Raw genomic sequence first — 70826 nt, forward strand, 5'->3', positions numbered from 1 at the left:
TGATAATAGACATTTTTTCTTTTTGAGAGAGAGAGTCTCGCTCTGTTACCCAGGCTAGAGTCCAATGGTGTCATCTCAGCTCACTGTAACTTCCACCTCCTGGGTTCAAGTGATTCTCCTGCTTCAGCCTCCCAAGTAGCTGGGATTACAGGTGCCTGCCACTGCACCCAGCTAATTTTTTTTTTCAAAGACGGGGTTTCACCATGTTGGTCAGGCTGGTCTCGAACTCCTGACCTCAGGTGATCCACCCGCCTCGTTCTCCCAAACTGTTGGGATTACAGGCATGAGCTACCACACTTGGCCTACAGACTGCTTTTTTCCATGTCTGCAACGGTTATGGCTAAAGAGGTTTGGAAGCAAAGCATCGAAGAGGAGCCAGGGGCAGCACAGTCAGGCTGGGCTTCTCTGCATGTTCCCCAACACCAAGCCAAAGCTCCTCTTTAAACATGGGAGGGAACCACCGGCAGCAGCCCTTGGACTAGAGGCAGAGCTCTTCCGGGTGCTGCCTGCCAGGCATACTGTCCCACAACACTAAGGTTGGGATTCAGTGCGAGTCAATGCCGTGATAAAGTGAAGCCCACTGCCACTCAAAATGACCCAACTGGACAATCCAAAACCTTGGGAGCCCTAAGGCCCTGCGCTAACTACACTGGTAGCTCCTTAAGGTCAGAAAACATTCTTACTTAGTTTTACACCCTGGGTACCCACCCACACAGTACCTGGCACATAGTAGGTATTCACATATTTGTAGAATGAATGAGTGTTGAATGAGATGACTGTCATGAGAGAGCCATCCCAGACTTGTGTGCGAGTGAAAAGGGCTCTGTCTCCTCTGGGAGTGGTTGATTTGGGGCAGTGTAGTTGGACATGGCTAGACAGTCTGGCATCCTCCTATCAAAAGATGAGGAGTTGGGGCCATCATCCCATGCCCCACCAACTCAGCTGAGTTTCACCAACTACTTTCCAAAAGCTCCTGAAACTCTCCTGAGGTGACTGACAGTCACCTCAGACCCAGGGTCATTCTCTGCAGTATCTGGGAGTGCAGGGAAAGACCATATTCCCACCAGCGTCTTCCTTGCCATCTTTGGCCTCAACCTGAACCTGAAGCTGATGCTGTCCAGTCACCCCATCCAAGTGTCCCAGAGCCTGACTCCTGCCTTTCTGACTTCAGCCACTTAAAGGAAAATGGGTTCATACTATTGGCATGGGCCCAGAATGCCAGTGGGTGCTGGCACAATCACATTTTTTTTCAAGCTGTTGTGAAGGCACTGTGGATAATAGGTAATTTCATCAGCAATGAATTGAAAGAACCTGCCTCAGCCAGAATTTTTGCTGCCAAAGAGGCAGGGGAGGCTCAACTGCCAGCATTGGGAGGGGGCATACATTTATGTCTCAGGATCAAATTCCTGCAAACAGCCAGTAGGATGAGGGTAATAACCACATCCAGTTCCAGGGTAATAGCCACATCCCATTCCTCATCCTGCAGCCTGGAAGCCAGACTATGGGTGTACATCTGGAGCGAGGAGGAAGTCCTCCACCTAGTCGGAGGAAATGACCTCTGAGGATTCAGTCCTGGTCCCTGGAGAAATGTCCTGGACACCAGGCGGGGTTCTTGGGTTCAATGTCCTTACCGGCTGGAAGCCACTGTAAAGTGGAAATGATGAAGACTGCCTTCTTGCAGGTACAGAACTGCTTGTTTCACATGAGCGTTTGTAGTGACTCCCACAAAGGCCCACGCATCCACGCACCAAGTCATTGGTTGATGCCACACCCCAGCATAACAGGAACATGTTCTGGTGTCCATGTGATGTTTTCAGCTGCAGGTTTACCTGCACTTAGGAATGAGGTAGGTTACCTACCACTTAGGAATGAGCTCAGGTTTAGCTTTTCCTGCTCTCCTGTCTGTGATGTCTTTCCCTCTGGGTATTGATTCCTCATTCTCATTTTCAAGGTTTTGGCTAAAAGGAATATGCATCTGTACCTTTTTGGGAGTCTTCCACAACACAGAAAAATTGAACTTTGCCCTTAAATAGGCGAAAACAACTGTGTATGAACACTTGCCATATGCCAGATACCCTGCTAAGTACTTTACACACATGATCTCATTTAATCTTCACAATAATCCTTTGAGAGAGGTACTATTATCATTTCCATTTATCAGAAGAGGAATTGAAGCCTAGACAAGTCACTAGCCCAAGGTCACACAGCTGGTAAGTGGTAAGCCTATCAGTTTTCAAACCCAGCCCATCATGCTTTCAACTACTACCCTACAGTACTTAGCCTGACCCCACCTTTCTGTGGATCCAGGATCATTCTCTGCAGCATCTGGAAGTGCAGGGAGGAACCCACCTTTGTGGGGTTTTTGTTGTTATTGTTAAACAGGTTCTCACTCTGTCACCCAGGCTGCAGTGCAGTGGCATAATCACAGCTCACTGCAGCCTAGACCTCCTGAGCTCGGGTGATCCTCCCACCTCAGCCTCCCAAGTAGCTGGGACTACAGGTGCCCACCACCACATCCAGCTGATTTTTATTTTTATTTATTTATTTTTTTCTGTAGAGACAGGGTTTTGCCATGTTGCCCAGGCTGGTCTCAAACTCCTGGGCTCAAGTGATCTGCCCGCCTCAGCCTCCCAAAATGCTGGGATTATAGGCATGAGCCACCACGCCCGGATTCAACCTTACCTGCCAATCACTTCTCCTGGAAACAGAGACATGGATGCAGCCACACTCATCAGAAGATGACCTGTAATTGCTGCTCAGGGTCCAGGCAGCCTGTGTGTAACAGGTGGCCTGTAACTGGAGTATGAGTGCAAGTCCACCTGTCCCCTAACCTATCTTCGCTGCTCTGCCCTTGCGTCACATGCCTCTTTGAGGGAGCCAGGGATGAAAGAGTATATGTGCATGGAAATTTGTGGGTTGAGCGTTATGTCCAAAAAGCAGCCTTCAAAAAATGCATGTGGCTCCCAGGTGGTCCCCTCATCCTCTACCATCTGCCCATTGTTATGGGACTCCCTGTGCTCCTCCACCTGGGGTCTGAGCCCCCCAGAGTATGTGGCAATTTTCTGGCAGATACAAAAAGCCACAGTCACAATGTGGCCCATAATCCTGACACATTTGAATTTTTCTCCAAGATTTTGGAGGAAAATATCATTCTGACGACACATTATTATTATTTATTTATTTTGAGACAGAGTTTCACTCTTGTTGCCCAGGCTGGAGTGCGATGGTGGAATCTTGGCTCACTGCAACCTCTGCTTCCCAGATTCAAGCAATTCTCCTGCCTCAGTCTCCTGAGTAGCTGGGATTACAGGCATGCATCACCACGCCCAGCTAATTTTGTATTTTCAGTAGAGACAGGCTTTCTCCATGTTGGTCAGGCTGGTCTCGGACTCCCGACCTCAGGTGATCTGCCCACCTTGGCCTCCCAAAGTGCTGGGATTACCAGCGTGAGCCACCACACCCAGCCCACATTAAATATTTTTATCTAAAAGTATCATGTGAGGAATGCAAACACGAATGCCCTTTAAAGATACATATCATTTCAAAGACACTTGAGTCTTGTGTCTGATACTTTCGGTGACATTCCCATAGCCATCTACCTAGCGTCCAAGTTCACTCTCTTCAACTAATAGACATGCTTGGATGGAAGTATTGACACACTTGGGGCCCATCAGATGAGCCAGCTGTTGCATAAGCCTCAAGGGGAGGATAGCTGGGACCCATCTATTTCCACGGATCTGGGCACAGGGTGGGGGTCAAGTGCTTGTTCAGGGATATGAGACCTGGAATGGCCAGGTAGGGTGGCTCACGCCTGTTTTCCCAACACTTTGGGAGGTAAGACAGGAGGATCGCTTGAGCTGAGGAGTTGGAGACCTGAGCAACATAGCAATACCCCATCTCTTTAAAGAAAATTAGCCAGACATGGTAGTACATGCCTGTTGTCCTAGCTACTCAAGAGACTCAGGTGGGAGGATCCTTCGAGCCCAGGAAGTCACACTGCCACTGCGCACCAGCCTAGGTGATAGAGCAAGATCCTGTATCTAAAAGAAAAAAGGAGAAAGACCTGGAGTGACAGGGTGTCAGAAAGGGACACCAAGAGGAGATGGGGCAGCATTATCAAAGGCTCCCTCCCCTTCCCTGCCCCTGCCCCCCAACTGTTGCCTATTACACACTTTAGCAGCAGGTCAGCCCCAAGCCCAGACTGAGGGGAACCAGCCGGAGATTTCTGCATCTGCAATGAGCAAGCAAAGTAGGGAAGCTGTGTGGGCTAGGCTGAGCAGCTCACCCTAGAATCAGGGCTCAGTTCTATTTTTCAGCCCAGCCACTGACTTGCCATATGATGGGCTATACGTCATTTTACATCTTTGGGCCTCTCCTCTAAAGTGAAGATGACTGAGTCTTCAGCCTCCCTCTATGGCTGTGAGGATTAATGAGGTGATGCTGAAAATGCAGCTGTAAAAATCCTGAGTCTTAGCTGTACAAGCTTAACAAGTGCAAATCGAATTGCCCCATTTGCAGCTGGTCCACAGAAACTAATTAAGCTTGCACCAAGGGCCTGGAACTAGAAACTTGGCCAACAGAGCTTTGGGGGACTGTTTTCTCAAAATATCTATTGCTCTCAGGCAAAGCCGTTTTCAGTCAGTTTCCCTCAAAAAAGACATGCAAGACCTCTTTTCCTCTGGGCCTTTTTTTTCGAAATTGCGAAGCCAGCTCACTTCCTCAATGGAGAATCCCTGTCCTCAGTGGACACAGTCTGGTGAACACAAAGCTCATCTTGGCCTTTGGCCAATACCCCTCACATGTTTCTCTGACATCCTCCTGCTCTTCCTCCATCTTCATCCTCCTTGCTAAAAGCAGCTGTAATTAAAGGAAGCTTGAATTTGTAATTTTTCCTCAACATTTAGGCTTAATAGGAAAGGGTTTTTGTTTTGTTTTTTGTTTTGTTTTGTTTTTGTTTTTGTTTTAAAGAGAATAAACATGCCAGGCACAGTAGCTCACACCTGTAATCCCAGCACTTTGGGAGGCCAAGGCTAATGGATCATCTGAGGTCAGGAGTTCGAGAGCAGCCTGGACAACATGGCAAAACCCCGTCTCTACTAAAAAGACAAAAATTAGCTGGGCGTGGTGGTGCATGCCTGCAATCCCAGCTACTCAGGAGGCTGAGGCAGGAGAATCGCTTGAACCTGGGCAGCAGAGGTTGCAGTGAGCCGAGATGGCGCCACTGCACTCCAGCCTGGGTGACAAAGTGAGATTCTGTCTCAAAAACAAAAACAAACAAAACAACAACAAAAACCCACCTTTTTCTCTTCCTCTCCCCAAGCAAAACCTGGTATCATAGACATGTTACATGTTGTACATCAGATCTCTAGACTTCATCCTACATACTACAGCCTACATATTTACTACTTTGTATCTTTTGAACTGCATCTCCCTATTTTCTCTGCCAGGGCAATATAATGAACTTCAGCCGTCTGATTAACTGAATAAAGCACTTTGTGCTGGGCATAAAGGCTTCCTACAATGTCAGATATACTCATATCCAATGCAGAATGCAATGAATCTGATTTTTTTTGAGGCAGAGTCTGGCTCTGTCGCCCAGGCTGGAGTGCAAGGGCACTATCTCAGCTCACTGCAACCTCCGCCTCCCAGGTGCAAGTGATTCTCCTGCCTCGGTCTTCCAAGTAGCTGGGACTACAGGTGTGCACCACCACACCCAGCTAATTTTTGTATTAAAAGAAAAAATTTTTTGAGACGGAGTTTCACTCTTTTCACCCAGGCTGGAGTGCAGTTCCTTCTCTCAGTGGCACGATCTCTGCTCACTGCAACCTCCGCCTCCTGGGTTCAAGCAACTCTCCTGTCTTAGCCTCCCAAGTAGCTGGGATTACAGGAGTCCACCACCATGCACAGCTAACTTTTGTAGTTTTAGTAGAGATGGGATTTCACCATGTTGGCCAGGCTGGTCTCGAACCCCTAACTTCAGGTGATCTGCCCGTCTCAGCCTTCCAAAGTGATGGGATTACAGGCATGAGCCACCACGCCCGGCCATGATTTTTTTTAATTGATATGCATGCTGTGTTACCTAGGTAATGTGGCCGTCAGAAATCCCTTCTCTCAATTATGTGATTATAACAGTGGGGAGTGCCCAAGCCACTGAGGTAACATCTGTTCTCTCTGCCTTCTCTAGAGCCCTAATCACTCAACCCCTCAGCCTGCTCCCTTATAAACCAAGGATCCCAACTGCCCCTCCCTGATTCACTCATATAAATTTGAGAATAAATCTGCAGTATGGGCAAGCCATTTGCAGTTTCTTGGAAGTAAATGCAATTCCTGCGTCCTAGTTTGACTTATAGCCAAAAAAGCCTACATGGCCTTGGTCACCAAGGACAGAATTGGTAGTAAAGCAAGGCAGCAAAGACAAGCATCCCTGCCCCTTTCCTAACCTGGCACAGCAGGAATGTACAATGCCTCCAGGGACCTGAAAAGACTCAAGGAACCAAGAAGAAACTGGACAGATTTTCCCTGCTGAACAATGAAAGAGACTTTTATTTGATTTGCAGTTCCTGCTGCCCTGAGCCCATATTAGCTTGGCTCTGTAACAAAGTTGCAAGCGAAGAAAGCCCTACACCATGAGCCAGAAGACTTTGATTTGACTTGTAGCTCTTCCAAAAACTAGCTGTGTGACCTTGGGCATTCACTTCCCCTCTCTGGCTATCAATTTCTTACATATAAAATGAATGGGTTGAACTAAAGGGTCTATTAGCTTTTAAAAAGCACCTTTTCTCATCATACTTTCACTTAAGCATTTTTAAACAAAGGCAAGTACTTCCAGCATCACTCAATGTTCCCCAAGTCAGTAATTAAACTGGGAGAACTCCCCAGTTCATAAAACTTAAGCACCAGAACAAACTACAAAGCTCACTTGGCCCTGCTGTTTTTATCTAATCACCTTCTGTCAGGAACGACTGAAACCTCCCATATTTTAAATCCCTACATGATTCTAGCTCCCCGTCATGCTGACCTTGTACAATAACATCTATATTCACAAGAAACCAACTCGCGGGGACCCTAGAAGAGTGAGACACATCTAAAGGTTTCAGCCAAATCCTATCTAAGGTAAAACAAGCCAGCTTCACTTTATGAGATAAATCTTCCAGAACAGGACTCATTTTAAGATCGACTTATATTAATAAAACCACGATTTACATGTATAAGTCCTCTGCTCTTTCAGAAGACTCCTATGTTGAAGTCTTTGGAGAGGCCATTAATAGTCACCTCCTGGCAGGGCATGGTTGCTCATGCCTGTAATCCCAGCACTTTGGGAGGCTAAAGCGGGCTGATCACTTGAGGTCAGGAGTTCAAGATCAGCCTGGCCAACCCCATCACCCCTGGTGAAACCCCATCTCTACTAAAACAAAAATACAAAAATTAGCCAGGTGTGGTGGCACGCGCCTGTAGTCCCAGCTACTCAGGAGGTTGATGCATGAGAATCGCTTGAACCTGGGAGGCAGAGGTTGCAGTGAGCCGAGATTGTGCCACTGCACTCCAGCCTGGGCGACAGAGCCAGACTCTGTCTCAAATAAATACATAAATAAATAAAGTCACCTCCTGAGATATCTGTCAGTGTCAATCCAGATTTTCAATTCAAATCCTTAAGTGTTTAAAATGCATTCTCTCTGAGGCTGATCTATGCTAGAGACTGTAAGAGTTATATAGCCTCTGCCCTCAGACAGCCTGCATTCTTGCTGAAGACTCAGAGAATGTAAGGTTGGGAGTCTGTCAGGAGATCGAGACCATTCTGGCTAACATGGTGAAACCCCGTCTCTACTAAAAATACAAAAAATTAGCCGCGTGTGGTGACACGTGCCTGTGGTCTCACCTACTCGGGAGGCTGAAGCAGGAGAATCACTTGAACCCAGGAGGCGGGGGTTGCAATGAGCCGAGATCCCGCCATTGCACTCCAGCCTGGGTGACAGAGCATGACTCTGTCTCAAAAAAAAAAAAAAAAAAAAAGGTTGGGAGTCTGTGCCCCAATAGAAGGACCAACTCCTGAGAGGTAGTGAGGCCAGGATGGGCTGCAGCATGGGCAGTCTCTACATCTGTGATAGACTTTGTGGTGGCCTTTGAAAGCTCTCTGGCGTGCTTACAAAAGTGAAACACCCACCTGCCACCAGTTGGCATTGAATTGGGGGTTGGCTGACAAGGCCAAGGAGGGAATATGAGCAATGAGAGTAGGTCACACTAGCTTCAAGAGGGAAAAACTGGAGCCGACATAGGAGAAAGAAAAGAGAAAATACCCTGAAAGAAATGCTAATACCCAGGAGTGGGCCAGGTTGCTTGAAGATGAAAAGGAAGCCCAGCTAGTCAAATCTTCCACTGGGCTGCAAGAAGCCCACTGTGCTGGGGATCAAAGTGGCAGGCTCAGAAAAGGATGATCTGGTCCTTCAGGGAGGAGAGGAGGGGGCTTCTTTCTCTCTGTCTGCTGTTAAAGTTAGTGCTCGACAAGTCTGTTTGTAAAGCTTCTTAGAGGTAAGGGTCATATTTTATTAATTTCTGTAATCTGGAAGCTGAGCGCTATACAGTACTTTGTCCACAGTTGCTGCCCAAGAAATGCCTGCAAAAGGCTGGGCACGGTGGCTCACACCTGTAATCCCAGCACTTTGAGAGGCTGAGGCGGGCAGATCACAAGGTCAGGAGATCAAGACCATCCTGGCTAACATGGTGAAACCCCGTCTCTACTAAAAATACAAAAAAAATTAGCCGGGCATGGTGGCAGGAGCCTATAGTCCCAGCTACTTGGGAGGCTGAGGCAGGAGAACGCTGTGAGCCTGGGAGGCAGAGCTTGCAGTGAGCTGAGATCGTGCCACTGCACTCCAGCCTGGGCGATAGAGCGAGACTCCGTCTCAAAAAAAAAAAAAGAAAGAAAGAAAGAAAGAATGAAATGCCTGCAGAATGTCGGGTGCGGTGGCTCACAACTGTAATCCTAACACTTTGGGAGGCTGAGGTGGGCAGATCACTTGAGGCCAGGAGTTTGAGACCAGCCTTGGGCAACATGGTGAGACTCCGTCTCTACAAAAAAATACAAAAAATTTTACCTGGGTGTGGTGGTGCACACGTGTAGTCCAGCCACTTCGGACGCTGAGGTGGGAGGATTGCTTGAGCACAGGTTGCAGTGAGCTGAGATGGCGCCCCTGCACTCTAGCCTGGGCACCAGAGTGAGACCTTGTTAAATAAATAAATAAATAAATAAATAAATAAATAAATAAATAAATATTATCATGTCCCAGCAAAAAAATACACAGCAACAAAAAGAAATGCCTGCAGAAGAAATGACTGATTGGAACAAGTGGATGAATTTAGACTCTCCTATAATGCCTGGGATCTCAAAGGGAGGTATAGCCAGCCAGACCAAAACATCCCACGAGGTGGGGAGAGGGTGGGAGCCCTTCCACTGAGAAGGGTGTTTACATAATTTTCCCAGAGGCCCTGAGCTTTGGAGTTGGTTGGAAATATGAAATATGGGGAAGAGGGCAGCCCTCAGCATTTTCTAGAATTATCAATGCTCTTCCCTTCCCTTTCCTTCTAGGTCAGAGTTCAGAGCTCCCCTCATCTGGACTGCATTCAGTATTCTCAAACTGGCATTCAAAGCCCTCCACAGTCCGGTTTTATATCAGTCAGGGTCAACCAGAGAAAGACAACCAGGCTGGGCGCAGTGGCTCACACCTGTAATCCCAGCACTTTGGGAGGCCGAGGTGGGTGGATCACCTGAGGTCAGGAGTTTGAGACCAGCCTGACCAACAAGGTGAAGCCCCGTCTCTACTAAAAATACAAAATTAGCCAGGCGTGGTGGCACATGCCTGTAATCCCAGCTACTTGGGAGGCTGAAGCAGGAGAATTGCTTGAACCTGGGAGGCAGAGGTTGCAGTGAGGTGAGACCATGCCATTGCATTCCAGCCTGGGCAACAAGAGCGAGCGAAAATCCATCTCAAAAAAGAAAAAAAAAAGAGAGAGAGAGAGAAGGAGAACCAGTACAAGACATATATTAAGAAATTTATTGTAAGGATTTGGCTTACATCATGGTGGGGGCTGGCTAGGCTAGTCTGAAATCCGTGTGGCAGGCCATCAGGAGGGGCAGGCTGGAATTCGGGGCAGTAGCTGAAGCTGCAGTCCACACATGGAATTTCTTTTTCCTTACAGAAACCTCAGCTCCACTCTTAAGGCTTTTTAATTGATTGGATCAGGCTCACCCAGACTAACTAGGAAAATCTCTGTACTTAAAGTCGACCCATTATGAATGCTAATCACATTTATAAAATACCTTTACAGCAACACCTAAATCAGTGTTTGATTCAATAACTGGGACCACAGTCTACTCAAGTTGACACATAAAATTCACCATCAGCTGGTGCAACAGCACATGACTGTAGTCCCAGTTACTTGGGAGGTTGAAGCAGGAGGATCACTTGAGCCCAGGAGTTTGAGACCAGCCTGGGCAACATAGCAAGCCCCTGTCTTTAAAAACAAAAAAAAATCTGACCATCACAGGCTTCTAGCTGCCTTTCTTGCCTGAGCTCTGAACACACCCTTCCTTGCCTCACCCCACACATATATTCACCTGCCCATGGCCTTTGTTAAAGCTCTTCTCCCTGCTCTGTATCCTCAGGTTAATATCTTTGGTCTTACCTCACCCATTTTCTGCAAGACCCTTCCCAGATTCTTTCAATATGATCATGTTTCTCATGCCCCCATTATTAACCTTATTTCTGTAAGTATCTGTCTTGTCTGCTCCACTCAAGGGAAAGGATAGTGTACTGTTAATTCTCTGTAGGCACACCCTCCAGAGGCCCTGGTATATAGGTACTCAGCACATTTCTTTTGAATGACAGTATATCAGATTTACAGAACTCGCCATGATTTACATATAATTCTGCCAGTTTTTAAAAATCTCTTATGAACTTAATGCCTACCTGACACATACATTGTCCCTATTCTGATGGTCTAATTTGTCCATGTTCATCCATCCCTAAAAGTTTGAGTAGATTTTTTTCTTTCTTTTTTTTTTTTGTTGTTTTTTTGTTTGTTTGTTTGTTTTGTTTTTTGAGACGGAGTCTCACTCTGCGGCCCAGCCTGAAGTGCAGTGGCATGATCTCGGCTCACTGCAAGCTCCACCTCCCAGGTTCATGCCACTCTCATAACTCAGTCTCCCGAGTAGCTAGGACTACAGGCGCCCACCACCACGCCTGGCTAATTTTTTTTTTTTTTTTTTTTTTTTGTATTTTTAGTAGAGACGGGGTTTCACCATGTTAGCCAGGATGGTGTCGATCTCCTGACCTTGTCAGAAGATCGCCTGGCCTCCCAAAGTGCTGGGATTACAGGTGTGAGCCACCGCACCTGGCCTTCTTTTTCTTTTTTTGAGATGGAGTTTAGCTCTTGTTGCCCAGGCTGGAGTGCAGTGGTGCAGTCTCAGCTCACTACAACCTCCACCTCCCAGGTTCAAGCAATTCTACTGCCTCAGCCTCCCAAGTAGCTGGGATTACAGGCATGCACCACCACACCCGGCTAATTTTGTATTTATTTATTTTTTTTTTTGGTAGAGACGGGGTTTCACCATGTTGGCAAGGCTGGTCTCGAACTCCTAACCTCTGGTGATCCACCTGCCTCAGCCTCCCAAAGTGCTGGGATTACAGGCATGAGCCACCACGCCTGGCTGAGGACATTTTTTTTTCTAAAGTATTTTAATTCAAATCTCCTCAAAGAGATTTAAATTAAATCTCTTACCATGCGAGGTGGCTCACGTCTGTAATCCCAGCACTTTGGGAGGCTGAGGCGGGTGGATCACTTGAGGTCAGGAGTTCAAGACCAGCCTGATCAACATGGTGAAACCCCGTCTCTACTAAAACTACAAAAAATTAGCTGGGCATGGTGATGGGTGCCTGTAATTTCAGCTACTCAGGAGACTGAGGCAGGAGAATCACTTGAACCTGGGAGGCGGACTGAGGTTGCAGTGAGCTGAGATCGCACCACTACACTCCAGCCTGGGCGAAAAGAGCCAAACTCCATCTCAAAAATAAAAATAAGTAAATAAATAATCTCTCAAAGAGTAATTCCTTGCCCACATACCCTGATTGTGCTTATCTTTCTAGAGAGAAATAAGGAGCAAAGATAACATTCTTTCCACATACGTTTACATTCCATAGATAGCCAATCAGATCACAGCACTTAGTTTTTGCCCTAATGGAATGTTTAGTTCCCCACCCGCCCCATCACTCAGACGAAGTCTTGTTCTGTCACCCAGGCTGGAGTACAGTGGTGCAATCTCAGCTCACTGGAACATCTGCCTCCCAGATTTCAGCAATTTTCCTGCCTCAGCCTCCCGAATAGCTAGGATTACAGGTGCCTGCCACCATGCCTGGCTAATTTGTGTATTTTTTGTAGAGACAGGGTTTCACCGTGTTGGCCAGGCTGTTCTCGAACTTCTGACCTTGTGATCCGCCCACCTTGGCCTCCCAAAGTGCTGGCATTACAGGAGTGAGCCACTGCATCTGGCCTGTGTTTAGTTTTAAACTAATGAGTCCAAGCTTCTATGATAATTTACAGGCATACCTTGAAAATATTGTGGGCTCAGTTTCAGACCACCACAGTAAATCAAACATTGCAATAAAGCAAATCACATGAATTTTTTTTATTTCCCAGTGCATATAGAAATTACGTTTACACTACATTGTAGTCTGTTAAGTGTGCAATAGCATTATGTCTAAAATAACAAGTACATGCCTATATTAGGCTGTTTTTTTGTGTTACTATAAAGAAATACCCGAGTCTGGGTAATTTATAAAGAAAAAGAGGTTTAACTGGTTCACAGCTCTGTAGGCTTTATAGGAAATGTGGTGCTGGCATCTGCTCCTGGTGAGGACCTCAGGAAGCTTCCAATCATGGCAGAAGGTGACAGGGAGCCAGCATGTCACATGGCAAGAGCAGAAGCAAGGGAACAAAGGGGAAAAGTGCCACACTCTAAAACAACCAGATCTCCCATGAACTCAGAATACAGAACTCAATCACTATCCACCTCCATGACCCAAACATCTCTCACCAGAACCGTTTCCAACTGGGGATTACATTTTAACTTGTCATTTTGAGGAAACATATATCCAAACCATATCACTACCTGAATTAAAAAATACTTTATGGTAGGCTGGGCACGGTGGCTCATGCCTGTAATCCTGGCATTTGGGGAAGCCGAGGTGGGCAGATCACTTGAGGCCAGGAATTTGAGACCAGCCTGGTCAACATGGCAAAACCCTGTCTGTACTAAAAATACAAAAATTAGCCAATAGTGGTGGTGCACGCCTGTAATCCCAGCTACTCAAGTGGCTGAGGCATGACAATCGCTTGAACCCAGGAGGCGGAAGTTGCAGTGAGCCAAGATCATACCACTGCACTCCAGCCTGGGTGACAGAGTGAGACTCTGTCTCAAAAAAAAACAAAAACAAAAACAAACAAAAAAACTTCATTGCTAAAAAATGCTAATGATCATCTAAGCCTTTAGCAAGTAGTAATCTTTTTTTGCTGGTGGAGGATCTTGCCTCAACATTGAGGGCTGCTGACTGATTAGGGTGGCTGTTGCTAAAGGGTGAATTGGCTATAAAAATTTTCTTAAAAAGACAACAATGAAATTTGCCACACTGATTGACTTCCTTTCACAGAAGATTTATCTGTAGCATAAAATGCTGTTTGATAACATTTTAGCCACAGCAGAACTTCTTTCAAAGTTGGATGCAATCCTCTCAAACCCTGCCACTGTTTATGTAATGTTCTAAAGCTTTTGTTGTCATTTCAACAATGCCCACAGCATCTTCACCAGAAATAGATTCCATTTCAAGAAACCACTTTGTTGGCTCATCCGTAAGCAAAGGAAAAAAAAAGAGAGAGATGACTGCTCATCCATTCAAATTTTATCATGGGATTGCAGCAATTTAGTCACATCTTCAGTTTCCACTTCTAATTCTAGTTCTCTTGCTATTTCCACCACATCTGCAGTTACTTCCTCCACTAAAGTCTTGAACTCCTTAAAGCCATCTGGGAGAGCTGGAATCAACTTCCTCCAAACTCCTGTTAATATTTTGGCCTCCTCCCATGAATCATGAATGTTAATGGTATCTAAAGTGGTGAATCTGGTGTCCCTCTATGAACTGAAACTTTCTATGGGGTTAATCCAGCAGCAGCATGTACCCTGGAAAAAGGAGGAGGTGACAACAAGAAAAAAACTGATAACATGGAAGGCTTATGAATATTTTGATCCAGTTGCCATGTGGGGAAGCCCAAGCTAGTCATGTAGAGAGAGAGACAAAGAGGTCCCAGCCTCCCAGTCAACACTACTAAGACCCTAGATTTGTGAATGAAGCTATCCTGGATAGTCCAGCCCCAGTCACCATCTGATTATAACCAACACCAGCTACATAATTTGTGGAGCCCAGTGCAAAACAGAAATGCAAGATCCATTGTTCAAAAGTTATTTAGAATTTTAAGATGGCAACAGCAGAGCATTAAACTAACTGCAAGGTCCCTCTGAGTGTGGGGCTCTCCGCAACTACATAGGTTGCATGCCTGTGAAGCTGACCCTGACTGCAACCTTATAAGATATCCCAACTGACACCATATGAAGCATAAGAACATTCCAGCTGAGCCCTGCCCAAATTCCTGACTGCAGAATTGTGAATAAATACAATAGTTGTTGTTTTCAATCACAAAAAATAAAATGAAATAAAATGGTGAATCCTTTCCAGAAGATTTGCAATTTACTTAGCTCAGATTCATCAGAGGAATCACTATCTATGGCAGCCTTACAAAACATATTTCTTAAAAAATAAGATTTGAAAGTCAAAATGACTCCTTGATCCATAAGCTTCAGAATGGTTGTTGTGTTGGCAAGCATGAAAATAGTTTTAATCTCCTTGTATATCTCCATCAGAGCTCTTGGCTGACCAGGTGCATTGACAATGAACAGTATATTTTGAAAGGAATCTCTCTTTTTTTAGCTGTAGGTCTCAACAACAGGCTTAAAATATTCAGTAAACCATGCTATAAACAGATGCACTATCATCCAGGTTTTGTTGTTCCATTTATAGACCACAGGCAGAGTAGAATGTAGCCTAATTATTTAGGGCCTTAGAATTTTCAGAATGATACATGAGCATTGACCGATGCAGTCAATGGCTGCATTAGCTTCTAACAAGAGAGTCAATCTGTCCTTTGGAGCTTTGAAGCCAGGTATTGACCTCTCTAGTTGTGAAAGTCTTAGATGGCATTTTCTTTGAATAGAAGGCTTTTACCATCTACACTGAAAATCTGTTGTTTAGTATAGCCATCTTTATCAATAATCTTAGCTAGATGTTCTGGGTAACTTGCTGCAGCTCCTACATCAGCACTTGCTGCTTCACCTTGCACGTTTATGTTACAGAGATGGCTTCTTTCCTTAAACCTCATAAACCAACCTCTGCGAACTTCATACTTTTCTTCTGCAGCTTCTTCATGTCTCCCAGCCTTCGCAGAAATGAAGGGAGTTAGGGCCTTGCTCTGGGTTAGGCTTTGCCTTAAGAGAATTTTGTGGCTGGGTTGATCTATTCAGACCACTCAAACTTTCTCCATATTGTCAGTAGAGCTGTTTTGCTTTCTTATCATTCATGTGTTCACTGGAGTAGCACTATTCATTTCCTTCAAGAACTTTTCCTTTGCATTCACAACTTGGTTAACTAGCACAAGAGACCTAGCTTTCAGCCTGTCTCAGCTTTTGACATGTCTTCCTCACTCAGCTTAATCATTTTTAGCTTTTGATTTAAAGTGAGAGACGTGCAACACTTCCTTTTACTTGAACACTTAGAGGGCACAGCAGGGTTATTAATTAGCCTACTTTCAATAGTGTTGTCCCTCGGAGAATAAGAAGGCATGAGGAGAGAAAGGGAAATGGAGGAATGGCTGGTCAGCGGAACAGTCAGAACATAGAACACACACAACATTTATCAATTAAGTTCCCTGTCTTACATAGGCATGGTTCATGGCATCCCAAAACGATCACAATAGTAGCATCAAAGACCACTGATCATAGATCACCATAACAGATATAAAATAATAATAATAATAAAGCTTGAAATATTGCAAAAATTACCAAAATGTGACAAAGAATCACAAAATGAGCACATGCTCTTGGAAAAATGGCATCAATAGACTTGCTCAATAGAGGGTTGCCATAAACCTTCAAGTTGTAAAAAATGCAGTATCTGCAAAGCACAATAAAGTAAAGTGCAATAAAGTGAGGAATACTTGTGTCTGGAGAGAGGATCTATAGTGGTCATAAAATTCTCAAAGCGGTCCATAATCTCTAAAAGGTTGAGATTCACAATGTCTTTACCATTCCTCTTCTTAAACCCTACAGCTACTGGCATAGTTAATGACATTACTAACTTGCTCTCCCAATCTGGTTTGCCTGCCTCCAATCTCTTCCCTATTCTTCACCCTACACAGAAAAGTTTACCTAAAGCACAGTTATGATTGTGTCATGCTCTTACTCCAGAACAGTCAATGGCTTCCTATTGCTTGCTGAATGAAGTCCCAATATGGTACTTGATATTCCAGCAAAACTAAACTATTTTCTCTTCTTCAAAACCTCTCTCTGCTTCCTCATCTTTTCTTCCTGCCTGGAAGAGCTACCTCCTCCCAATCATTGCCTGTCAAAACCCTACTCATCAATCAAAGCCTAGTTCGTGTGCTCTACCTCCAAAAATATTTCCCAGGATACTCCATGCAGAGGTGATATCTTCTACCTCTGGACCTGCACAGCATTTTATTTGGGACTTATAGGAGACTTCTAGTTGCATACCCAAAATTCACTTTCTCTTCTTTCTGGGAACGGGGCCACCTAACAAAACATTTCCTAGTCTTTCTTGCAGTTAGGTGCGAATTGTGACTGAGCTCTTGCCAAAGGGATGTGACAAAGTGGGATGGACAAATTTCATCTCACTTGCTTAAAAGGAAATCCCTTGCCTAGACCTCTTCTCTGAGCTAGAATGTGGATGTGTCCATGACCTAGCATGGAGCAGAATCATCCCACTGGCTTAGACCAGCCAACCTGTTATGCAAGAGAGAAATAATTTGTCTTACTAAAGCCGCTATATTTTAGAGTCTCCTTGTTACAGCAGCCTCCACGTTATCCAAGCACAGGCTTCTCTATGGTAGTGTATTACACTGTCTGTGCTTTGTAATTGTTTGTATAAATGTCTTACCAACTTTCTTTGGAAGTTAACTCCTAATCGGTCTTCCTGCTTCCTATCTTGCCTCCTACACTCTGTTCTCAGTAGCTGGGGTGATCTTTTTAAAAGGGAAGTTAGATCATGTCACTCTTTGCTAAAAATTCTTATTCAGTAAAAGCAAAAACCCCTAAAATAACCTATAAGGTTCTGCATGATCAGCACTCTCCCCACAATCACTTTTTTTTTTTTTTTGAGACAGGGTCTCTCTCCGTTGCCTAGGCTGGAAGGCAGTGGCGCAATCTCGGCTTACTGCAATCTCTGCCTCCCAGGCTCAAGTGATCCTCTCACCTCATACTCCCCAGAAGCTGGGACTACAGGTGCTTGCCACCATGCCCGGCTAATTTTTGTATTTTTTGTAAAGACAAGGTTTTGCCATGTTGCCCAGACTGGTCTGCAAATCCTTAGCTCAAGCGATCTGCCTGCCTCGGCCTCCCAAAGTACTGAGTTTTACAGGCATGAGCCATCGTGCCCACCTGAGTCCCCCAGTCACTGTTTTGTTTTGTTTAGACAGAATCTCACTTTGTCGCCCAGGCTGGAGTGCAGTGGTGTGATCTCCACTCACTGCAGCAACCTCCGCCTCCCAAATTCAAGTGATTCTCTTGCCTCAGTGGGACTACAGGTGCCCATGACCACGCCTGGCTAATTTTTGTATTTTTTGTAGAGACGAGGTTTCGCCACGTTGCCCAGGCCGGTCTTGAACTCCTGAGCTCAAGTGATCCGCCCGCCTCGGCGCCCCCAAGTGCTGGGATTACAGGCATGAGCCACCATGCCGTGCTGGCCTCCAGTCACTCTTATCTCACTGACCTCACCTTCCTCCTTTTATAGACACATTCCACCTCCACCACACAACACTGGTCCCGCATTGGTATTCCTCAAACAAGCGAGATACATCTGCCTTAGGGTATTTGCCCTTGGTGTTCTCTTTGCTTATCGAGATATCAGCATGGCTCATTCTTTGTTTTTTTTTTTCCTCCTTCAGGTCTTTGCCTGAATGTTACCTTCCCAGACAGGTCTTCTCTGACCACCCTACTTAAAATTGTACTCCTCTCCTCTACACTCTGGCACATTATCGCACCTTCCTTGCCTGATTTTTTTTCCACAGCACTTACTGCCATTTGACATACTACGTATTTTGCTTATTTACATGTGTATTGCTTGAGAACGTAAACTCCATGAGAGCAGGGTATTTTTAATTGTTTACTACTGTATTCTTGTGCTAATAAACAGGGCCTAGCACATAAAGAATGTTCACTAAATGTTTATTGAATGAACGAATCCCTTGGGGCAAATACTTTGTAGTCCCCTCAATGCCTAGCACACTGCCTTGTATGCAATAGAACACTCAGTAAATATTTGATGAATGGCCTATGATGGAAGACTACTAATATTCTACCTTGCAGTTTACTTCGTTCTCTGAGTATTCCTACATACATGGGCTTACATTAAATTTCTGAGCTTGTAAACGTGCAACAAAAGGTCAGGAGAAGTCCTCCATGGACACTGCTGAAAATAGCGGTAAGACAAAGATAGGATGCTGCTTTGAGTATTTTCTGCCTTTGCCACTTAGATAAATCCCTCTCCCACCTCCATCTCAGTTTTATCATATGTAAAATGACTATATGATCTCTGAGGTCCCTTCTATTTTTACATTTGGTAGTTTTGAGCACAATGGTCACTTTTGATTCCAGAATTGTATGATTTTTGTCTTCTCCTAACCCATGCTTGAAATATGCTTAATGGAAACGTGGTGCAAGAATAAAGGCTCACTTAGGTCCAATTAACAAGTATCACTATAAAAATAATAAAACATGGTGTAAAAGTCCACATTAGCAACATGTAGATGATGACATTGAGGCTTACATGAGGCAGACAGGACTAAAACCCAGGTTTTTTTCAGTCCCTTCAGGGCTCTTTATCTGAAGTCCCATAGAACACTGTATTTCCTTTCCAAGGGCTATAAAAGTTAGATCTTTATTGTCCAGATAGTTTGGAAAATCCATCCTCCTTCACTTGTCTCAACATACTTCGTTCCAGCACTAGAAACAAAACAACTTTCTCTTGCAGTGTCTCTTGGATGATTCAGGTGGCATGCCTTCAGTCACTTCCCCCTTGGAAACTGTCTTGCAGGCAAAGGCGACACTGCAATTACAATGGGCAAGCAAACTCTTTGCATGCACGTCTGTGATGTAAAAACGTTTTAATTCAGCCCTATCCTTATAAAGAGATAAAAAATGTGTTCAGAAACATGCAAACTCGTGGCTGTCATCCTGATAAACAGATTTTCTTAAAGGAAACTCTAAACCAGAGCCAGACTTACTTTCCTGAGCTGAGGGAGGGGAAATAAAGAAGCAGGCATGATTGATTTCCCGCTAGCGGGAACGATCTGGCACCAGACGTCACGAGCATCCCTCCACCCCTAGTCCAACGTCTCCTGTGCCCGACCGCCTAGCTACAAGGGGCCGGGCTATGGGTTAGACTCGTCCCCGTTCATGCTCTTCAGCCAATACCTGAGAGAATCAGAAGGAGGCAGAGCTACAGTGAGGACCAAACCCCGCCCTTCGCTCCCTCTTAGCTAATCGTTGCCAGCTGGGTGTGGACTTCGCTGCTGACCCCACCTCCGCCGCTCTGGGTAATTTAGAGCCGCGCGCCGGGCGGGAATGTAAGATGGCGGAGTAGCAACGCAAAGCATTTAGTATTGAGTCTCTGGCCGACTTCGGTTCCCGTCTCTGCAGCATCCGTGATCGCTTAGCGGAGTGCTTAGGGTAATTGGCCAGGATGCCGAATATCAAAATCTTCAGCGGCAGCTCCCACCAGGATTTATCTCAGAAAATTGCTGACCGCCTGGGCCTGGAGCTAGGCAAGGTGGTGACGAAGAAATTCAGCAACCAGGAGACCTGGTAAGGACCAAGTTGGGACCCCTACTAGACCTCACCTGCACAGGCGGCGGAGGACAGGAGGGATGGGGTCGCCGCTTGAACTCAGACTGGGGGAGGAGGGAGAGGGTGCAGCTCTGTGACTAGCGTACCCCACGGGCTGTTTCCGTTATTTTACCTCTCGCGCGAGGGTCACGTTCATTCTTACCATGCCGTGGGGTGGAGTCAAAAGATGGAGCGTGAGGCGAAGCTTCTGCATTTGAGGGCAAGGGCTGGGGGACCCAATAGATAGTGGCTGCATAGAGCGACGAGAGGGGATCGACGCTTAGGCAGGGCGGTAGGGACACGTGGCTTGGCTTTGCTGTTGAGCCACCCAGGCTGGACAGGGTTGCTTCAGCTCTTGGACTAGCTTGCATTTAGAGAGCCTACCTGCGTACTGAGCTCTCCTGGTCTTTCTTCTCCTAGAGTCCAAGAAGCAGCTTTTTAATTCGAAATGGTGTTGGTCTGTTCGGCTTGGTGTTGAGAGAAACTGACATTATGTACTGCAGGCGCCAAAATTATTACGACTTCCCTTAGATCAGCAAGCGTTGGCTTTTCTCATCTTATGAATCATCCACCTGAGTAATCGGAGCCATAAATATACTTGATTGGTTAAAGTGATGCGTTGACTCTGCATCCTTGATAGCCAGCATCTCAGCTTGAGCCATCCAGAAAATCTTGGAAACCTCAATTCTGGAATCTTTGACCTTCCCCAGTGCAGCTAGTGGTACAGATAATGCAAAAGCGTATTTTTCAGTAACCGAGACCATCCTGAACTTGGCTACTTCTTAAGCTCTGTGTAGGGAATTTAGGAAGCAATTTTATACCTGAATGTTAAAGATAATTGAGGACAGCTAATGTAGTGGAAGACCAGGATTGGACAGTGCATTGCATCTTGCATTTTTTCCATTGCCTTGCCAGTAAAACTTGCTTCCTTCCCTGACTTACACCCTCTACCGGCACCATGGGACTGTTTTAGAGATAACTTGGTTACCTGATTATTTCAGTGCCCCCTCCACCTAAGTGTGGGATCTTTAGTTTCTGATAGGTATAATTTGTATTTTGTTGTTACCCTATCGATTAAATCAGGGCTCTGCCCACAATCTTACAGATCTGTTAAGGGGAAAGTTTTCACCTAATAATCGGATAAGAATATTTCGAATATTTTTTTCCTAAATGCTTTTGCTGACTTTTTTGCTTTCTTTGTACTGATTTCCAAGTGTAACTCCCCTTATCTCTTTTAGACCCAGCTGATAAAGTAATGTCATCGATAATGGACAGCTTCTTCCCGAATTATTGTGCTACTGATTGTGATGCAAATGATAGTGTAAACATTGCCATCTGTAACCAGGCAATACCTTAGTCAACAGAGGCTTACAAACTGCTGTCTTTAGATTTTTCCAAACCATTATGGCTCATGGGCCTTAATAAAGAATACAAAACAGGACTAGACTTTGTGATTGGCAATATAGTTAGGGGACAATAATGTTTTTCATTTAGAGGTTTTCTTTGGCCCCTGTGGATATTTAATCCTTTTCCTATGTGTCTAGGAAAAATGTGAAGGCTTGAAAGCTTTATTTTCTCCTTGTGTTAATCCTTCTGCCCTCTGCATAATGCAGCGCCCCAGAACCTGAAGATATATTGGGAGAGGAGAGGGGGAGGACAACTTAGTTTTTGACTGATTGATTTCTATTAAGTCCAACATGGATAATTGCTGACCGGTTAGATTTCCTTGTTTTTGGCTTTATCATTAACTTCTTGGTTCCTAGATATTCTGAAATCTTCATTGAACATAATCACAATTTTTTTTTTATGGAGTTCCCCCCATCTTTGTTTTTCCTACACTGAAGAAATGGTAACTGCTTCCTATAACTGCTCCCCCAGGTGACTCTTAGTTGATGCTTTCTTGAGCAGAGTAGCTTTTCTTCTAACATAAGGATCATCCTTGGCTGTCTGGTTATTTAGGAAACACACACACACACACACAGAGGGGGTGGGTGTTAAAAGTGCTGAAATCAGAAAACTTGGATCTGAATCCTTAACCTTTCTTTGCCCCAGTAATCTGTAAAGTAGTACCTACCCATACAGTTATTATGAGGATTGAATGAGCTAGGAGTAAAGTTCTTAGGATCTTGTCCAAAACATAAGTACAACAATAAATGTTGACAAGAAGGGGTGGTGATGGTATTGCAGAAAATGTGGAAAATGTAGAACACAGAAGGGAGAAGATATGCCTCTTAATTTCACCACCTGACATAAATGTCACATTATCATTTCTGACTCCCCAGATATTTGTGTAAGATACACTTTTTCAAGAATGTTTAATACATTTATAGCTCTCTTCACTTAGCAATATATTTTGAACAGTTTCTCCCTTTAATACTTAGGATATATGATTTTCTTTTTTTATTATTAAATATTTTAATTTATTTTTTAGAGATGAGGTCTCACTATGTTGCCCAGGCTGGAGTCCAATAGCTACTCACAGGCACAATCATAGCACACTGCATGCGCAAACTCCCAGGCTCAAGTGATCTGCCTGCCTCTGCCTCTCAAGTAGTTGAGAATAGAGGCACGTACCACTGAGGTGGGCTAGTTTATGTTATTTTAAATAGCTATATAGTCTTACCTTATGATTATGCCATAGTTTTATATAACCAAATTCTTTTTTTTTTTTTTGAGACGGAGTCTCGCACTGTCACCCGGGCTGGAGTGCAATGGCGTGATCTCGGGGGTCACTGCAACCTCTGCCTCCCAGGTTCAAGCAGTTCTCCTGCCTCAGCCCCACCGAGTACCTGGGATTACAGGCACCTGCCACCATGCCCGTCTAATTTTTCGTATTTTTAGTAGAAACAGGGTTTCACTATATTGGCCAGGCTGGTCTTGAACTCCTGACCTCGTGATCCGCCCGCCTCGGCCTCCCAAAGTGCTGGGATTACAGGCGTGAGCCACCGCACCCAGCTTATATAACCAAATTCTTACTGGACATTTCTAGTTTTTGATCTAATGCTTTTATATGAAAATCCATGAACATAAATCTTTGACCATTTCTGATTATTTCCTTAAAATAAATCCCTAGGAAGGTAATTATTAGGTTAAAGGGTAGATACCATTTTTCAGGCTTTTGATACCTATTGCCAGATTACTCCCCAGAAAAGTTGAACCAATGTGTCTCGTCAGCAATAATACAATATTAACAATATTTATGTATTTATTTTTTGAGATGAGTTTCACTCTTGTTGACCAGGAGTGCAGTGGTGCGATCTCAGCTCACTGCAACCTCTGCCACTCAGGTTCAAGCAGTTCTTCTGCCTCAGCCTCCTGAATAGCTGGAATTACAGGCATGCGCCACCACACCCGGCTAATATTTTGTAGTTTTAGTAGAGACGGGGTTTCACCATGTTGGCCAGGCTGGTTTCAAACTCCTGACCTCAGGTGATTCCCCTACCTCGGCCTCCCAAAGTGCTGGGATTATAGGCATGAGCTACCACACCCAGCCATAATATTTAATGTATAGTGAATGCCTAACATGTGCTAGTTTCCCTGCTAAGCATTTAGTATACATTGTGTTTAATCCCCTTAAAACTGTTATGAGGAATAACCCTTACTATCCCTATTTTACAGAGAAGGGAACTACAGTAAGATGCAGAGTAACTTGCCCAGCTCTGGGTATTATTGTTCTTTTAAATTGTTGCTGACAAGATCTCTCACCTGGCTTTAAAAAAAACTTTTAGATATTCTAAAATTTTGACTCTATTTTCTTCAATATTTGTAAATAACTTTGGTTTATTTGGTTATTCTGTACTAGCTGAGAGGAGGAAGACTTGAACTTTGGTTGCCTAGGGTTTTCCTGAGAGCTGTATTTTCTGGTTGTGGTTAGTTCATCCCATGTATTTTGCACTTGCCAGTATCTCCATAATCTAAATTCTTCAGATTTTCTTAAGAATACTATCCACCTTGTAGATTCACTTTGGGTGTTTCTTGACATTCCATGTCAATTGGATACACTTATGCCTGACCTTAAAGGAAAGGGAAAAGAGAAGCTAGTTTTCTCACTTATGGGACAGACATAGCCAGTCTTCTGGCCTCACCAAAACAGCTGAGAGAATGATTGGCCCAAAGCCATTTGGAGAACACTCCATTAACTAGAGGGAGAGAACAAGAGAACTCTCTAAATTGCTGAACTAGGGTTTTCCACTTAATAGATTATGTTAGGACCAAACAGGTTTTAGGCACAAGTGTTCTTCTCAATCACTGCCATAACTTAGAAGAAACCATAAGAATAAGGTTAAGATTTTTAGAGGACTTCTTGAACCAAGCTGTATAATCGGAGTGCAATTCATGGACTCTTTAAGACTTTGTCAAACAAAGTCTGTATGTTATAGTACTACTATAGGGAAAGATTGGTCTTAATAAGTGAAATTAGAATTATACACAGTAAAACAAGGCAGTATCACGTAGTTTACTTGCACCACCTTATTTTATTTATGTATTTTCTTTCTAAGCTTCTCTATTTTTGTTTTGTTTTTGTAAGATCTTTTCAAAAGCACCACATTTTTTAAACAGTTAAATAACCTTTTCAAGTTATTAGATACATGCCTTATAACAAATATCCTTCTATGCGGAAGGTAGCTTTTAATTTTAAAAAGTTTGGCTTTGAGAAATAGCTGAGCTGTTGGTTGATTATTAAGTGATATAATAACAAAAATGGTACTAGCGATTGTGTTGGGTGGTGAGCTGATAAGTGATTTTTATTTATTTTATATTTTTTGTTTGATAAGTGATTTATAAAAAAATATTATTCAAGCCTTATGTGATGTTAGAATATGTATATTTTAAAAATAATCACCTTGTCTGGGTGCGGCGGCTCACACCTGCAATTCCAGCACTTTGGTAGGCCGAGGCAGGCGGATCACCTGAGGTCAGGAGTTTGAGACCAGCCTGGCCAATGTGGCGAAACCCTGTCTCTACTAAAAATACAAAACTTAGCCGGGTGTGGTGGCACACACCTGTAGTCCCAGCTACTTGGGAGACTGAGGCAGGAGAATCGCTTGAACCCGGGAGGCAGAGGTTGCAGTGAGCAGAGATCACACCATTGCACTCCAGCCTGGGTGACAGAGTGAGATTCCGTCTCAAAAAAATCAATAAATAAATAAAATAAAATAATAATCTCTACTAAAGCTATATATTAGATGCCCTTTGATGTTTTAATTAGCAGTGATAATTTAATTTTTAAATAATATCTCACCTGCTTTCAAGAAAGGATTTGAAGTATGTTTGATAATCACAAGTACAAACTGTTTGTTAAGGTAGGTATCAGAAGCCTTACAGAACCATGGACTACAGTAATTGTGGCAGCAATTTGGCATAAAACAATTACTAAAGTTTAGTGTTACTTTTTATTTTATTTATTTATTTATTTATTTGAGACGGAGTCTGGAGCGTCTCCCAGGCTGGAGTGCAGTGGCGCGATCTTGGCTCACTGCAAGCCCTGCCTCTTGGGTTCACGCCATTCTCCTGCCTCAGCCTCCCAAGTAGCTGAGACTACAGGTGCCCGCCACCACGCCTGGCAAATTTTTTTTTTTTTTTTAAGTAGAGATGGGGTTTCACCGTGTTAACCAGGATGGTCGTGTTAACCAGGATGGTCTCGATCTCCTGACCTCAGGTGATCTGCCCGTCTCCGCCTCCCAAAGTGCTGGAATTACAGGCATGAGCCACCCTGCCCCTCCTAGTGTTACTTTTTTTAAATTGTATCCCTTGGCTTCCTGACAGCCAGAGGGTTAAAGGCATATGCAATGGATTATGTGGTTTTTATTTTCATAAAGTTATTTAGAAATTTCCAGGCACAAAATCCTAAGAATTTTATGGGTGAGACCTCTAAATAGTGATATCGAGTAACATCATGCACAATATAGCAATTTTGTGGGTATTTTTTATATTGACTGATAGTTGAGGCATTTGTAAAGGGAGATAAGCCGCTGTGGTCTAAGAATGTTGTTTTCTGGTCTTACTTGATAATGATAAAGGTTTAAAAACATAGCGGAATAGCTTGTCCCTTATACTGTCTAATATCAATTGTCAAACTACGTTTGTTCATTTCTTCTCCAACTTTTAATCAAACATCCTGACTCTGGCAAGTGAATGTCTGAAGCACAGATGGTATTCTGTGTTCTTGACTGAAACAAGAGCCATAAGCTTCTGATACATGTTTGGAAATCAGTATGCCTGCCTGACTTTTATTTTCCTCCAGGGAAATGGATATTTTGGTCAAGGAGCTGGTATATGGAGAATGAATGCGAGCAGGATTAAAATTTTCTGAGGTGTTTTGTGTTTTTTTTTTTTTTTTTTTTTTTTTTTTTTTTTTTTTGAGACAGGTTCTCACTCTATCACCCAGGCTGGAATACAGTGGCATTATCATGGCTCCTAACTCCTGGGCTGAAGCAATCCTCTCACCTCAGTCTCCCCAGTAGCTGCGATCACAGGCACTTGCCACCATGCCTGACTAATTTTTAAGTTGTTTTGTAGAGAGGAGGTCTCTTTATGTTGCCCAGGCTGGCCTCAAACTCTTGGGCTCAAGTGATCCTCCTGCGTCTGCCTCCCAACCACAGAGTTGTTCAACATAAAACATAAAAGTGATTCTTTCAGCTTGACATCTCTCAAAGGGCAGAGCTAGTAGTAAAGAAAGATCTGGGCCAGGCACGGTGGTTTACACCTGTAATCCCAGCACTTTGGGAGGCCAAGGCAGGCAGATCACGAGGTCAAGAGATCGAGACCATCCTGGCCAACATGGTGAAACCCCGTCTCTACTGAAAATACAAAAAATTAGCTGGGTGCGGTGGCGTGCGCCTGTAGTCCCAGCTACTCAGGAGGCTGAGGCAGGAGAATCACTTGAACCCAGGAGGTGGAGGTTGCAGTGAGCCAAGATCGTGCCACTGCACTCCAACCTGGCAACAGAGCGAGACTCTGTCTCAAAAAAAAAAAAGACCTGAAAAAGTCCCAAAAGTCCCTTGAAATGACCACTGCCTGTTTTTTTTTGTTTTGTTTGAGACGGAGTCCCGCTCTGTCACCCAGGCTGGAGTGCAGTGGCTTCATCTTCGCATACTGTAACCTCCACCTCCCAGGTTCAAGCAATTCTCCTGCCTCAGTAGCTCAGTCCCCCGAGTAGCTGGGACTACAGATGCACATCCCCACGCCTAATTTTTGTGTGTTTTGGTAGAGACAGGGTTTTGCCATGTTGCCAAGGTTGGTCTTGAAATTGGGAGCTCAGGCAGTCTGCCTGCCTTGGCCTCCCAAAGTGCTGGGATTACAGGCATGAGCTACTGCGTCCAGTCTTAAAAAAGGTTTATCCTGAACTAGTGCATTTTCTTTTTTGTTCTGGCTGCCAGGAATCTCAGCTTCCCTGTTTTTAATGGGTTTCTAGTTTGATTTTTTTTTTTCACTTGCTTTTATTTTTCTTGCTTTACAATATAAACTAACCCCATTTGTCTTTTCTTGCTTTTGAGATGAGGGTCTTCCTGTGTTGTCCAGGCTAGACTTGAACTCCTGGGCTCAAGCAATCCTCCTGCTTCAGCCTCCTGAGCAGCTGGGATTACAGGCGTGTGCCACCACTCCCAGCTCCCTTTCATCTTGGGTTAGAAAGGAATAAATAAATAATTATCTCCTACGTCAGCTTCTTCTGGCAATAGAATTGCCTCTGCCAGTTTTCATATAAGTCCCTTTTGGAATTCTCCTTGATGTTTTGTTTGGGGAGAGAAGGGTGGGTAAAAGTGATCGTGACAGAAATAGGACAGTAGGTGGTTCCTGAAGCCACACAGAAGATAGTGCTTAGAGTGAGATAGAAGTATGGATCTTTTATTTTTTTATTATTATTATTATTTTTTTTGAGATGGAGTCTCGCTCTGTCTCCCAGGCTGGAGTGCAGTGGTGCGATCTCGGCTCACTGCAAGCTCCGCCTCCCGGGTTCACTCCATTCTCCTGCCTCAGCCTCCCGAGTAGCTGGGACTACAGGCGCCCGCCACCGCGCCTGGCTAATTTTTTGTATTTTTAGTAGAGACGGGGTTTCACCGTGTTAGCCAGAATGGTCTCGATCTCCTGACCTCGTGATCCACCCTTCTCGGCCTCCCAAAGTGCTGGGATTACAGGCGTGAGCCACCGCGCCTGGCAGATCTTTTATTTAATAACTCTATTGCCTTTTGATTTGAACTGAAGTTTTTCTCTTGTTCAGTAGGTATTGTCAGCCATTCTGATCTACTTGTCTATATACACACATACTCCCCTACCTCACCTAGAGGATTAATTGGGAATATAGTGTTGTTTGAGGTATCACTAAAGTGATTTTTAAAATTTTTAAAATTATTTTCTTTTTTTTCAAATCTGGTGAACAGGAAGAGGTGATTTTTTTTTTCTAGATGATAGGTTTTTCTTGGTAGAGACCCAAATATGGGTATTGAAACTTTTGTGGTAAAATATAGCCCTACTTCATACTTAGAGTAAATCCCTATAGAGTTAGTTACTTAGTAATTGAACCAGAGTACAGTTAACACAGAATGACGGCAAGGACCACATTTTATTCACCATTGTTTCCCTAGCACCTAGTACAGTGATGAGCATATGAACATTTAGTATTTACTGGGTAAATTGCCAATACGGTAGAGGTGGTACTGTCTTCTGTTAAAGTGTTATTATAGAACGGTAGTGATTCACTCCTTATGATATTTCTACTGTTTTTTTTTTTTTTTTTTTGGCTTTTTGTGGACTCTGTAACAGTAACAGGTGATGCATCAAATTTTATATACATCACATGTACCTATATGAAATGAGATACAGGCCACCTGCTAAAATTGTGGTCCAGTTATTTGTAAGTACTTTAGACTAACATGTGCCAACCATTTCATGAATCTTTTTCATGTATGTCACATGGTAACAGTAGAAAATATTACCATAGAAAATGATAACATTTGTATAGTACACTGGAGTAAACTAAGGCAGTGAACTGCTTCTGGTATAGAGGCTCCTTCAGAGGATCTCCTGAAGCCTGGGTGATCAATATCCACATGTAGCTGTAACTATTCACAGCATACTAGTAGGGAAGCTGTTCTTCTTAGACCTTATTTTCTATTGAAGTATAGTAAAGTCTTCCCTCAGTATCCACAGGGGATTGGTCCCAAGACCAAATCTGCAGATATGAAATAGTGTAATATATATACCTTCGCCTCCTGGGTTCAAGCAGTTTTCCTGCCTCAGCCTCCTGAGTAGCTGGGACTACAGGCACCTGCCACCACACCCAGCTAATTTTTTTTTTTTTTTTTTTTTTTTTTTTTTTTGAGACGGAGTCTCACTCTATTGCCCAGGCTGGAGTGCAGTGGCGTGATCTCGGCTCACCACAACCTCTGCCTCCCGGGTTCAAGTGATTCTCCTGTCTCAGCCTCCCTGGTAGCTGGGACTATAGGCGCGTGCCACCATGCACAGCTAATTTTTATGCTTTTAGTATAGACGGGGTTTCACTATGTTGGCCAGGCTGGTCTTAAACTCCTGACCTCAGGTGATCCACCCGTCTCGGCCTCCTAAAGTGCTGGGATTACAGGTGTGACCCACCACACCCGGACTGATTTTTGTATTTTTAGTAGAAATGGGGTTTCATCATGTTGACCAGGCTGGTCTTGAACTCCTGACCTCAGGTGATCCACCCACCTCAGCCTCCCAAAGTGCTGGGATTATAGGTATGAGCCATCGCGCCTGGCCGTATGAAATAATCTATGCACATGTTCCCTTATACTTTATTTTTATTTATTTATTTTTTGTAGAGATGGGGTCTCACTGTATTGCCCAGGCTGGTTTCGAACTCCTGGGCTCAAATGATCCTCCTTTTACCCTGTCCCGCCCTCCCCAAAGTGCTGAGCCATGATGCCAGGCCCTCCCATATATTTTATTTTATTTTGTTTCATTTTATTTTATTTTATTTTATTTTATTTTAGACATAGAGTCTCACTCTGTCACCCAAGCTGGAGTGCAGTGGTGTGATCTCAGCTCACTGCAACCTCTGCCTCCTGAGTTCCAGCAATTCTCATTCCTCAGCCTCCCGAGTAGCTGGGACTACAGGCACCTGCCACCATGCCCGGCTAATTTTTGTTTTTTTTAGTAGAGATACATGGTTTTGCCATGTTGGCCAGGCTGGTCTCGAACTCCTGACTTCAAGTGATCCACCTACCTTGGCCTCCCAAAGTGCTGGGATTATAGGCATGAGCCACTGTGCCCAGCCCCGCCATATACTTTAAATCATCTCTAGATTACTTAAAATACTTAATACAATATAAATACTATGTAAATAGTTGTTATACTGTATTTAGAAAATAGTGACAAAAAATCTGTACATGTTCAATACAGGTGCAATTTTTTTTCCAAATATTTTGAATCCACACTTGGTTGAATCCATAGATGTGGACCCTATGGATATGGAGGTCTGACAATACAGTGGTTTAAAATCTATTTCATGTTGTCCTTCTTTCCTCATTGTAGTGTGGAAATTGGTGAAAGTGTACGTGGAGAGGATGTCTACATCGTTCAGAGTGGTTGTGGTGAAATCAATGACAATTTAATGGAGCTTTTGATCATGATTAATGCCTGCAAGATTGCTTCAGCCAGCCGGGTTACTGCAGTCATCCCATGCTTCCCTTATGCCCGGCAGGATAAGAAAGATAAGGTAGGAGCAGAATCTTTTTTTTTTTTTTTTTTTTTTTTTTTTTTGAGACAGAGTCTCACTCTGCCGCCCAGGCTGGAGTGCAGTGGCGTGATCTTGGCTCACTGCAAGCTCCGCCTCCCGGGTTCACGCCATTCTCCTGCCTCAGCCTCCCGAGTAGCTGGGACTACAGGCGCCCGCCACCTCGCCCGGCTAGTTTTTTTGTATTTTTTAGTAGAGACGGGGTTTCACCGTGTCAGCCAGGATGGTCTCGATCTCCTGACCTCGTGATCCGCCCGTCTCGGCCTCCCAAAGTGCTGGGATTACAGGCTTGAGCCACTGCACCCGGCCTGGAGCAGAATCTTATTTTTTGAGCAGAGGAAGCAGGAGCACTTGCCCCAGATCACAAATAAATTCCAAAATTATCAAATATATATTTAGGGGGAATTTTAAAAATCACCTTTTCTTAGGTATTACCCTATCTTCAAAACAATAGAAATATAATTGGTTTGTATAAAGCAACACATTTGTAGTCTGTGTTTTATTACAGTGATACATATATAACTTTCAGTTAGCTCACTGGTATTTTTAATTGTATCAGTAAGACTAAGCACCAACTCCTCTGGAGTACTGGAGTATACTTTAAAATTATGGTAGATCCTTTCAAAGTGTAAGATTGGGATCCTAGTTGTGACCTCTTCATAAAACTTGAAGTCTGTTACATGAATACTTGATCTGATAGACAGATAGATAGATAGATAGATAGATAGATAGATAGATAGATAGATAGATAAACTATATATATATCTTACTTTATCTGGTATATTAGAGGATAAGGCATATACATAAAACTTTGCAAGTCTATTGTAATTAATGCCCAATTTTACATACAATGCCTCGAAGAAGGTCAGATATTTTTATTCCAACAGAGTATAAAGTAAAGGGCATGGGCCGGGCGCAGTGGCTCATGCCTGTAATCCTAGCACTTTGGGAGGCCGAGGCAAGAGGAGTGCCTGAGCTCAGGAGTTTCAAGACCAGCATGGGCAACACTGTGAAATCCCGTCTCTACTAAAATACAAAAGAAATTAGCCGGGCGTGGCGCTATGCGCCTGTAGTCCCAGCTACTTGGGAGGCAGAGGCAGGAGAATTGTTTGAACCCGGGAGGCGGAGGTTGCAGTGAGCTGAGATGATGCCATTGCACTCCAGCCTGGGCGATAGAGCACAACTGTCTCTACAAAAAAAAAAAAAAAAGTAAAGGGCATGGACTTTGCTATTTTACAGTGCGGCAAGTATGTTTTATTTGAGGAGTTCATAGTTGTTGGAAAGTTGACCACCAGATGAGTAAGTAGTGATGTAATTTACAAAGGAAACTATAATATCTATTCTGTGATGTATCTTCAAACCCTGACATGTTAGGTGTTAAAGGTTTACATATGTATGTGTTGAAAGAGATTTTAATAAAATTATTTTTTAAAGTCTGCTTAGTTTGAATAATTGAGCATTGGAAACACTTGAATAGGATGAAAATGTGTATATTAAATTAAGAAAATAAAAGTTAGGAAGGTATTTTCTTTATTGATAAGTGTATCCTGATTTGGAAAAGTGATGTTCCACTTAATATTTGTTCTGAATTATGATCCACTTAAAGTCAATGGCCATGTCTCCTTCTATGAATTTCTGGGTACCATAGTGCCTTTAACATAGTAGGTACACAATAAATACTTTCTCGAGCAAATGAATTGTTTTTCAAATTGGCTTTTTGGTTTTTCTTTTCTTTCCTCCCCTCCATTTAGAGCCGGGCACCAATCTCAGCTAAGCTTGTTGCAAATATGCTATCTGTAGCAGGTGCAGATCATATTATCACCATGGACCTACATGCTTCTCAAATTCAGGTATCAGTGGAAGCTAAATATTGGTGTTTGAAAGGTGGGAGGAAAAGACTGATGATGGTGAAGACCACAGAGAAGCCAAAAATTGTGCCCAAGTACATCTGAAATAAACTAGATGTTAACAACATTTTAAATGTGTTCACCTTAAGCATACTTCATGATCTTAGTCATTTCAGGTGGTTAGATAGGGAGGCAGTCTAGTTTTATGGCAAGAGCATAGGCTTTGGGATCAGAACTACTTTGAATAAAGGCTCTGGTATTTACTAGCTTTGTAAGCTTGGGAAAGTTACTTAATTTCTCTGAACATATACTTTTTCATTATTGTGAGTATAAAACATTAAATTCATATTATAATGCCTGGCCCATGACAGGTACTCATAGATAGGAGCTGTTATTGTTAATTATTATCATTCTTATTCCCCTTTAATATTCATGGAGTGCAGTGGCATCATCTTGGCTCACTGCAACCTCTGCCTCCTCGGTTCAAGTGGTTCTCCTGCCTCAGCCTCCCAGGTAGCTGGGATTACAGGCACCCGACACCAGGCCCAGCTAACTTTTTTGTACTTTTAGTAGAGATGGGGTTTCACCATGTTGGCCAGGCTGGTCTCGAACTCCTGACCTCAAGTGATCTGCCCACCACAGCCTCCCAAAGTGCTGTGATTACAGGCATGAGCCACTGTGCCTGGCCTCATGGTCTTAAATTTAGAGCCACAGATATTGGAGCCTGCTTTCCAGCATAAACCCAAAGTAAGGGGGGTGGAATACCACCTTTATTTTATATTTTTTCAAAGATATTTTTCAAATCATCATTTCAAGCTTATGGGAATTCAATGAGGTACATTGGATAGGGACTGTATTCCTTTTATGAAAAGGAATGACTTAATTGAGAAATACAACTAATTTGTATCACCTGGAATTAGAACACAGCTCTCCTGATTTCTAATTATTCATTGTGACCATTTATTATAAGTAGCTTCCATTAAGTTTATATACCATAGCATCTCTAACTGGTTTATCCATTAGCTTTTACTCCTTAACGAATCAGTCCAACATTTAGTGGCATAAAGCAGTATTTACTAATTCACTGAGTCTGCATGTTGACTTGGCAGTTCTTAATGGTTTTTTCTGGACTTAGCCATTCTTTACAAAGGCTCACTTACGTTCCTATGTTCAGTTGTGGGTTGACTAAGGGCTGACTTTGTTGATCTTGGCTGGGATCTCTCACATAGCCCAGATTCAGGGAGGCTTTTATAATCTACCACACTGGACCTGCCTTCCCATCGGTTTGAATGTTGCAGTAAGACATTCCCTGAGCGAGTTACTACTTTGTGTTTGCCACTTATAAATGGAAGAGAAGTAAAGTGAAGCAAAACTGATCCAGCTTCTTTCTACAGGGCTTTTTTGATATCCCAGTAGACAATTTGTATGCAGAGCCGGCTGTCCTAAAGTGGATAAGGGAGAATATCTCTGAGTGGAGGAACTGCACTATTGTCTCACCTGATGCTGGTGGAGCTAAGAGGTATGGTTGAAATTAGTATTGTTCCCAATGTACTGGGAAAATCTTTCAGATGGTTGTGTCACAAAGTGATGTTTTTCTATCCAAGTGGCAGTTTTTAAGTATTTTTGAATGGATATAAGTAGCTAGCACATGGGTTGAATATAGTTTTACCCTCTCCTCTTTTACTGTCCTGAGTTACTACTTGGAAGACAAGACAGAAAAGGGGTCCTAAATCATCATATTATGGACTTGACTATAACTTATGAGTAACTTGGCACTACAGAGCTAGCAATACAGCTATAAACCTTTTGGGAAGGGTAGAAAATGTGGTTTTCTAATGAATAGCAGCTGCTATTGAACCACGTATTGGTGGACAAATTCGCTTTTACACTCCACTTACAATGCTGTTGGTTAGATCATTTTGATCCTTGGGATTAAAATATTAAGCAGGAAGGAAAGTAAAGCGTGATATTTTTATTTAAAGCCAAGATCTTAACATTTTAAACAAACTGATTGCCAGGGATTGCCAGTTACAGTGCTTTGCAGCTCACATGGTGCAGAGTAAGAGCTCTTGATTTCCTTAGTGGATTACTCGTTAGTAATGCATTCAAAAGTGTGACACATGTTCTTCTTCTTGTGGAAATAGAGTGAAAAGCTACAAAACACAGATGATTAGGAAGAGCTAATTCAGAACTTTCTGAAAGCCATTCAAATCTTCAATGACTGTTTCTCAACAACCTCTTTTATTTCAGTAACTTCAACAGAACCGATAAGCTGAGAACTTGAGTTCTGTTATCCAGCCAGATATATGGCTTGGTGAGTCCCATGTAATTGCTAGTTACCATCTGTAAAGCTAGAGACAGCCTAAGAAACATCCCCACAGCTAGTAGTTGTCATATTTAATTTGTTGGTCATTATTTTCATATCTTTCTATGGGACTTAGAAAATAGTCACATTTGAAATAGGCAGGATTTTCTTTCCAAAGGTGGGTATAGGAAAACTGCCTTTAGTAGACAACTTATTGCTACCTGATTTGTTTTTTTCATTATCATTGTCTTATAGTGATGGAGTATTTTCCAATTGGGTGTCTATCACTTCAGTCTTGGCAGGGTTTGGGGAGTAGGTAGAGATTCCTGTGTGATTTTCATTTGTACAGTAGTTCTCTCGTGAAAAGGTGTAGAGAGTTACTTTTTCTAGCCCTTTTGATGCTTTGTTGGTCACTGAATTTGTTGACCTTTGAGTATGTTTGGTTTGGGATACTTGAACTAATTGATCATGAATTTGCCTTGGATAAGTAATCATTCCAAGCAAATTGGTTACCATTAATGTTATGTGCTTATGCAGTAGTAGTGGAGAGTACAGGGTATGGTTGGTTTAGATCAAGGTACAAACGTTACCTAGATTATGGTTCAAACCTTATTATGTGGTCACAGGTTCTCACTTATCCAGCAAAAACTCATGTGACCATAGTCACAAGAGAAACAGGACAAAATGCTATAGTTTGTTCAGTTCTACATTAAAAAACAGGACAAATCCCCAAGCATGGGCTGCTTCACACATGACGGAGATGGCACAGTGGAGCACGGACAGGCATGCCACTGGGCAGCTCACTGTCATTTACACTGAATAGATTTTTGTTTGAATTATATGGTACTTTGTCAAAAGACAAATTTTTCTTCTATCCCACCTTCTAGTCTGGTTTATTTTCTCTTGTAATAAGAAAAATAAGAATTCTCTTTGATTAGAAGATACTTTGGACCGAATGATGAGATGTCCAGCTTGTCTGGGTAATTGGTATAACTTTCTGTCTAGCAATTGTAAAAGAAACTCCCAAGCTTGGTGTCCAGGTACAGTTGACGGTGACAGTTGATGGATGTTTTGCGAACAGCACTGAGGGAAGTGATGAGGGCACAGTCATTGGAACAGGCTGGATGCTGCTCCTCTCCTGCCAGTCAGGTTCTCTTCTCAACACATCCCCAGTCACGGGTCTTCCATGATGGGAATTGGGACAGTCTGTGTACTCCTGGCATTATTTAATTCTTTCCTCATTCCTTCTACTGCCAATCCATTAAATAAACATGCGTGTCTTAGCGTTATACTGCTTCCCAGGACTGGTGAGGGTGTCTGTCCTCTACCCAGAATGAATACTCATCTAAGTTTGATCAGTACATTCATAAGCTTCTGTTGAGATATGGAGGCATTGGTTTATAAAACCCAGTTTGTGGTATTTGCCTATGAGAAGTCAATGATAGTTGCTTGCTTTCTTCCAGCCCTGGGAACTATTGGTTTCATGGAGTATTCTCCTCCCCAAAACAAGCTCATTCTTTAGTCCTTTTTTTTTTTTTTTTTTTTTGAGACGGAGTCTCGCTTTGTTGCGTAGGCTGGAGTACAGTGGTGCTATCTCAGCTCACTGCAAGCTCCACCTCCCGGGTTCATGCCATTCTCCTGCCTCAGCCTCCTGAGTATCTGGGAGTACAGGTGCCCGCCACCATGCCCAGCTAATTTTTTGTATTTTTAGTAGAGATGGGGTGTCACTGTGTTAGCCAGGATGGTCTTGATCTCCTGACCTTGTGATCCACCCACCTCGGCCTCCCAAAGTGCTGGGATTACAGGCGTGAGCCACCACACCAGCCTCTTTAGTCCATTTCTTTTGTCTTAGAAGCCACACATACATATGAACACCCTCTGTTTTGCAGAGTGACCTCCATTGCAGACAGGCTGAATGTGGACTTTGCCTTGATTCACAAAGAGCGGAAGAAGGCCAATGAAGTGGACCGCATGGTGCTTGTGGGAGATGTGAAGGATCGGGTGGCCATCCTTGTGGATGATATGGCTGACACTTGTGGCACAATCTGCCATGCAGCTGACAAGTAAGTGTGGATTGATGGGGCTGGTAGTTAGAAGGAAAAAGCTAGCAATTGCTGTCTGAATGTCTTCAGCCTGCTGATTCCTTTTGGAACCAAATTGAGGGGATAAGTAACTTTGGGAGATTTTTTATCACCCAAGGCTTAGATTATAATACATAGAAATTGTTGAGTACTCTTATTTTTTTTTCAGATTTTCTTAGTTTTTTTTTTTTGAATTTATGTTGTACTAAGCTATATATAACAAAATTTGCCATTTAACTATTTTAAGTGTACAGTTCAATGACATTAACTATATTCACAATGTTAGACAACCATCGCCTGATTACCAAAGTTTTTTGATCACCCTGAGTATTCTACATGCGATTGCTTTTTGTTTTAATGAATTAAAGTAAAAATCCTGAGCAGACAGGCATGTGTGCTCGTATTTATATTTTACCTAAGCTGGAACCCTTGGTCTTACTTCTCGACTGTTTTACCGGCTGCTACTTTTGTTCATATTACTTCTTTTTTTCACTCTAATCCTGTGACAGGTTAATGTTTATGTTACTTGTCATCTCTTGCCTGCACTGTTCTAAACTGCCTCCCCACTCTGTTCTCCATTGCCAGACACCATTCTCTCACCTCCCCACTCCATCTATCCACGCTTGCTAATCTTCTTGCAACTGAGGTTTGATCCCATCACTCTTTAATATTTTAAGTGGCCCCTCATTACTTACAATCCAAGCCACTATGAGTAGCATTGTTTCTTAGAATGGTATTTTTACTTTTATTTTTATTTTGAGACATGGTCTTACTCTGTTACCCAGGCTAGAGTGTAGTAGTACAATTATGGCTCACTGCAGTCTTGAAATCTTAGGCTCAAGAAATCTTCCTGTCTCAGATTCCTGAGTAGTTGGGACTACAGGCACGTGCCACCACACCTGGGTAATTATTTATTATTATTATTTTTTGTAGAGACGGAGTCCCACTATGTTGCCCAGGCTGTCCTTGAACTCCTGGGCTCAAGCAGTTCTCCCACCTCAGCCTCCCAAAGTGCTGGGATTTCAGCTGTGAGCCACAGCACCCAGCCCTGAGAAGGGTTTTTTTAAACTTTCTTGTATCTGTGCCTTGCACAGTGCCTGGCACATAATAAGGTGCTAAAAACAAAATTGGGGTGCTGAATGATTCTTGGTTTGGGATCCTGGAGTAAACATTCATAAAACCCATTTCATCCTTGTGCAAGTAAGGGAATACTAGTTGCTATAACAGATCAACTCCCTAACATGATAGTTTCCTTTTTGTCCATGGCACACTCCAATGCAAGTGTTCTTGTTGGACTCATTTTTTCTAAGCAATAGTTAGGAACTCTTTCAATCTTTGGTGCTGTATCTTTAACATGGGGCTTCCAAGATTACCTTGGAAGACATTTCAATTTTGGCCAGCCAGAAAAGGAAAAGGACACAGAGGATTACCCCTGGAAGATTTTTGTAAGTCCAACCAAAAACTGGTGTACACTGTGTCTGCCCACATTTTAACAGCCAGAATTAAGCCACATGGCCACACTGAACTATATGAGGGAGGCTGGGAAATGTAGTTCAGCTGTGTGCCCAGAAAGAAGAGGAAGTGGATTTTGTTGAGTGCAGCAGTCTGTGCCAGAGTCCTTCTACACTAATTCAGACCCATTCAGATAAGTTCTTAGTGCAGTTCTTTCTTGATATGGACTGAATTGTGTCCTCCCCAAATTCATGTATGTTGAGGCCTAACCCCAATGTGATGGTATTTGGAGTTACCTGAGGGGCACATATTTAGGATTAGATGAGGTCACTAGGGCAGAGCCCTTACAATGGGATGAATGCCCTTACAAGAAGAGAATACTGGAGAACTGGCCAGCATTTCCCCATGCGCACACGTGCTCGTGCACACACACACTCACACAAAGAGGTCATCTGAGCACACAGCAAGGTGGTGGCCACCAACAAGCCAAGAGAAAAGGCCTCAGCATGAAACCTACTTTGTCTGCACCTTGATCTTGGACTTTAAGCCTCCAGAACTATGAAAAATTTGTTTCTGTTATTTAAGCCACCCATTCTATGGTATTTTCTTTTCCTTAAAATTTTTTTCCCCTAACCCACTGTGCCTTATAATATTTTTTTTATTTTTTATTTTTTTCATATGGTATTTTGTTATAGAAGCCTAAGCAGGCTAATATACTCCTCTCTGACTAAAATTCTGCAATGACAAGTAAGATGAATCCAACTTTTTTTTCCCTCTAGACTTCTCTCAGCTGGAGCCACCAGAGTTTATGCCATCTTGACTCATGGAATCTTCTCTGGTCCGGCTATTTCTCGCATCAACAACGCATGCTTTGAGGCAGTAGTAGTCACCAATACCATACCTCAGGAGGACAAGATGAAGCATTGCTCCAAAATACAGGTGAGGATGAGATTTGTGCAAAACAAGACTTTTCTAAGTGTTTAGATCTCTAGATTCTGAAGATATCTTTCTTTGATCTGAAGGATTTAGTCTTGTCATCAGAATTTGTGATCTAAAAGTTAAAAATCACCTGTTTCTTCCCCCCACCCTTTTTTTTTCTTTTCAAACTGCCAAGCCTTGGGAAAATCACCTGTTTAAAAGTTTAAATTGCTAGACCTCAGAATCTTTGGAAGATGGAGCCTAAGATTCTACATTTTAACAGGCTCTCCCAGTGATTCTGATGCAAATTAAAGTTTTCAAGTTCATACTTTACAGTATGTGTTTGTCCAACTCTTAACTATCGGCCCCTGTAGATATAACGTGAAACCTTTAAACTAATTATACGCTTCTGCCAACTTTAGTGTTTCTCAGTGTGCTCTGGACCTAAGGTTCTTATTAAAATGATGTAGATTCCTTTGCTCCATCTAAGACCTATAAAACCAGAGGTCCTGGAACCAGTATTTTAAAGTAATTCCCCAAGTAATTGTTAGACACTAAAGTTTGAGTGCTCTTGCACTAAAAGAACAAGGCCTTGCCTAATTAAAAATGTTTACATTAATCTATGAGCTTTTTGAAATTAATATGTGTAATTGGAGGATTATCGTCATTCTTTTTATTTTTTCTTTTTGAGAAGGGATCTTGCTCTGTTGCCCAGGCTGGAGTGCAGTGGCGCAATCAAAGCTCACTACAGCCGCAACTTCGCAGGCTCAGGCAGTCATCCCGTCTCAGCCTCCCAAGTAGCTGGGATCACAGGCATGTACCACCATGCCCAGCTAATTTTTTTGATATTATGTGTAGAGACGGGGTCTCCCTATGTTGCCCAGGCTGGTCTCAAACTCCTAGCCTCAAGCTATCCTCCTGTGTCAGCCTCCCAAAGTGCTGAGATTACAGGTGATTTTTTTTTTTTTTTTTTTTTTTTTTTTTTTTTTTTTTTTTTTGAGACGGCGTTTTTTGTGATGGAGCTCTCGTTGCACAGGCTGGAGTGCAATGGCGCGATCTCGGCTCACTGCAACCTCTGCCTCCTGGGTTCAAGCGAGTCTCCTGCCTCAGCCTCCCGAGTAGCTGGGATTACAGGCATGCGCCACCATGCCCGACTAATTTTGTATTTTTAGTAGAGATGGGGTTTCTCCATGTTGCTTAGGCTGGTCTCGAACTCCTGACCTCAGGTGATCCGTCCACCTCGGCCTCCCAAAGTGCTGGGATTATAGGCATGAGCCACCGTGCCCAGCCTATTCATAAGGATTTTAAAATGCGAACCCACCACCATTTTTTTTTTAGACAGGGTCTCACTCTGTTGCCTAAGCTGGAGTGCAGTGGCCTGATCTTGACTCACTGCAGCCTCAAACTCCCAGGCTCAAGCGATCCTCCTACCTTAGCCTCCCAAGCAGCTGGGACTACAGGCATACACCACCACCACACCTGGCTAATTTTTGTTTTATTGTAGAGACAGAGTTTCACCATGTTGCCCATGCTGGTCTCAACTCCTGGGTTCAAGTGATCCTCCCACCTTGGCCTCCCAAAGTGCTGTGATTACAGGTGTGAGCCACAATGCCCAGCAATTTTGATGAACCAGAGTCAGCGTTTTTTCTCCATTAGCATTTTGACTCTTTCCTAAGTGGCTATCTGTTTTGTTTTGTTGTTTTGAGACAGAGTCTCGCTCTGTCACTCAGGCTGGAGTGCAGTGGCACAATCTTGGCTCACCGCAACCTCCACCTCCCGGGTTCAAGCAATTCTCATGCCTCAGCCTCCCGAGTAGCTGGGATTATAGGCGTACACCACCATGCTTGGTTAATTTTTGTATTTTTAGTAGAGATGGGGTTTCATCATGTTGGCCAGGCTGGTCTCCAACTCCTGGCCTCAAGTGATCTGCCCACCTTGGCCTCCCAAAGTGCCAGGATTAACAGGTGTGAGCAACTGTGCCCAGCCCTAAGTGGCTATCTTAAAAATGTTATGAAGAATAGCTGAGTGCAGCTTCATGACAGGGAAACAGCACAGTGTTGTAGTTTTAAGAGGAAGGGCACTTGCTTGGCTGCTCATCAGTGTCTGCAAATTGGCCAGTCATCTCTGACCATATGATATTAACCTGATTTCCTTTCCTGCCTTTCTAGGTGATTGACATCTCTATGATCCTTGCAGAAGCCATCAGGAGAACTCACAATGGAGAATCCGTTTCTTACCTATTCAGCCATGTCCCTTTATAATAGAGTAACTTCTGAGGCTTTTTGAGAATAAAATCCACCCCACCCCTTGTTTCCCCTTGGTATTAGATGACAAATTCAGCAGAAGACCCGACTTGCTCCAGTGTAGCTTTCTACATCCCACATCAGGTATATTAGAGCTTGTCCGAATTGGGGAAAGACGGATTGAGATTAACTGCTGGGACTTCCTACCTGCATTATCTCATTCTGGCTTCCTTGATAATTCTGTGAGCCTTGCAGCTTTAACTGTAGCTCAGCTGCTGCAAGATTTCAGACTTTTGAGGATGTTGTGTGAGGGTGTTTGACTGTAATTGGAGAAGCTTAGACTACTTTGCATGTAAATGCTTCAGTGTTTTCTTTGTTGAGAACAACTAGCAACAAAAGCAACCCATGTGTGACCAGTTCTCCCCAAGGTCTATGCTAAATTATAGCAAGAGCCCTGGGCAACCCCAAACCTAGTTCTGGTAGCTGAGCATCCTGTAAGGCAGGAGCAGACAGCTCGGCTTGAGCAGACATTGGGTGGGGGGTGGTTGAGGGGGGAGGCAGCACAGTGCAGCAAATGTTTCTTGGGAGGAAGAAGCCTGATCCATCGCCATCTGCTTGACTATGTAGCTTGGAGTCTCCTTTGTACCTATCCCTTTCGATTTGGCTTTACCTTCATCTATCTTGATCCTTTCCTGGCCACATATCCTCTTGGGCCCAAATGAACATTGTACCATAGTCTTCTGGAAAGCAAACATGCTTCCTGCTATGTAATTGCTAACATTTACATTAGATGATGTGTTGTAGTTTGATCTTCCTTAGCCTACTGCCGCTGAGTCAGTAGGTTTTAGGTGGTATCGTAGTGCCTTTTGATTAATTTAAGTATTTAATTTTCATCTTCATTTGGATTTATTTGGCCTCTCAAATGAACTGAGATTCCTGTTAAAGATTGATGTTATTGTCTCTTGTAGAGGAAACTAATAAAGTGTGTGTACCTGTGTGATTTAGCGTCTGTATCATAATCTATACTGATCTCTCTGCTGAAAGTTTGGTTTAGATAGATGTCTCACTGTCCAATGATAGCTCTTATTTGTTTCCAAACTACATTAGCTTCATTGTTAAGGCAAGAGAAGACATTGGCAGCAGATTTATTCAACTGCAAGACTAAGATGTCTGGAGTTTACTGAGAATGTGATAGGGTGTAATTCTGTGCAGTATACCTAAATTATAGCATGTATAATGTCTGCTGGATTTCTAGTTCTTATTCCTGAAGATCCAAATTAGGTATTTTCTTATGGGAGGAGAGTTTCTGTGATTTATTCATTTTGAACTAATTTTGCCAAATGTGATCATTTCCCTCCATTCATCAGTAATTGACATATGTTTGGCATTTACTTTCTTTCTTTCTTTTTTTCTTTCTTTTTTTTTTTTTTGAGATAGAGTTTCGCTCTTGCCCAAGCTGGAGTGCAATGGCACAATCTTGGCTCACTGCAACCTCCGCCTCCCGGGTTCAAGCAATTCTCCTGCCTCAGCCTCCTGAGTAGCTGGAATTTACAGGCATGTGCCACCATGCCCACCTAATTTTATATTTTTAGTAGACATGGGGTTTCTCCATGTTGTTCAGGCTGGTCTTGAGCTCCTGACTTCAGGTGATCTGCCAGCCTCAGCCTCCCAAAGTGCTGGGATTACAGGCATGAGCCACCGTGCCTGGCTGGGCATTTACTTTCATCCCTTCTAAATAAGAACTATTTTGAGAAGGTAAATGTACAAAATTTAAGGATGAATTATTGTGCATTCCAAAATTTTAAGTTTCTTTTTTTTTTCTTTCTCTTTTCTTTTTTTCTTTCCTTTCTTTTCTTTTCCTTTCTTTTACTTTTCTTTCTTTCCTTTCTTTCTTTCTTTCTTTCTTTTCTTTTCTCTTTCTCTTTCTCTTTCTCTTTCTCTTTCTCTCTTTGTCTGTCTGTCTGTCTTGTCTTTCATCTTTCTGTTGCTCTGTCACCCAGGCTGGAGTGCAGTGGCTCGATCTTGGCTCACTGCAACCTCCACCTCCTGGGTTCAAGTGATTCTCCTGCCTCAGCCTTGAGAGGGATTACAGGTTATCTGGGATTACACGTGTGCACTATCACACCTGGCTAATTTTTGTATTTTTAGTAGAGACAGTGTTTTGCCATGTTGCTCAGGCTGGTCTCAAACTCCTGGCCTCAAGTGATCCGCCCACCTCAGCCTCGCAAAGTGCTCGGATTACAGGCGTGAGCCGCCATGGCGGCCTTAAGTGAGTTTCTTGGCCCATCATCAAATAAGGGTGCTCTTTTACTTTGGGAAGCTACATGGCTCCAGAGCTTCATGAAGAGTGCTTCCTTATTTGTGAAGCCCAAGTCTACTTTTGTTTATTTTGTTTTTGCTTTGGTTGGATATCGGGATTTCTACTTTACAACTAGCTCTTTGACAAAAGTGATTCAGGAGGGACTAAAGTATATTATGAAATGTGCGCCTCTAACCCTCTAGACCTCTTTAATCTCAGATCTTTGCTCTGGGGGAAGCTGATGTGAAGCACCAATGCCTTCACTTGCTCATCATGCTATTTCCTAAAGTATTGAATCAGTGGGTCAGGTCTCATTGTTACAGAATATTCTGACATTAAGATCTCTCTTGTGGGCCCTTTTGGGTAATTCATTTCTTAGGATGAGCTTTTGAGATTATTCAAAAAAGGCCCAGTCCCCAACTTTGATCCCTTTCAAAGCAGTTCCATTTTTTGTTTTTGTTTTTTGAGACCGAGTACCGCTCTGTTGCCCAGGCTGGAGTGCAGTGGTGCGATCTCGACTCACTGCAACCTCCGCCTCCCGGGTTCATGCAATTCTCCTGCCTTAGCCTCCCAAGTAGCTGGTGAATTTTTATATTTTTAGTAGAGATGGGGTTTCACCATGTTGTCCAGGCTGGTCTCGAACTCTTGACCTCAGGTGATCCACCTGCCTCGGCCTCCCAAAGCGCTGGGATTTCAGGTGTGAGCCACGATGCCTAGCCTCAAAGCAGTTCTTGACTGTGGGGATAGTAGCAGAAGCAGACCTGCCAGGGCATGAGGAGGAGGCAGCACCAAAGCTAAGTGGAGTTGCAGCGAGCACAGTTGACAAGAAACTCTAGTTGTGATAGCTACATGATTGCCCTTGAACACCTGTCTGAAGACTGGAGGTACAGACTAACATAAGGGTAGCAGGCTGCCTTTATTTCCTGACCTAATGTAATGGCTGCTTTTCACACATAGAATGTGTTTACTCAACATCTCTATGAGTGGTGGTCCCTAGGGCAGTAATGCAAAGCTTCCTCCCCTCAGCCTCACTTCAAGTTTTTGTAAGGGAGGTACCTCCAATAACCAGATTCCCTTCTAGAGGCCTCTTCGTCCTCCCCCACAACTGAGAACTAGTAAGGATGAGATGGCAGGAGGGCATGGCAATAGGAAAATGATGCTTTTCTGGGATTTCAGGCTTTTTATGATTTTAATGCCTTCAGGTTGTTAAGGGCAACGTGTGATTAATATACAAGTTAACACTTATAGCAGAAAACACTTGGTATCCAAATCTGGAAAGAAGACCAGGACTAGCAGTCCCAACTTACATGAAAAAAATCTTGTATAGAGGCACCAACTTAGGGAGCTGCTGAGCTTTTTCTCTGGTCCTGAGGATGCAGGAGGTGAGGGGGTATGACATAGAATGGATGCTGATATTTGAAACAAGTGGCTTCTGTCTTGGCAATGGTGGTTTAAAAGCAAGGGTGCTACAGCCAGATTCCCCCTCTGCTTTGCCTCCACTGTGTTTGGAGGCTTGTTTTTCTCTTGCAGATCTTTTTTTTTTTTTTGAGACAGAGTCTCACTCTGTCACCCAGGCTGGAGTGCAGTGGCGCGATCTCGGCTCACTGCAAGCTCCGCCTCCCGGGTTTACGCCATTCTCCTGCCTCAGCCTCCCGAGTAGCTGGGACTACAGGCGCCCGCCACCGCACCCGGCTAATTTTTTGTATTTTTAGTAGAGACAGGGTTTCACCGTGGTCTTGATCTCCCGACCTTGTGATCCGCCCGCCTCGGCCTCCCAAAGTGCTGGGATTACAGGTGTGAGCCACCATGCCCGGCATATAAAGTTATTTTTTAAAACAAATGTTCAGTTCTAGGAGCCAGGAAATAAATAAATAAATAAATAATAAAATAGTGCGTGGGTGCGGTGGCTCACACCTGTAATCCCAGCACTTTGGTAGGCTGAGGCAGGAATGAGCCTGAGACTTAAAAACCTGCCCATGTGGGTGTGGCTCCTCCTTCCCTAGTCCTCACTGCTCATGGGCTACTGTATGCCCACTCCTTGGTCTACTGTCCCCCCCGACCCCATGCCCTAAGGAAAACCAGAGACTCTCCACTGACAGTCATACTTCTCTCCCCATCCTTCCCCTTTCCTGAGCTTTTCTTCCCCAATATATTCATTCCTCCAATAGCTCAGCTGCCAGCTATAAAAAATAAGGGGAAGGTTATTTTGAAGCTAAAATAGCTGAAACTGTACAGGGTGACAATAGGCCCTATTCCCTCAGCCCCACTGTGTTTTTTTGTTGTTGTTGTAGTTGTTTTCTGACTGGCTCAAGATTTTATCTTCTTAGCCAAGTCCCCACCCCTCCCCCGTTTGGCGTGTCCACTAACTGCTGTGGCTGGGTTCTTGTTGCTTCACCCATAGAGTTGCCGTGAGCTCACTCGTATGGTGTGGCTCTGATTCAGGGTTTGAATATAAAACAAAACAGGCCAGCCAGGTCTGACCAATCCATTCCTCCTGGGCAATACGCTGAGCAGAGATTTTCCCGCTTGTAAGCAGCCCGGAGCCACACAGCCCAATTTTAGTCATCGCCCTCAAAGTTCTTGAGCTAGAGCCTCTAATGATAACAATGGGCGGGGACTTTGTGGTGTGGGAGGGGCTGCAGCGAGGCAGAGGAGGAGCACGGTGACGGGAGGGCTTCCCCGGCTAAAGCCTCATCCCAGCCTTCCCTAGGACTGGCTGCAGAACTGCCTCCTGGCTGAGGACACCCCCTCCACGCGCACACACTTGCTTCCTTTCCTGCTGCAGCCACCTGGCTCACAGGGCCTGTCGCTGCTGCCCATCTGCCACTAGGGGGCGCCTAGCAGAGAGGATGGAGGGAAGGGGCACCCAGGGCAACAGGACTGGGGGCTCCAGCAGTGGGAGGAGCGGCAGCCGAAGCACCTGTCGGTCCTCCTGGCTCCCTCTTCCCCTGTATGGCCGCTGCAACCAGGGGACAACACAGTGCCTAGTCCACACTCATTCAGCAGGAATGTGTGGACAGGAATGTGTGCATGCCCTAAGGGCATAGCTCAGTCATTTTCACACACCAAGCAACTGTGCTAGACGCTAGGAATGCAGAAGCGGCCTGACAAGGTTCTTGACCCAGAGATGCACTTGATCTAGGGGAAGAAACAGATAGGGTAATTACAATGTGGTATGATAAGTACTATGATAAGGGAAGAACAAAATGCTATGGGAGCATGGGGGTTGGCGGGGGGGCACCTAAGCCAGCCTTGGGAGTCAGGAAACACTTCCTGGAGAAAAATACTTTGACTTTTGAAGTAGTTGACTAGAAGTTGGCCAAAGAGTGAGTGAAGAGAAGGGTGTTTCAGCCAGGCAGGATAGCACGTTTACCTGGACACCCCAAAGGTAGTGGCGTGTGTGTGTGTGTGTGTGTGTGTGTGTATTTTCAGGTAGGATGAAGAGCCGTGATGAGGGGTGGGCTGGTGAGACTAGATCATAAGGGACTGTATAAGGAGAGTGTACACATGTCTGTTGTCCCTGCATACTTATTACCAGCACCCCCCTTCACTCTCAAAAGGGTCCTGATTTTGGTGGTAAATTATACAGGAACCCTACTTGTAAGACACACTAGGGAGTTTGAATTTTATCCTAGGAGCGAAGAGGAGCCATTAAGCATTTTAAACAGGGCATCAACAGGATGAGATTTCGATTTTAAAATAGACTGGCAGTAATGTGAAGAATGGGTTGGGAAGGGGCAAGTGTAGAGGAAGGAGTTTGGTTAGGAAGCTGTGCATTGCCCAAGTGGGAGAGGAAGGCGGCTGAGGTGAGAAAAGTGCTGGTGGGATGGAAGAACAATTTACAATATATTTTGGAGGAAAATTCAAGAGAAGTTGGTGATGTTTCAATGTAGGGATTGAGGGAGAGGGAGGAGTCAAGGATAACTTCCATTTTTCTGGCCTGAGTGACTGGTGGATGCTGGTACTGAGCAGCACAGGAGATGAGGCTGAAGTTCAGGAACTGCTAAGTTTAAGGTGCCTGAGGGACCTCACCAGGAGGACTGAACAGGCAGCCATTGAAGGTAGCAGAGGTTTTGATCATCAATGCATTTTTGCCCAAATGCTATCTTCAGATAGTCAAGAAGCTGAAGCAATGGGGCTATAAACTAGGCCAGCCTTAAATATCCTGGTGTTTGTCTTGAGAGGACAAGGACACAGTAGGAGAGGTTATGGAATAGAAGGAAAGCTAGGGAACAATGAAGAAATTAAGTGTATTAAATGCAGAAGATATAAATTTGGGTTATGGGATATCTAAAGGAGAAAGATAAATAGAAGCCAACAAAGAAGGCTCTAGTGCCTGTAATCCCAGCTACTCAGGAGGCTGAGCTGGAAGGAATGCTTGAACCCAGAAGTTCAAATCCAGCCTGGGCAACACAATGAGACCCTGTCTCCTTCTTAAAAAGACTTTAAACTTTAGAGTCTAAAGGAAAAAAAAAATGAGTCTTTTAACAATTATAGATATTTTACAACAGCATCACAGAAAATTTGGGAGATGTGTGTAAGAAGCCTCACCCATAACCTGGTGACCTTCTTACTGGTAGATGGTGGTCAAATCAACATTCCTGTAGATCTTCTGATACCACCCCAGCAAGGAAGGGGAGGCTCGCCTTATTACGGCCTAGGAGGGGTGGAAGTCCAGCCTCTCCACGTGGTCTCCATTGACACCACTGGAGGCAGGATATTGTTACCACTCAGCGGGGATGAAAGTCCCAGCTCCCTACTTGGACTTCTCTGACACCCACTCTAGCAGGGGCTACAGGTGGGTGCCTCATTACAACCTGGCAAAGGTTGAAGTCCCTGCTCTCCACTCAGGCTTTGCTGGTGGGGTGCGGGGGGCCACAGTTTTCCTTGTGGCGTGTAGCTACAACGGAGTGATCAGCATTTAAAACGTTCTGTCTTTCTAGGCTGCCCTTTTTCTGGTCCTTCGCCGAGAGACAGAAGACTTTGTTTTGGTCTACACCCATTGGCATTTCCATGTTGTCAGCTTCTTCAGCTCCAAGTCAGGGATATAGGAGGCAAAAAGCACACCCAAAAAAGAAAAAAAGTGAAAACCCAAGGAACTCACCACAAGGAACTACTCTATCTTCCTAGAATGCTATATACCTCTAAAAAAGCAGACAGTGCACAATCCATACATTTATAGTTAAGCTGGGTGCGGTGGCTCATGCCTATAATCCCAGCATTTTGGGAGCTGAGGCGGGAGGATCACTTGAGCCCAGGAGTTCAAGACCAGCTTGGACAACATAGTGAGACCCCATATCTACAAAAAATTTTTAAAAATTAGCCGGGTGTGGTGACATGTGCCTATGGTCCCAGCTACTTAGGAGGCTGAGCTGGGAGGATTGCTTGAGCCCAGGAGGTTGAGGCTGCAGTGAGCTGAGATCATGATACTGCACTACAGCCTTGGTGACAGAGCAAGACCCTATCTCAAAAAAAAAAAAAAAAAAAATTATAGCTCAATGAATTTTCAGACACTGAATATACCTGTCATCCAGATAAAAAACCAGAAGTCCCCTCTTGTCCCCTTTCAGCCACTACTTTACTACACACAAGAGTAATCATTGCCTCTATAGCGTTTACCTGGCCTGCGTAGCAGAGGGCACTGACAGCTTGAGACCTACTCTGGCTCAAAGTTATTTCCAGACTGTGTGTGTGCATATGGGTTCTTGCACATCTGACAGTCTGACTTCCTCACCTAGGCACCTTAGGTTGGAAAGTTCTTCACAGACCTTGATTCAAATTTGAATTACATTAATTCCCAGAAGTGCAATGTAGTGGTTAAGAGTATGGGATTTGGAGTTGAACCTGATTTCAAATCCCAGCTCTATAACTTCTTGGCTGTATGATCTATAGCAAGGTAATAACAGCACTGACCTCAGTGTGATGTTGTGAGATTTAGGAGAAACAACTCAGGCTGGGCATGGTGGCTCAGGCTTGTAATCCTAGCTCTTTGGGAGGCGAGGCAGGAGAATTGCTTGAGGCCAGGAGTTTGAGACCAGCTTGGGCAACATAGTAAGAGCCTGTCTCTACAAAATATATGTTTTTAATTATCCAGGCAAGGTGGTGCACACTTTAGTCCCAGCTACTCAGGAGGCTAAGGTGGGAGGATCGCTTGACCCTACGAGCTAAAGGCTGCAGTGAGCCATGATCATGCCACTGCACTTCAGCTTGGACAACAGAGTTAGACCCTGAGAAAGAAAGAAAAAGGAAGGAAGGAAAGGGAAGGAAGGAAGGAAGGGAGGAAGGAAGGAAGGAGAAGGAAGGAAGAAGAAGGAAGGAAGGAAGGAAGGAAGGAAGGAAGGAAGGAAGGAAGGAAGGAAGGAAGGAAGGAAGGAGAAGAAGGAAGGAAGGAAGGAGAAGAAAAAAAGAGAAGGAAGGAAGGAAGGGAGAAGAAGGAAGGAGAAAGAAAGGAAGGAAGGAAGTAGGAACAAAGTAAAGCAGAGAGAGAGAGAGAGATGAAGGGAGGGAAGAATTACTCATGTGGTGAAGGATGAAGTGAACAGTGGTGCTTGGCATATAAGCCAGCCCTCAATCAAGGGTAAGTGTTACTATCCTTATTATTAAGGCTACTGTGAACACTAAATAATATAAATTATGTAAATTACCTGATAAGGTTCCTGGCACTGTTCCCTTCCTTCCTCCCTTCAGGGGAGGACTAGGGAGTAAGTACTTTTTATGTTTGTTCTCCTGGGTTTAAGGGAGGGAAGGAAAAGCTCCAGGGAGGAGAGTGGCTGTACTGTAGGTGGTGTCCTTCTCAGTACTTCCTGGGAGTATGCGGCGTGACAGCTCCCATCGCCTCTCTCTGCCTCCCTTTGTGCCCCTACTCAGGACTCCATCAGCAAAGGCCTGGATGGAGCAGAAAGCAATGCTGATGGTAAAGCTAGCCCCTCTCTACGGATTGAGGTTCACTTGGCCCCATAGCGTGAACACTATTCTACTTCCCTCTCAGTATGGTGGAGTAAGGGCCCTGGAGAGTTCTGGGCTAGCACAGGTGCACGTCCTAGCTTGGCCTCTGTGAGGCCTTTCTTCTCTTTGGCAAATGCCACTGACTGCTGTGCCCAGGCCTGCCTCAGTGAAGTCCCCAGATGGCTCCCAGTACCCCAATTTGAGGGTTGCTGGGAGAGCTTGTCACCAAATGCCCAAATACAGTTTGAGATAACCTTCATTTTCAAACTATGTCACATTTCTGTGAGGATACAGTATCTTGAAATTAAACAGATGTAGGGCATTACAGTTCCCCAAAGTTTTGGGATCGGCTACTCTCATAATTGAATGTAATTTATGAACTCCTGATCCACCTTGTTCCTCTGCAGAGAAATTTGCTACAGCCTCTAGATTTATGGAATTGTCCTTCTCTCTGCAGACAGCAGAGGGCCTCATTAGCACAAACTCAATGTCACTGGCAAATATACGGGAAGGAAAGTTTGCCAAGGTTCTAGAAGCACAGCAAAACTTTGATTAACAGAAATGGGCAAGAAAATTGGCCAGTCAGCTTAATTCCCTTAAAAAAAACCCTGGATTTCCTGAGTTAACAGGGGTTGAGCAGAAGCTTCTTATTGTTCCACGCTTTGTGGTCGAAAATTCATCCAAAATTCCCAAATCCTCTTTGCTCCCTCAGCTGGTAATAGGGATCCTGGGTAGTTGCCAGATTTAGAAAATAAAAATACAGGCCAGGCGCAGTGGCTCACACCTGTAATCCCAACATTTTGGGAGGCTGAGGTGGGTGGATCAATTGAGGTCAGGAGTTCGAGACCAGCCTGGCCAACATGATGAAACCCCGTCTATATTAAAAATACAAAAATTAGCCAGGCATGGTGACACATGCCTGTAATCCCAGTTACTCAGGAGGCTGAGGTGGGAGAATCACTTGAACTTGGGGGGCAGAAGTTGCAGTGAGCCGAGATCGCACGACTGCACTCCAGCCTGGGTGCAGTCTCAAAAATAAAATCCATCTCAAAAAAAAAAAAAAAAAAAAAAAAAGACCAGGTGCAGTGGATGACGCCTGTAATCCCAGCACTTTGGGAGGCTGAGGCGGGCAGATCACCTAAGGTCGGGAGTTCAAGACCAGCCTGACCAACATAGAGAAACCCCATCTCTACTAAAAATACAAAAAAAAAAAAAAAAAAAAAAATTAGCCGGGCATGGTGGTGCATCCCTGTAATCCCAGTTACTTGGGAGGCTGAGGCAGGAGAATCGCTTGAACCCAGGAGACAGAGGTTGCAGTGAGCCGAGATCGCGCCATTGCACTCCAGCCTGGGCAAACAAGAGCAAAACTCAGTCTCAAAAAAAAAAAAAAAAAAAATTTGCTGGGCATAGTGGCAGATGCCTATAGTCCCAGCTACTCAGGAGGCTGAGGCAGGAGAATCGCTTGAACCTGGGAGGCAGAGGTTTCAGTGAGCTCAGATCACACCACTGCACACCAGCCTGGGTGACAGAGTGAGGCTCAGTCTCAAAAAAAAAAAAAAAATTTTTTTTTAAATAAAAATACAGCATGTCAGATAACAGGTCTGGACATTATATATTGAAAAACCATAAGACTCTGAAAGATGGAGAGAAGGCAGATCCAGTAGAGACCTCAGGACCTCAGGAAGTGAGTTCCCCGGGTTTTCTTTTTGCCTCACATATCCCAGACTGGGTGCTAGAGAGACTGGCTACCCAGAAACTCCAGTGGGTACAGACAAAAAAAGCCCCAACAAAATCTGCCTCTCTCTAGGGAAAGGACCAGGCAAGAGGCAGCCGATCAAGACAAAACTTTTAGATAATAACCAAACACCACGAAGTCAACTGGCCCCACCCCACCCATGTCAGCAAGGGCCAAGTGGGAAGCCAGGTTGCAAGAAGGTATTTCCAATCCCCCACCAGGTTTCAGAAAAGGCCCACTACAGAGCTGGGATTTTCACTGCCACCAGATGTGAACAAAGCTATGCAATACTGGGGACATATACCAAAACAATCTTTGTTTTTCTGAGATTCAAATTCACCTGTGCATCCCGGTTTTGATCTGGCTGCCCTAATTGTGAGTGAATCTTGATTTTATGACTGAGGTCTGGCCACCATAAGATTTGTCAGTCTGAACACCAGTATCCCAGACAAGGAGATGGGGGAAAGTAAGTTGAAGAGGCTGAGCTGAGTGGGTAGTTCATGAGTAGTCCCTCCCATTGACAACTGCTTTCTTAAACTCCCCATAGCTGCTTGTTTTCTTCCTAATTGCTCATTTCTTTTAAATGCCAATCGCAGGAAGAAAACTAAGCAGTGTAAGTCATGTGTGTGCTCCAGGGAAACTGAGCTAATTGTCTATGAGGCACTTTATTGTGTGGATTAAATAAGATCATGTCAATGAAAGCCCCTTAGCATCCAGGAGTTGCTCAATAAATGTTACTTTCCTTCTTTCCTGAAACATCAAGGATAACTTTCAGACATCCTCAGCCTGGCTGTGGCTCAGAGAGAATATCCAGCTGACCTTCAGATCCCTGAATGCCATTATTATCTTAGTAACCAATGCTTTTATTGAAAAAATAAGCCATGGTTAACAAAAATCCAGGCAGTACAAAATAGTATACGATGAAAAGGAAGTCTCTCTCCTACCCCAGGGCACAGTCCTCCACTTCCTCTCCCTAGAGGCAACCAGTTACCAATGTATTCTTCCAGAGGAGTTCCATGCATATGCAAACCTATATACAACCCTCTCATTTCCCACCAATGTGAACATACTAGACACACTGTTCTGCATCTTCACATGCTACTTTTAGCTCCTAATTACCTGGCTGTGGTGGGATACAGGCAGTCGATCCTGAGGGTCCTTATGAAAAGCAGCCCTTTGAAACTTGTTGCTACTGCTATTGAAAGGATGTTGTCAAGGCTGTTGTTCATTGTATCCCACAGCATCCTCTCTGAGGACCCCTGGGAGGAATTCCTGTCTGATCTTAGTACTGAAAACACTTGCCCTTCTGAGCGATTCGTTTGTTTTTATCTTCTGGACATTGTGAATTGTGTAACAACAAGGTTTCCCCTTCCCTGTTGGCTGCTAGAAAGCTTTAGTTAGAGCCAACTTTTTGGCCCATCCTTCGTGGGAGCAGAGGTCTTTGTGGTATGTATCTGTAGCCTGATGCTTGGCTGTATTTTGTGTCCACCCTCCCCTGCTTTTCTATCTTTAATTTACACTGCCTTGATATACTTTGTGTGCCCTTGCAAGCCACCTGAAATCACTTCTGAAAAAAGGCAAAGTTGGAGTAATTAAATAACTGCCTGGCTCAGCGGCTCACTACCTTCGGTCTCCACCCACCCTCTCTTAACCCCCATCATATCCTCTCAGCAGCTTCCTGGAGCTCCCCGCTGGCCTGTCGGGCAATTACTCTCCCCTTCAACCTTTTGTCCTATCTGGCCCCTCATTGCTCTTGGGCCTTGCAGGGCCTCTACTGCTTTTCACTGCCCCCTCACCCCCCGGCCCGCATCCTCACCTCCATATGCATCGTGTGCAGCCCTCAGATGCTTGCTTTGATCATTCTGGGCTGAAAACTCAGGTCCTTGGCTACATGTTAAGACTGTTCTCTGTCCTTCCAAGGTTCAGTAATGCATGCTGCTAGAGCAGAGCCATCATAAAGAAAGGCTACCTCTCTGGACCAACCTGGGCAAAACTCCAGGGGCCGGGTGTGGTGGCTCACGCCTATAATCCCTACAGTTTGGGAGGCCAAGGTGGGTGGATCAACTTGAGGCCAAGAGTTGGAGACCAGCCTGGCCAACATGGTGAAACCGCATCTCTACTGAAAATACAAAAATTAGCTGGGCATGGTGGTGCACACCTGTAATCCCAACTACTCAGGAGGTTGAGGCAGGAGAATTACTTGAACCTGGGAGGCAGAGGTTGCTGTGAGCTGAGTGCCACTGCACTCCAGCCTGGGTGACAGAGTGAGACTCTGTCTCAAAAAAAAAAAAAAAAAAAAAAAAAAGAAAAAGAAAAAGAAAACAGAAAAAAGCTCCCGTGAGGCTGATGAGATGATGATGTATTGCATAGAGGAGGTGAATTTTTTGAAGGGAGCTGCATCCCAGAACAGCTAACCTTGTTTCCAAGGTGGAGAGCTTAGAGTCTGAAGGGCCAGGAAGGCAGAGTGGTCTCGAAAAAAGCATGAAGGCCCTACAGAAAAATTAGGGCATGCAAGTTCTGTCTGTTGCCCCACCTGCCACTGAGTGGCTAGGCAACATCACATAAGTCCTGTCTGTTCTCTGGACCATGTTTTTCTTTTTTGAGACGGAGTATAGCTCTGTCACCCAGGCTGGAGTGCGATGGCACAATTTCGGCTCACTGCAACCTCCACCTCCCAGATTCAACCAGTTCTCCTCCCTCAGTCTCCCGAGTAGCTGGGATTATAGGCATGCGCCACCATGCCGGGCTAATTTTTGTATTTTTAGTAGAGACCGAGTTTCACCATGTTGCTTAGGCTGGTCCCGTACTCCTGGCCTCAAGTGATCCACCAGCCTCGGCCTCCCAAAATGCTGAAATTACAGGCGTGAGCCATCATGCCTTGCCTTTTTTTAAACAAACAAACAAAAAAACCTAAGAGGGTTGTCTCTATGTTGTTCAAGCTGCAGTGCGGTGGCTGTTCGCAGTTGTGGTCATAGCACACTATAGCCTTAACCTCCTGGGCTCTAGCAATTCTCCCACCTCAGCCTCCAGAGTAGCTGGGACTACAGGTGTGAGCCATGGTGCCCAGCCTGCATTTCCTTTTGATGCCTCTGCAGCATTGTCCATTTCTCACTGCAGTTAGATGAAGTGACTCATAATAAATGTCATTTTACTGTTTTCCTGATAGTCCTATCTGAGCTGAACGTGCTCAGCAGTTAATAGTGGCCTTTTTACATGGAATTGCTATTTTTGGTTTTAAATATAAATATGTTTGATTCAGAAACCCTTGAAACAAAGTATAGAAACAATAACAGCTGATTCTAATGATTCATACTTACTGGGTCTATATGTACCAGTCCTGTCCAAAGCACTTATTTATTTTGAGACCATTACAGTGCTGGGATTACAGGCGTGAGCCACCATGCCCAGCCTGTTCAAAGCACTTTAGATGGATTATCTCATTCTTCACAACATCCCAGTGAGGTTGGCACCATCATAATATGCACTTTATGAAGTCACAACCCAGATTCAAGATGTTCACTTTTTGTCATATTTACCCTAGATCCTTTTTTTTTTTTTTTTTTTGAGACGGAGTCTCACTCTGTTGCCAAGGCTGGAGTGCAGTGGTGCGATCTCAGCTCATTGCAACCTCCGCCTCCCAGGTTCAAGCAATTCTCTGCCTCAGCCTCCCAGGTAGCTGGGATTACAGGTGCCCACCACCACGCATGGCTAGTTGTTTTTTTGTATTTTTAGTAGAGATGAGGTTTCATCATCTTGGCCAGGCTAGTCTTGACCTAGATCCTTTTTTAAAAAAAGAAGAAAGAAAACATTGCACACACGATTAGCATTCTCCCCATCCATTCCCCTTCTACCCTCCCCATTATCCTCAAGTTGGTAGTTGGTGAGGGTCCTTCCTGTGGTATGTTTTCCTATCTTTACTACATAGTGTATATCCATAAATATAATACTGATTTCTGAGGTTTTTTTGGCATCCATTATTTCTGATTTTTTTTTTTTTTGAGACAAGGTCTCACTCTGTCACTCAGGCTGGAATGCAGTGATGTGATCTCAGCTCACTGCAACCTCCACCTCCCGGGTTCAAGCGATTCTTGTGCCTCAGCCTCCAGGGTAGCTGGGACTACAGGAGTGTACCACCACACCCAGCTAATTGTTGTATTTTTACTAAAGATAGTTTGGGTATGTTGACCAGGCTAGTCTCAAACCCCTGGCATCAAATGATCCACCTGCTTTGGCCTCCCAAAGTGCTGGGATTACAGGCGTGAGCCACCACTCCTAGCCCAATTTCTGAGGTTTTAAAATTTTTATACAAATGGTGCTATAATGTACATTTTTTTCTTTTTTTTTTGAGACGGAGTCTCGCTCTGTTGCCCAGGCTGGAGCGCAGTGGCCAGATCTCAGCTCACTGCAAGCTCCGCCTCCCGGGTTTACGCCATTCTCCTGCCTCAGCCTCCCGAGTAGCTGGGACTACAGGTGCCCGCCACCTTGCCTGGCTAGTTTTTATGTTTTTGGTTTTTTGTTTTTGTATTTTTTTAGTAGAGACGGGGTTTCACCGTGTTAGCCAGGATGGTCTCGATCTCCTGACCTTGTGATCCGCCCGTCTCGGCCTCCCAAAGTGCTGGGATTACAGGCTTGAGCCACCGTGCCCAGCCAATGTACATTTTTTTAAAATACAGGGTCTGTCACCCAAGCTGGAGTGCAACGGTGATGTTCGCAGCCTCGACTTCCCGGGCTCAAGTGATCCGCTCACCTCAGCTTCCCAAGTAGCTGGGACTACAGGCATGCACCACCACACCGGGCTAGATATTTTATTTTTTATAGAGGCGGAGTTTCCCTGTGTTTCCCAGGCTGATCTGGAACTCTTTGCCTCAAGCGGTCCTCCAACCTCGGCCTCAAAAGTGCTGGGATTACAGGAATGAGCCACTGCACTTGGCTGTGTATCTTTATTCACCACCATAACTGTCTTCCTTCCAACTCATCAGATCCCAGAGCTTCAGTGATTACCTATTGAATGACTGACTTGCCAATCTGTATCTACAAAGCCCCTATTTCTCCTGTGCTTCAGGGCTGTGTATCTATCTGCCTAACTGGACACTCTGTCTGGACGTCTTATAGGTATCTCAGATTCAACCTGCCTCAAGCTGAACTTATTTCCACCCTCCTAAAACAAGACACAACTCTTAAAATAATTGTCTACATGCATGGCTTCAATGTTTCACTTCCCATTTACTTTTTTTTTTTTTTTGCCTCAGCCTCTTGTGTAGCTGGACCCAGGCATGAGCTACCGCACCTGGCTAATTGTTATTTTATTTTATGTATTGTAGAGACTGGGGGTCTCGCTATATTGCCCAGATTGGTTTTGAATTCCTGGCCTCAAGTGATCCTCTCACCTCGGCCTCCCAAAGCACCGGGATTATAGACATGAGCCACCACATCTGGCCACTCCTCTTTTTAATCTGTTCATTTTCAACCCATTCCAATCTAGCTTCCATCCCCATCATTTCACAAAAGCTGTTCTTGTCAAGGTCCCTGGTTTCCTCCAGTTTACCAATCCCAGCGGTCAATTGTCTGTCCTTAACTTACTGTGCTTCTTAACACCATTTGTTCCACTGATCACTCAGTCCTTCTTGAAACTCTTTTCTTACTGGGCTTTTGGGACTCCTTCACACTTTCCTGGATTTCCTACCTCACTGGCTGCTGTTCCTCACTCTCCTTTGCCAAGCCCTTCTAATCATTCAGCTCTCTAAACGTTGCAATGACCCAGGACTTAGTCCTCAGATTCCCTCCTCTTCTCTACCTGCACTCAGTCCTCAGACAACCTCATTCAGTTTCATTGCTGATGAATCCTGATTCCCAGCACCACTCCACAACTCATCTCTCAACTCCAGACTCATACAGCCAACCACTTACATGACACTTCCACTTGGATGTCTCACTGATATCCCAAACGAATCTAGCCAAAACTGAACTCAAGTTTTGCCCAAATCAGACTTCCCCACCTTAGGAAATGACACTCAACTAGTGGCCTTAAGCAGTAAACCTAGAAGTTATCCTTGACATCTTCTCCCTTACCTCCTGCACCCCAATCCATTATTGCATCCTGCCAATTCTACTTCAACATAGGCCTATTCCCATCACTTCTCACCACTTCCATAGCTTTTGCCCCAGTCTAAGCCACCTCATTTTCTTTCCTGGAGTTCTCATTGGTTTCTCTGCCTTCAGTCATGCCCTCTTATAATTCATTCTCCATATAACAGTCAGCTATATATTTAAGTCAAATATATCAACTCCCCTACTCCAAATTCTTTAACATATGCCCATTGTCCACAATAGAAATTTTAAAAATGGGGAGGCCGAGATGGGTGGATCACGAGGTCAGGAGATTGAGACCATCCTGGCTAACACGGTGAAACCCGTCTCTACTAAAAAATACAAAACACTAGCTGGGCGAGGTGGCGGGTGCCTGTAGTCCCAGCTACTCGGGAGGCTGAGGCAGGAGAATGGTGTAAACCCGGGAGGCGGAGCTTGCAGTGATCTGAGATCCAGCCACTGCACTCCAGCCTGGGCGACAGAGCGAGACTCCGTCTCAAAAAAAAAAAAAAAAAAAAAAATTTTAAAAACGTGTGTGGGTGGTGATTTTTTGAAACAGTGGGACTTTTTAAAAAGTCAAAAAAGGCTGGGTTCAGTGGTTCATGCCTGTAATCCCAGCACTTTGGGAGGCTGAGGCAGGACGGTCGCTTTGAGACCAGCCTGGGAAACATAGGGAGACTCCGCCTGTAAAAAAAAATTTAAAAAAAATGAGCCGAGCATGGTGGTACATGCCTGTAGTCCCAGCTACTCATGAGGCTGAGGTGGGAGGATTGCTTGGGTTCAGGAGGTCAAGGCCGCAGTGAGCCGTGATGGTGCCACTGCACTCCAGCTTGGGTGACAGAGAGAGATCTTGTCTCAGAAGAAGTTTAAAAAAACAAAACAAAACAAATCAAAACCTTCTGACACAAGTAAAAGTGGAGTTATTCTGTTAGGCTGGTGCAAAAGTAATTGTGGGTGTTTTGGAGTGAAGTGTTGATCCTATAGCCCCATCTGCCCACTGTCCTCCTCGCTCCTGCCTCCACTCTCACCACCAGCAGCTACTGGGGTAGTTCCACAGAGGCAGCTCTGTGGAACTTTAGTGCTCTGGGAAGCTCAGCTGGAAAATCTCCAGGATAAAGTCCAAACTCTCACAAAAGAAAGAAAACAATAAGAACAATAGAAAAAGACTTCCCGAGCCAGGCATGGTGGCTCATGCCTGTAACCCCAACACTTAGGGAGGCCGAGGCAGGTGAATCACTTCAGGTCAGGAGTTCGAGACAAGCCTGGCCAACATGGCAAAACCCCATCTCTACTAAAAATACAGAAATTAGCCGGGCGTGGTGGCACATGCCTGTAATCCCAGCTACTTGGGAGGCTGAGGCAGGAGAATTGCTTGAACCTGGGAGGTAGAGGTTGCAGTGAGCTGAGATTGTGCCACTGCACTCCAGCCTGGGCTACAGAGACTCTGTCTCAAAAAAAGAAAAGAAAAGAAAAAGAAAAAGACTTCACCATGCTCTGGGTCCTGCCTTCCTGGCCTTGCATCATGCTACCCCTGCCTTGCTCCTTATGCTTTAGCTACAGCCAATCCTTGGCATCTCCCTCAGCACCCTAGAAGTTTTGACCCCCTGCACACAAGCTTCCTGTTCCCTGGGGGTGTGCCCTATCCTCTCTGCCAGGTGTTGGTCTGACAAACTGCTCTTTCAAGAGTCAAGACAAAAGTCAGCTCAGCACTGTCTCCGGGAAGTAGTATTCCCTGACTCCTCTTGGAAGAATTGGTGGCATTTTGGGAGGTGGCTGCTCCTCCTCTTTCTTCCTCCTCTTCTTCCTCCTCCTCCTTCCTCCTTCCTCCTCCTTTTTTTTTTTTATTTTTTGAGATGGAGTTCCACTCTCATCACCCAGGCTGGAGTGCAATGGCGCGATCTCTGCTCACCGCAACCTCTGCCTCCTGGGTTCAAGCAATTCTCCTGCCTCAGCCTCCTGAGTAGCTGGGATTACAGGTATCCGCCAGCACACCCAGCTAATTTTTGTATTTTAGTAGAGATGGGATTTCACCATGTTGCCCAGGCTGGTCATGAACTCCTGACCTCAGGTGATCCACCCACCTTGGCCTCCCAAAGTGCTGGGATTACAGGCGTGAGTCACTGCGTCTGGCCAGTGGGAGGTTTTTTCAAACTCAGAGTGCTCAGAGCATTGCATTATTTTGGCCTGGGTGCCTCGAGGACAGCTATCTTATTTTGTTTCTCTCTGTATGCCACAGTGCTTGGTTTGTAACAGGTGCCCAATCAACGTTTGGAGAATGGCCCAGTAGACTGAAGTGATGGACTTGACCCTATTAATAGACCCTATTAATATGGTACTTTAACCAACAGGACAAACTAGATATGGCTATCTTTACTGATAAGAATGAAATACACTGAGCCTGGCTGCTTCTTTCCCACCCTGAAAGATATAAACAATGTATCCCTTCTGAACTTAGCAAGTTCCTGAAGGGGAAGACAAGCTTCTCAAAGCCAGCTGGTGTTGGCAGCCTTCTTGAACCATATTTGGCCTGAGTGGGAGCACAACAGGACCTCCAGGTAATGAGCACACAATGGCTACAATGTGTGGAGCGGCAGAGTGAAGAAAACAAACATTATATTCTTTACACTAACTTCATAAAAGCATTTCACACAGGTGGAGGGGCAATGACCCGAGAAGACTATCAACAGGGAGAAGGGGGGTAGTGGGGAGGGAAGTCTGCAAATTCATCAGCAATCCTCCCTGAAAAACATGCTGAGGTGGCTCCCACTATCTACCTCATGTTTTTTTGTCCAAGAGGCAGCAAGGGAAAGAGGACTTAACAAATAACAGCTGCCATTTATTTAGGCTATTTATTTTTTAATTTTTTGAGACAAGGTTCTCGCTCTATCACCCAGGCTGGAGTACAGTGGTGCAATCTGGGCTCACTGCAGCCTCCACCTCCCAGGTTCAAGTGATTCTCCTGCCTCAGCCACCCGAGTAGCTGGGATTACAGGCGTGCAGCACCATGCCCGGCTAATTTTTGTATTTTTAGTAGAGATGGGGTTTCACCATGTTGGCCAGGTTGGTCTCGAACTCCTGACCTCAATGATCCACCTGCCTCGGCCTCCCAAAGTGCTGGGATTACAGGCATGAGCCACTGTGCCTGTACCTGGCTATTTAACCGTTACTATGTACCAGGTACTGCACTGATGGTTTTGTGTATATCAGTTAATTCCTAATAACCACTTGAGATAAATTATTATTCCCATTTTACAGATGGAGACACAGGCACGGCAAGGTCAAGTAGCTTGCCTGGTGTTAGACAAGGCAGTATTCAAACCCTTGCCATCTGACTCCAGAGCCCATGCCCTTAACTGCTGTACCACACTGTCTCCCAGTTTTTTTCTTTTTTGAGATGGAGTCTTGCTCTGTCACTCAGGCTGGAGTGCAGTGGCACAATCTTGGCTCACTGCAGCCTCTGCCTCCCAGTTTCCAGTGATTCTCCTGCCTCAGCCTCCCAGGTAGCTGGGATTACAGGCACACACCACCACGCCCAGCTAATTTTTGTATATTTAGTAGAGACGGAGTTTCACCATGCTGGCCAGGCTGGTCTCAAACTCCTGACTTCAGGTGATCAGGTCGCCTCGGCCTCCCAAAGTGCTAGGATTACAGGTGTGAGCCACAGCACCCGGCCCTATCTCCCACTTTTAAAAGTCCATTGCTCTTGGGGAGCTGACAAGAGGGCAACCAGAGACTGACATGGTCTTCAAGGGGAGAGAATGTGACCGTAAGTACACTGGGTAGAAAAATAGAAAAGGAAGCCCAGATAGGCTCACTAGTCACCAGTCAGTTGATGCTGGGACTCACTGGTGACAGGGGCGGGGGTTAGGGTGGGGTGAAAGAAGGTGCTTTTCCTAGAGGTGCTGTTGTATGCACAGAGACAAAGCAGAGCTGGGGCAGAAAGCTGGGAAGGCAACTTTCTTCTGAGGGGGGCCAGACCACTAGGCTGCCTCAGGGAATGGGCAAATGGCCCCAACATCCACTCCTAGGTGCATACCCCAAAGAATTGAAAGCAGAGACTCAGACGGATACTTGTACACCAATGTTTACAGAACATTCTTCACAATAGTCCAAAGGTGGAAACAACCCAAGTGTCTATCAATGGATGAATGGATAAACAAAATGTGGTGCATCCGTACAGTAGAAAATTACTCAGCCTTAATAGGAATGAAACTCTGGCACATGCTACAACATGAAGATTATGCTAACTGAATAAGCCAGACACAAAAGGACAAATATTGTATGATTCCACTTATATTAGGGACCTAAAATAGTCAAATTCATAAGAGACAGAACATAGAATGATGATTACTAGAGACTAGGGGGAGGGGAGAATGGGTATATTCTCTACCCTCACTCTGGGGGCGGGTTTGTGGGGGGGATTGTTGTTTAATGAGTAGGGAGTTTTGCAACATGAAAAGAGTTCTGGAGGTGGAGAGTGGTAATTGTTGCAGAATAATGTAAATGTACTTATTCCCACTGAATTCTGCACTTAAAAATGATTCAAACGGCAACAATTTTTAGGCCGGGCGTGGTGGCTCACACCTGTAATCCCAGCACTTTGGGAGACTGAGGGGGGCAGATCATGAGGTCAGGAGATCGAGACCATCCTTGCTAACATAGTGAAACCCCATCTCTACTAAAAATAAATAAATAAATAAATAAATAAATTAGCCGGGCATGGTGGCGGGCACCTGTAGTCCCAGCTAGCTGGGAGGCTGAGGCAGGAGAATGGCATGAACCTGGGAGGGGGAGTTTGCAGTGAGCCAAAATCGTGCCACTGCACTCCAGCCTGGGCGACAGAGCGAGACTCTGTCTCAGAAGAAAAAAAAAAATTAGCTAGGCGTGGTGGCACGCGCCTGTAGTCCCAGTTGCTTGGGAGGCTGAGGTAGGAGAATCACTTCAACCCGGGAGGTGGAGGTTGCACTCCAGCCTGGCAACAGAGACTCCCTCTCAAAAAAAAAAAAAAAAAAAAGATTCAAATGGTAACAGTTTTTAAAACACCACGAAAACAAAAAACAAAACAGCCCGTGCAGCAGCCTAGTCCACTGAGCTTGCAGCCCAGAGATTGGTGGTAGGTTTTGAGGTCTAAAAATAGGGCCTCCTATGGCAAAAATTGGTCACCTGGACAAGAACAGCAGTGAGAGCTTATTGCCTGAAGAGGGTGCAAGAGAGCTCTCGGACAGTGAGTTTCCTCACCCACCCCATCTCCCTTTCCCCCTCCCTCTGTGTGCGCGCGCGTGTGTGTGTGTGTGTGTGTGTGTGTGTGTGTGTGTGAGTTTCCTCACCCACCCCATCTCCCTTTCCCCCTCCCTCTGTGTGCGCGCGTGTGTGTGTGTGTGTGTGTGTGTGTGTGTGTGGTGCACACCGCACCACCCCACCCCACTCCAGAGCAGACAGACCGCCAACCCAGCAGAAGCAACTGGGTGTGGCCTGACTCCCTAGGAGTCCTGGGGAATCCCTGCAACTGAGCAAAGGTCGCTCCTGCCTCTCCCAGATTCTCCAGGGAGCTGTCCTCTCCTCTGAGGTCCAAGTTAGCTAGCCTATTCTCCAGTGAAAAGACTGATAGGAGGTGTCCAGTTTTCAGGATTGTCCTGGGGGAAATGGAGGCAGTCCAGTCCAGCAGAAAGATCATCGATTCAAGTGTAGCGGACTTGAGTTCAAATCCTGATTCTCCCACTTAGTAGAGTATGACCTTGGGCATAGTGTTTAACCTCTCCGTGCCTCAGTTTCCTTGACTGTAAAATAGTACAGGGACCCATCTCAAAATTGTTGAGGATTAAATGAGATGTGCAAAGCACTTACAACGAGTGTGAGATAAGCATCAGCTAGGATTACCTCATGGTGATTATTAAATGGTGAAAGGGTAGAAGCATCCAGTACCGTACAGGCCCTCAATCGGTGGTAGCTGATATAATGATGCTAATAATAACGATCGAGGTGCAGAGGCCCGAGAACCTAGCAGTCAGAGTAATGGCCAGAGGAATGTGGAGATACCTAGTGCTAGCAGAGAAAGGAAAGCCCTGTTTCAAGGGCTCTAGGGAAGACAGTGGCAGCTCGTCCCTAGAGAGCACTGCTTGGCATCTCCTCTAGGTTGTTGCTTTGTGGCTGAGGCAGCCATTCAGGAAGGCATGGGAAGGGAAGGAAAGAACCAGTAGTAGACATCCAGTGACACTGTTGGCCTTCCACCCATGGGAAACCTTCAAGGGAAGGGGAAGGGGCGGGGCCACCTTGGAGTCTCCAGGGACCAGCTGTACAGTAACAGCCTTTTTTTTTTTTTTTTTTTTCCCGATTCCTCCCCTCTTGGTTGGTGTCAAGCTTGTTTTTGTGGCTGGAGAGGAAAGGCATGGGCGGGGCTCGGCTGCACAGCACTTGGAACCACAAGCCCGCCCCCAGAATGAGGGTACAGAATGTACCCAGACTGCAAACCACACCCTTGTGGCTTGGGGTGGCCCCTGAGGTGGGCTGCGGAACTGTCACACTACATTGTTTGAGCCCTGCACCTAGCAACCGGCCTGGGAGCCTGCAGCGCTCAGACAACGAGGCGTACTCAGGGACCAGGACTGAGTTAAAGGACCTCCTGCCAAATGGTCCCCCAGGACCAAGGATCCCTCTGATCGGAAAAAGAGGTCCATGGACCCCTAACACCCTCCTGGGACCAGATTAAGTCTGGAGCTGGCCTAGGAGAGGTTCCAGCCAAAGGCTACCGGCTGGGGACACTCCCAGTCACATCCAGATCCTCCTCCACCCCCAATCAATTTAGGGGGGCAGAGTCTGCTTCCCTTTACCTGTCCTCCCCACCCCACTCCCTCCCAGGGAGGCCCCCCATCCCCCCAGGGAGGTTGCCCTCCCTCCCCCACTCAGGGAGGCCTATGCAGGGTTTCCAGAGCAGTGAAGGGAGGAAGCCAGATGGGACCTTTTGGGAGGGTGGAGAAAATTTTCCGAAGCCTGAAGTGACTTGAAAATGACAGAAGGTTGGGAGGGGGGCCAAACCCACAGCAGAGAGGGGAGGGACTTTCAGTTGGACGGGTTAGAGGAAGAAGGTCCTGTGAAACGCGGGTGAAATTCAGCGGGGATATGTGCAAGGGGTTCGTTAGTGACAAAACCTAACAACATAATTCGGCTCGACACAAATAAACAAGGAAAACACCAAGTGAAGGAGGGAGTTGACCACAAGCTGAGTATGATTCAGCCTCAAAATAGAGCACAGCTCACTTCTGTGGACCACATTTTCCAAACCAAAGATCAGGACACATATTTGACAAGGATGAATGTGCTTATGGGGAAACAAGCCCGAGTGTTTGAAGCTGAGACTCTCCCCAGCAAGCGTGGGTCCTAAGCTTGTTGAGACCATGCTCTGTGACAGTCTAGAGTCTTCATCAGACAGCCATGTCCATCATCTGGGGAAAAGGGAAAAGGCGCAGAATAGGAAGAAAGAGATGAAAGATGGGGCCTCAGGGCAGACTGGTGAAGTAGAGGCAGTGTAGTGAGGTGGAAACAGTTCAGGCTTTATCACTTAGTGGCTGTGCAACATCAGGAAAGTTACTTAACCTCTCTGAGCTCCAGTTTCCGCGTCTTTAAAACTTGGATAATAATCTCTGCCATAAAGGTTGTTGTGAAGATTTAAGTGATTCAAAAAATGTAGAAAGCACTAAGCATAGGCCGGGCGCGGTGGCTCAAGCCTGTAATCCCAGCACTTTGGGAGGCCGAGGTGGGTGGATCACGAGGTCAGGAGATCGAGACCATCCTGGCTAACACGTGAAACCCCGTCTCTACTAAAAAAATACAAAAATTAGCCGGGAGCGGTGGCGGGCGCCTGTAGTCCCAGCTACTCGGGAGGCTGAGGCAGGAGAATGGCGTAAACCCGGGAGGCGGAGCTTGCAGTGAGCTGAGATCCGGCCACTGCACTCCAGCCTGGGGGACAGAGCGAGACTCCGTCTCAAAAAAAAAAAAAGAAAGCACTAAGCATAGTAGGTCCTCAAGAAATGCTTGGCTGTCCATTTGGAGAAGGGAGAAATAAGATGAGAAGATTTTATAAGGAGGCTACTAAGCAGTAATTTTCCCACACTCATGGAAATTGGAACAAAAAGAAACAGACTATGGCTGGAGTAGAAAGGATTTGGGTGGGTGTGGGTAAGAACCTGGTGACTGTCAGAAGTTGCAAACTGGTGGCTAACAGACTGAATCCAGCCCTCAGGCAGGTTTTGTTTGGCCTGAACAGTGTTTTCCATAAATTTGAATTAGTTGCCAACTTTTTAAAAAGTGGAAGATTTCCCATAAAAATCCACATATTGGCTTCTTTTGCAAAAAAAGCAGAGAATCTAGCAACTCTGGACCCTCATGGCTGCATGGCAACGATTGTAGGAAGGGAGTAAGGGACGTTTGTTTTAGAGGGTCTTTCATGCCAGTGCTTTGCAAACTGTAATGTGTGTAATTGCAACATCCAGACAGAGCAAATCCTTAGAGACAGAAAGTACAGCAGCGGTTGCCCATGGCTGTGGGGAGGGAAATGGGGACTGACTGCTAAAGGTTCCGGGATTTCTTTTTGGAGTGATGAAAATGGAACCAGATAGAGGTGGTGGTTGCACATCATTCTGAATATACTAACAACTACTGAATTGTACACATTAAAAGGGTGAATTTTATGGCATGTGAATGATACTTTAATAGGGCTGTTATTTTTTAAATGCAAATGCTGATTCAGTAGATCCCAGCTGGGGCTCAAGATTCTGCATTTCAGACAAGCTCCCAGTTGTGGTCCATGCTGCCGGGCTTGGGACCAGCTCTGAGCAGTGAGCTCTTGCACTGCTGGTTTTCAGAGTCAGCTGCACATTGGAACCACCTGGGGAGTTCAGACAAACACTCCTGCCTAGGTCGCACCCCCTGGGATTCTGATAACATTGGTGTGAGACTGGGGTGTCCGGAGTTGTAAAAGCTCCCCAGGTGATTATAATTTGCAGCCAATTTTGAGAACCACTCTCTTGCACCCTGGCCACTTTCCCCTTTCCCCTTACCTGCTTAGGCAGGCTCTCAGGCATTTGACCCCTGCTCTCCTCCAAACCCCAAAGCTTGGCTTCCAAGGCTGTGCCAGGGCAGCCAGCCCTGCCTGCCTCTCCACCTCCTCCCTGACTACCCCTCATCCCACTGTAGTTCTGGGATTCTGAGGCCAAACATTCATTGCCTCCCCCACTTTTTCCAGCCTCCCTAGTTAGTGGAGCTTGTTTTGTTTTCTTGGGCAGCACTGAGTGAGGACATGTGTCAGAAGCGTTTGGAAAATCTAAAGAACTCACGTCCTTCCCTGGTGCCTCTTGTCTCCACTCCAGTCACCCGGAACTCACCAGGAGCCCCAGGCAGGGCGAAGCGTCCTGGTCCCGCCCTCGTCTGGCGGCCGCATGGAGGCCCACATGCCTTATGCTCCCCAAGCCGGGGCCGCGTGGGGAGACATGTGCTGCCAGTCACAGGGGAGGGTGGCCAGAGGCAAGTGATGCTGATCAGCATGGGCTTGGAAGCCGCCTAAGAACCAACCACAGCGACTTTTCCAGTGGGATGAGGAGGACGGGGAGGGGAAAAAAGTGGGCGGGGGCGGGGGAGGAGATCTTACACCAAGGCTTACTGGGTAATTTATTATTGCGTGAGAGCGTCTTAGAGCAGCAGCCCTGATCAACGTCCAGACATAGCAAGTCATTCCAAGTGAAAAGAGGTTATAACCACAAAAAGACAGAACATTTCGTTCTGAGTGGGAGGGAGACAGCTGGGCAAGGCCAGTGGAAAGGCCCCCCAGCCAGGCTTCCTTTTAAAGGACTGCTACCATTTCCCAGATGTTTTAAGCATAACATCGCTAATTTTTTTCCCCCACTGACTACCTGTTTTCTCTGTGAAGGCGGCTTGAATGCAGCTGTGTGTGTCCTCTTTTTCTCAGGTGCTTGCTTTTTTCCCAGAGATTGGGACTGAGTTAATGAGATTCTACCTAGAAGGTACAGAAGAAGCTGGGAAATAAAGCTGACAAATCAAGGGCTTGATTGCCAAGGCGATCCTAATTGATTTAGCACCAGGGGCATTTTCACACTTGCTCTCCATAACTCATCTGAGGTGGAGGGGGAGTAAGTGCCTTTGGAGAGACCTGGTGGGCACTTTGAAGAGCAAAAAACGCTGCCTCCAGTGGTGGGTAAACCTCAGGAACCCCCTCTCTTTTCAAGAATAGCTTTACCGGCTGGGCATGCTGGCTCACACCTGTAATCCCTACACTTTGGGAGGCCAAGGCGGGTGGATCACTTGAGGTCAGGAGTTCGAGACCAGCCTGGCCAACATGCTTGAAACTCCGTCTCTACTAAAAACACAAAAAATTAGTGGGGCGTAGCGATGCATGCCTGTAATCCCAGCTACTCAGAAGGCTGAGGCAGGAGAATCGCTTGAGCCCGGGAGGCAGAGGTTGCAGTGACCTGCCACTGTACTCCAGCCTGAGCAACAGAGCCAGACTCCGTCTCAAAAAAAAAAAAAAAAAAAAAAAAAAAAAAAAAAAAAAGGAAAAGGAAAGATTCGCTTCCCCCTTTGGGTTTTCAGTGTGTGGTGTGAATTGGTGCCTTCAAGAGAGCAATAGAAGGTGGCAGCGCTGGGCTGGACTGAGGGGGCTGCCAGGAGGGCTATGTAGGAGGTGATCTTTTGAGCTTTTTAAGCTTCTTTTTCCTTCCTTCTGCCCAAGAGACCAGAAACTCAGCTGGGAGGGAGGCTGTGGCCCCGGGGAAGCCCAGCTTTGGACAAGATGGCAGCTGGACATTCTCAGAAAGCTCAGTCCATCAGTGGCTGCTTCCCCACATGGAAAAAGCATTGACGGGACAGACTCTCAGCATCTCTTCTGCCCAGCCTGGCCTAGCCAGCTTGCTCTCTGTCCCTGTCCTTTGTTCCCTGTCTCTGGCTCCTTCTCCTGCAATGGCACAAGACAAAAAAGGCAAAGTGCTGAGGTATAGAGGGCAAGTGGCTCCAAATTAGGGTGAAAGTCCCAGGGAGAACTGCCATCTGTGGAGCAAGGACTGAGATTGTCTGAGAAGGATCCATGTGGATCCAGCCAATGGTGGCCCGAAGGGGATGGTCCTGATCTGTGGCCTTGGGGAAAAAAGTCTGATGAGGGATGAGGGAACCAAGAGGGGATGATGGGCATAAAATCAAAGGGGGATAATTATAATAACTAACGCTTATTAAATGCTTACTATGTGCCAGATGCAAGGCTAAATGCTTACCTGAATAATCTCATTTAATCCTAGCATGTACCCTTATTATCACCATTTTGCACTTTGGTAGCGGATATTCTGGCTCAGAGAGGTTGAGTAATTTGTCCAAGGTCTACAGCTAGTGAGGAGAGAGTGAAGCCTAGAACTCAGATGCATCTGAGTTTAGAGCCACTCCCCTTAACCACTATACTAGGCAGCCTCCACATTAACTACATAATGGCCTCAGAGGTTACCAAGGAAGGTGCTGGCAACTCCATTCCAAGCCCCGAGGGACCACTGCTTCCCAGATCCTAGAGAAAGACAGCAAGGATCTTGGGCAAATTCTCACCCTACCTTTGCATCCCATGGGGAAGAGCCCTTCCCTGCTATCAGCCTCTTCCTGTCCCTGATGAAGCCATGTGCAGATCCATGTGCAGCCATGAGGTCACAGGATGGGGGCGGGACTTGAGGTCAGCTCAAGCATCTGGGCCAGGGTGGAGCAAATCAACACATAGAAGCAGGCTCTGCCTTCCTGACTCTTGCATCCCCAAGGAGTACCAGGCTTGAGCTTAGGAGAGTGTTCTAGATACTCCTGGCTAGCAGCAGGGCTGAGGTGGGGCATCTTTTTCATCAGTTGTGCTGAAAGTCACCCCCAAAAAAGACCAGCATTGCTTTGGCACCTGTTGTGTCCCCCTGTGTGAAGCTTTCTGAAAGAGTTTGCACAGGAGGCTGTTTGGAGTGT

At 45.1% G+C, this 70826-nt stretch overlaps 1 protein-coding gene across 3 annotated transcripts; it reads left to right on the top strand.

Moving 5' to 3' along the window:
* Nucleotides 1–19874: 19874 nt before the first annotated feature.
* PRPS1 (phosphoribosyl pyrophosphate synthetase 1) lies at nt 19875–42775 on the top strand. Of its 3 annotated transcripts, none has more exons than XM_050777299.1 (7): nt 19875–20197; nt 30728–30911; nt 32681–32779; nt 34171–34295; nt 36971–37144; nt 39394–39553; nt 41701–42775. In XM_050777299.1, exons 1-7 carry the CDS (start codon nt 20076–20078, stop codon nt 41791–41793), a joined length of 957 nt encoding a protein of 318 aa, XP_050633256.1. In that variant the 5' UTR covers nt 19875–20075; the 3' UTR covers nt 41794–42775. The 3 variants fall into 3 exon arrangements, with proteins under 3 accessions (XP_050633256.1, XP_050633257.1, XP_050633258.1); XM_050777300.1 differs by having other exon boundaries at nt 20069–20157; XM_050777301.1 differs by lacking the exon at nt 30728–30911 and having other exon boundaries at nt 20117–20197.
* Nucleotides 42776–70826: the final 28051 nt, after the last annotated feature.

The sequence above is a fragment of the Macaca thibetana genome, chromosome X, assembly GCF_024542745.1.
Source record: "Macaca thibetana thibetana isolate TM-01 chromosome X, ASM2454274v1, whole genome shotgun sequence".
Classification (NCBI taxonomy): domain Eukaryota; kingdom Metazoa; phylum Chordata; class Mammalia; order Primates; family Cercopithecidae; genus Macaca; species Macaca thibetana.

Excerpts from the sequence above, each read along its gene's own strand:
- PRPS1 (XM_050777299.1), top strand. The coding sequence starts at position 20,076 with ATGCCGAATATCAAAATCTTCAGCGGCAGCTCCCACCAGGATTTATCT. Across the intron at positions 20,198-30,727 it reads TTCAGCAACCAGGAGACCTG|TGTGGAAATTGGTGAAAGTG; the intron begins GTAAGGACCAAG and ends TCCTCATTGTAG. Across the intron at positions 32,780-34,170 it reads TACATGCTTCTCAAATTCAG|GGCTTTTTTGATATCCCAGT; the intron begins GTATCAGTGGAA and ends TTCTTTCTACAG.